The following is a 72,089-nucleotide window of genomic DNA, read 5'->3' on the forward strand; positions in this document are numbered from 1 at the left end:
TCCGCAAAATCCGCGAATTCTCGCGAATTTGCGGATTTTTTTTTTGTGTTTGCGCGGGTTTCTGCGAGTTCGCGAGGGTTTTGTACAATGTCGCAAATTGCGAACTTACCTGTCGGGTCGCAAGTTTCGCGAACTTGTTGTTTCTACGTGTCCAGCCTGTTTGGGACACTCTTCTTCATCACTGCCACTCTCTGTCACCACTGCCACTCTCTGACTACTCATGCCACCCTCTGGCCCACCCATGCCACCCTCTGTTTCATCACAGCACCCTCTGGTTGTGCAGTCAGTGTACATTATTGTGGCAACGCAAGCACACCTTCCCTGCCTCAAATGACCTGAATTAATTTGGGGCTGATTAATGTGTCACAGAATATTTTTTTAGTTGGCACCTGCTTCCTTAGTGCTTCCTGATTAGTGATCTTTTGAACTTGCTAAGTGCTTTCATTGTTGCAAAATTAGTTACAACACCTGCCCTGCCCCAACTGACAATAATGAATTAGGGGCTGATTAATGGATTTGAACCTCCAGCCTGGCTCCTGCTTGTCTCCCTTAGCTGTAATTCAGGACCTTTGTGGCATATGTGTAACTATTCTGAGGTTCAGAGCAGGGTCACATAATAGTTGCAACTGGCAACTGAACTCTGGAGGGGCCCCTCAGGAAGCACTACAGGAAATGGCTACTAATGATGAGCCTGAACATTTGAACCTGGTAAGTAGTTTCAGTTTTGCTAAAATCGTATTTCTGCAATTTTGCACTTATTCGCGGGGCGCGAAGTTGTACTGGGAAGCCGCAAACTCACGCGAACAGTGCGAGCAGTGCGAGCAAAATCCGCTGCTCGCGGATTTGCGGATTTTGCGGGAGATTCGCGAATCTCGCGGATTGCGAATTTACCGAAAATCCGCAAAATCCGCGAGCGAAACGGATTTTCCGCCCATGCCTAATCCACCGTATGAATATGTGTACTATTTCTACTGGCCGGTTGTTAGGCCAGCCAGTCCTTGTAAGTTATGGCGATATTAATGAGCACTTCTAAACATTTGACTGTAACCCTAATACCATAATATTCAGTTTGTAATGCTAGAATCAGTCACTTTTGTAACGTAAAAATAATGTAATGCGTAACACAATATTCAGGCAATTTGCAATGTAAAAATAATGCAATGAGTAACGCAACAATCAGGCACTTTGCAATGTAAGAATAATGCAATGCATAATACAACCACCAGGTATGTTGTTATACAGAAATAAGGCAATGCGTAATACACTAATCAGGTAGTTTGTTATGCAGGAATAATGCAATGCATATTACACTAATCAGGTACTCCATTATACAGAAATGATGCAAAGTGTAATACGACAATCAGATACTCCGTTATGCAGAAATAAGATAATGTGTAGTACACTCCAGCACCGATCACAGTGCCTTAGGTGGTCTCTCCGCCCCTTCTTCTGACTCGCAGTCAGCCTCTGTCAACAGTAGCCACCAACACGGGTATGATGTAACAAAAACTGCAGCTCCAGACTCAGGCCCCGGTAATACCATTCCCTTGGCAATATGGGCCGTGATGCAAGCCGAAGCAGAGGCTCTCACTGCCGGAATTAGAGCAAGGACAAGAGCGTCTCCCTCCGAACCCGCACCCGCCCCAGGAGTCAACATACGTTATCAGGGGGGAGTGAACTCACTCTCCTCTCCTCGTCCAGCAGCTTTGGCATCCGATGCAATCTTTGTGAATTGGCAACAGCTGGCTCTGGCCGGCGGCTCATCTTCTCTAGGGCTGCCGGTCTGGGCAGCTCTTGCTACCAAAATCTCAGGCTGCCGCAGTACACACTCACACAGTGTTGCTGAGACTCCCTTGAGCTTCAGGTGCATGATCACAACGCAATCCACACAAAGGTCTCAGGCTGCACAAAGAACACGCGCACAGCGTCGCTGAGACTCACTTTGACTCCTGACGCACAATATTAAGGCAATTCTCACGAAGGTCTCCCGCTGCACAAAGCACACGCACACAGCGTCAATAATACTCACTTTGACTCCGGGTGCATGATAACAAGGCAATCCTCATGTAGGTCTTACGCTACACAAAGTACATGCACACAGCAACGATGAGACTCACTTCGACTCTGGTGCACACGATAACTGGACAATACTCACAAAGGGATCAGGCTGCAAAAAGCACACACACAAAGCGTCACTGATTCTTTCTTGGGCTTCAGGTGCCCAAAATCACAGGGCACACCTTAAATGGGTCTCAGGCTGCAACAAGCACATGCACACAGCTTCGCTGTGAATCTCCTAGAAACCTTTGTGTTCCTGTGTAGCTCTTGAGGATAAGGACACAGCACAGCAAAGTCCCTTTAGCCTTTCCTTGGTTAAAACAACAAATTGTTGGCCAGCACAAAACACACAGCAAGGGTCAGACCTTTCCTTCAGTCTCTTCAGTTGTTTCTACCTTGGCAATGGTTCCTCTTGACCACAAAGTAGATCCAGTCTTGTTCAATCTTCATCAAGCCATTCTCCAAAGTTCAGGGCTTCAGCTCTCATAGTTAAACCCCTCTATGGCTTTGAAGTCTTTATGTTCAGGGGCCACTGACCCCTTTTGAAACAAGTTCTTGGTGCCTCCCTGCCAGTGAAACCTTCTTCCTTTGATTAGTGGGGATCTGGATTCTCAATCACTCAGAAAGAGATGAGACAATAGTTTTATAGCAGAAACCCAGGCCTCTTCCACTCAAGGGGCTTCTCCCCCCCTACACTCCGGATGAAGGTCAGCCTGTTGCTGTCTCACCTCCTCCCCTGGGTCAAGACATTCCCCAGATCATATTGCTTTCAAATTCAGACAGTCAATCCACAACCAGGCAGAGACACACAGAAATGTTAGAGCACAAAAACCCACCACCTTCTAAAAGAGTGGCTTCTAAACACACACTGCTAAAACTACCATCATAACACAAATGTGTTGTTACATGGTGAGTTTAGGCATACTAAACTTCATCTCTCCACCTTATGCCTTTGGGAAGATAGGCTGGAAAACATATTACACAGCCCTCCCATTCTATCCAATGGGCAAGATGGCCTTTCAACAGTGAAAAAACTAAATGGAGATTATTTCACCGTCAGGACATGGTATACACCTAGGTACATGTAATACCTTTCACATGCACTGCACCCTACCCAGGGGGGACCCTGGACCTACCATAGGGGTGTCTGATGTGCAAAGAAAGGGAAGGGTAAGGTCTGGCAAGTTGGTGCACTTGTCAGAACAACATGGCACTTTAACAAATTGCGTGCAGGCCCTACAGTGGCAGACCTGTGTTTCCTTTGTGATGCTACTTGTGTGGGTGGCAGAATAAGTGCTGCATGCCCACTAGTAGCATGTGCATTACTAGCCCTGACACACATAGTGCCCTTTACTAGGGACTCTACGAGTAAGGCAAGCATACCAATCATGGACAACCAATTATCCTTACACTTTATATAAGTAGCTCTTGCACTTTGACACTGTTTAGCAGTGACAAAGTGTCCAAAGCATTTAAGTTGGCAACACTATGTCAGAAAAAGGGTCGAGGGGAAAGCAACAAGTTTACGGAACTTTAACAAAAAGGGCCAAATACTACAGTCTGCCTGTCTCCACCTCCTGCCCGGAAGCTGCCCCAGAGAGGACAGAACTGGTTCTGGCTAGGCAAAAAACACTCTCTGCCTCCATAGAAACACATGATTTTGTGGAATAAATATTGGGGCCAAGACCTTGAACTTTAGAACTCTTTTTGACCAAGAAGAAGAGCTGGTGAAGCTGTGAGGTGGAACTACCACTTTGCTGAGTGCTTTGCTGTGTTGGCCTGCAGTTGCTGATTCTGTCTTCGGCAGTCAAAGGACTGGACTGAACATTCTGCAACTTTTATTGAGTATCTCCAAGGGCCTAAAATAGAGCTTGCCCCTTGTTCTGAATTCTCAGGGACTACAAAGACTTCACCAACCTCTGGGTACCACTTCGAGAACCTCTGTTTCAGCTGCCACAGAGAAGGGAAATGCAACCAACTCCGTCACATGGCTCTGCGTCCTGACCGCACCGCAGGCTGCACTGCCGCATCTCACACTGCATCCCTTATCTCAAAGACAATGATGACCGACTACGCCGACACTGAGCCGCTGCTTGGACCATGATCATTGGGCACCACACTGCACCGCCTTGCTTCACTTCGCCATCCTGGTCTCGCCAACACTGTCGCTACTGCTGACTTCGACACGCGTGACTGCATCGTGGCTGGGGGCACTGCTCGTAAGTTTCACAAACACCACCTCATCCCACACTGCCATCTGGGCCGAGAAAAATGGCAGCTCCTGCTAACCAGCTCTGTCGCCTGCACCACAACCTGCCAGCACCTCATCGGGCACCGTCACACCCTGCACCATAAGCCTTGGTATCACCAATGCCGTCTGGATGATCGTCACTGAGCCACTGCCTCAACAGCATTGATATGACACCGCACCTGTAGCGCTTCTATTTTGCAACTCAACCAGAACGATTGCCATGACTGGCTCACCCCACCATGTCAGCGGCGATGAGAAAGGTACTGTTACCAAGTCTGTTCATGCTTTCACTGTCCCATACTGAAACTATCAGCTGGAACTGATAGACTTTTGTTTTCAGCATTGCTGTAGCCCCAAGCGGAGCTAGAGACTCGTACGAACGGTGTTCCTTACAAAGTATACCTTTTTAAGTACTGTATTGTGCATTTTTATAATTTTGGTCTTGTTTTATGTATATAAAATACTGAATATTTCTATAAACTGGTGTGGTGTCCTTTTGCAGTGTTTTTTTACTGTATTACTGTTGGTAATGTGCAAATGCTTTACACACTGCCTCTAAGATAAGCTTGAGTGCTCGTGCCAAGCTACCAAGGGTTGAGCAGGGGTTATTTTAGGAGTGTAACTACCTTATCCTGCCTAGGAAGAAGGATCCCTACTTGGACAAATGTGCACGCCCTTGACAACTAGAGACCCCTATATCTAACAAGAGGACACAAATGGGACCTTACAGGGCCCTCCATTGTCTCTGGCCTATGGGGTGCATGCAGGGGGGGCACATGTTGTGCCTCACTGAGTGCATGCACCCCAGTACCAGCATGGCCTGGACTTCACCAGTCCATGCTGTGCAAGTACTGCCTTTGAGGTTCCTATTTTGGTGCCGATTTCATAGGCACCATTGTGGGAACACCAAAGTACTGCCTGCCAGTGACAAAAAATTTGGCGGGAAGTGTGCATACACGTATGGCATGCGGGAGAAGGGTGGCGACATGGTGGTCTCACTCCCACACTGCCAAACCCATAATCAGGTCTTTATTGTCTCTTTGCTCTTTTTCACCTGGGACCCTCCTAACCATATGCAAAGTCTCTGACATATTTTGGGTATGTTTTCACACCCTAGAATGCTGCCGCAGGTGAGAGTCGTGTGGTTTTCTGAGAATACAGGAGACAAGAGCATGCTGCTACCGGCACACCTTCTCAGTCTTCCATTCACAGTATGCAGTCAGGCTAGAGCCGAAAAGAGACTCCTGGATGGTGTCTAAGCATGGGCGGAAAATGCGTTCCGCTCGCGGATTTTGCAGATTTTCAGTTAATTCGCGATCTGCGAGATTCGCGAATTTCCCGCAAAATCCGCAAATTCGCACGCAGCGGATTTTTTTTTCTTGGTGATACAATTTTGCGGCGTGCGGCGTTCACTTACCGTCATTCAGCGTTTGCCGAGTTGTTTTTCTCAATATTTTTGCGAGTGCTGCGCCATTTTGGATCTTGCTGCGGGATCCCGCGGGAGTTTGGCGACGCATCCCGAGAGTTCGCAATTGCGAACATGTAAGTGCGGCGGGCAACAACAATCTCGCGCTCGCGAAATTACAACATTTGCAATTCTGCACAAGAAATCCACTAGCAAGCAGCATAGACCTTCTGAAAATGATGATTTTTATCAGAATAACTCCTCAGGTTGACATTTGCCTGCACTTTTTTGGATTTGAGGCCTTTTGACTCTCTTTGGATCACTTTTGGATTAAAAATCAACTTTCATAAGTAAGTTTGTTTGGGGCATTACAGTTGTTGTTCTGCAGAAAGCACTCAGCAGGTGCAAAAGTTCACTCATCATTAGTAACCATTCCCTGTAGTACTTCCTGAGGGCCCCCTCCAGAGTTCAGTTGCCTATGTTTGTTTGGGGCATTACAGTTGCTGTTCTGCAGAAAAACGAATTTTCAAAAATGAAAGCACTCAGCAGCTGCAAAAGTTCAAACTCATCATTAGTAATAGTAACCATTCCCTTTAGTGCTTCCTGACTGGGGCCCCTCCAGAGTTCAGTTGCTAGTTGCAACAATTGTATGACCCTGCTCTGACCCTCACAGCAGGCTCATAGAATAGCTACAAGTAGGCCACAAAGGTCCTGGAAAAAAAAGTTGCACTGAAACAGAAAGCAAATTACAGATAAGGAAGCAGGTGCCAGACTGGAAATTTAAAACAGTGACACATTAATAAACCAACCCCAAATTATTTCATGTCAGTTGAAGCAGGGCAGGTGTGCTTGCTTTTCCCCCCATAATCTACAGTGATGATGAACCAGAGGGTGGAATTGATGTACCAGAGGGTGGCATGGGTGAAACTGAGGGTGGCAGTGGTTAAACAGAGGGTGCTGGGAACCTGTGATGATGAACCAGACGTAGAAACAACATAGTCGCGACCGTTGCAAGCCGACAAGTAAGTTCGCAATTGCGAACTGGTACCAAACCCTGGCGAACTGGCAGAAACCCTTGCGAACACACAAAAAAAAATCCCCAAATTCGCGAGAATTTGCACATTTTGCGGATTGCGAGTTCGCAAATACGCAAATTCGCGAATGCCAGATTCGCAAAATTCACCCATGCTTAATGGTGTCAGGGTCATATTCTAAGTTGATTATTACTCCAGGTAAATGATAGATATAATGCTCACATAGCGCTCGTTTGTCCCCTCACAGAATCCCTTGTGTATGGAAGTGGCAACAAGAGAGGTGCACTTGGGATCAATTTGACTGAATTGTGGTGACCGCAGGTTTTTATACAATACATTATTGCCATTGATATTGTGGTCAGTGACAACATGATCCCTTAGTCTAGTATACTGGTTCGGTATTATCATACGCCCATACAGTAAATTGAGTTAATACACATATGATGTCCCTCACTGTATTAGAAAGCACTACATGGCTTGGATGATTATTGGCACAAGGTTTAAGTCATGCATAGCACAACAGTACTTGTTCCATTGTTCAGGACTCGTTTTCTGGTATTTCAAGTATTAGTGTGTACACTTCATAGACATTAATATTTCTCTGCCTCGACCTCTCAGCAGCCATCAACACTGTACCCCACCACATGTTGATCAACAGACTCCACCAGGCAGAATCCAAGAAACAGCCCTCAAGTGGTTCACAAACTAACTCACATGAAGAAAGCAGAAGCTCAACATCCCTCCCTTCTTCTCCCTCCCTACATTGTGACGTACCTCATGACTCATGGCTCATCCCTCACCCCTACCCTCTACAAAGTAAACATGACAACCCTGGTCAACATCAACAGGAGTCATAAACTTGACATCATCTTCTGCATGGACAACACCCAACTGCTCCTCTCCCTGACCAACAACCAAACAACCATCAAAGACAAGTTCCAAATATGGATGAAAAACATCGCCATCTGGATGAAAAACAGCTGTATCAAAATTCGCGCAGAGAAGACAGAAGTACTCATTTTCAATAAAGGCAAGGACACCCTCTGAAACAACGAATGGCAGCCACCTAAGCAGGGCCCAACCCCCAAACCCACTGAACATGCCTGCAACCTTGGTATAATACTCAACAGCCATCAACCAATGAGAAGCAGGTCAGTGATGTCTTCTACATTTGCTTCCTCACCCACTAAATACTCAGGAAGGTCTTCAGGTGGCTTCCATCCAGCATCAGGCAACCATCAATCAAATTTCATAAACAGCTGTCTCAACTGCGGCTATCCCCTCTACTTAGGAATCACCGGCCAACTCCTTTTTTTTTTAATCCTGGGACCAACCATCATATTGAAATATCTCCCTGTGCAATGAATGAAATGCTACGTGCATATAAATCACTGCTTAACTCCTGTATAAATCACTGCTAAACTCCTGAGGAAGCTCAAGACCATCCAGGGTTCAGCAGGCAGACTCATTCTCAACCTCCCCAGACATATGCATATCACCCCTCACTTCAGGAATCTCCATAGGCTACCAGTCGCGAAGAAATGCCAGTTCAAGCTGCCCACACACGCTTACAATTATATCATTTAACCCAAGGTTCAGGTGAAAAAGTCAAAGTGAACAATCAAACTTTAAACATAGAAAAAAATAAAAGAAAAAGGAAGAATGAAGAAGCCTATATGTACACATGGGCAAATTTTCCCAAAACAATTATTATTACAGTGCATCCCGAGACTTGATTTCCCCAATTAATTGGGCATATTGGTGGGTGCAACTTATAGGCCACCCACCATATTAATTTGTATTGGAGATATCAGTGGACAGTAATTGCACTCCTGTAATTAAAGAATAAGACTGCTTCTATCACTGACCTTATTGAAGCTGGAAGTTCTACCTACATGCCACTCCATTTATGAATGGCTTTTTATATCCAGAAATGTAACGCTCAAACCATCTCCTGTCCTGATGATGACCGCATAGTAACCTAGTGGTTGAAACGCTGTTGAAGCATTTTGTGGCCATAATTTGTAAAGGACACATCATTTTGTCTTTGTTGTTCCTTTTTGTTTATATAATTTCTGTCTGTGAGCCACTTGTTTGGCTTGTGAATTGTTTGTATTTGTTATGCCAACATTCTTTATGAGCGTTTTTGTTCTTTCCTGGAACCTTTTAAAAAAGTACATGTTTAATAAATTATAATTGTTTTTGCAAAATGTGCCCATGTGTACATATAGGCTTCTTCATTCTTCCTTTTCCTTTTATTTTTTCTATGTTTAAAGTTTGATTGTTCACTTCGACTTTTTCACCTGAACCTTTGTTAGGTGTTATAATCTAGTGTCCCTGGATCAGGGTTGTAGGACAGCCCCTGTAGTCTGTCAATCACACACGCTTACAAGGCACTACACAATGAAGGACCACAATACCTTAACGAATTTGTGAATTACCACCAACCAACCTGGGAACTTCATTCTGGATTCCTCTACCTAGCAGCCACCCAACACATCTGGTGGGCAAACATCTCCTTCTCCCACCTGGCGGCTAAGACCTTGTACTCCCTCCCCCTGCACCTAGAGCCTAACCATCAGTCCAGCAGTTCAGGAAGAACCTCCAGACCTAGATATTTAACGAATAGGAACAAGGCAGTGTGATTCCGCAGCGCCTCAAGACACTCACGGGTCAACCAGTCATGCATTACAAAGTCCTGATTAATTGATTGATTGAATATTCTTTTTGCTTGATTTGGGATTGAGGGACAAAAAACAGATTACCCCAGAATAGGAATGATGTACACTGCTTGGAGGTAGGTTCTTACACATTAAGGAATGGTTTATCATGGCACATGTGCCTGATGCATAAAGTAAATAAACCTCTCTGCATTCTCCCCTAATAGATGTTGTGACAGATTATATTTTTATATTCTGAAGAGAGAAGCATAGTCTTTGTTTTTGCTAGAAACATCAACACTGTTAATAGGGATTGTCTGATATTAAATTGTTTTAAGAAATCAGAATACACATCAATTTGTGCATTAGCACTATATTTGCAGACATCCTGATTGTATTTATGGATTATGGTCAATGTTGCATATCACTGCACCTATGAGCACTGCACCATCTGCACATCATGAAACTGTAAATGTTACACTAAACCTGTTTGGAGAATACAGAATATTTATCATAATGTTGAGAGAGAGTTTCATATTGAACAACTTCTTGACTGCATAAGAATTTGTCCCTTGAATCCTTTAAATTGTACTCAGAGAAGTAATAAGGCATGAGCAAAATCGACGATCCCCCAAGGCCTTCACTTTCGAAGAGGCATCCTGACTAAAGGATCAAAAAAGTGAGAATTGGAGGAGTCTCGTAAACCACGATGACTTCCTCTACTAGCTCCCTTCAATGCCTGATTTCTTGACTAGATTTTAAGCTATATTAGGCTAGTATAGTCTCATTCTTTTACCTATCTGAAGTTCCTCTAACCAGCTCTTCACCTGGATACCCTTGCTGGTAGTTTTTTATTATCTTTTCACATTTTGAGTGCTTGCTATGTTGCCCACTGGTGTGTCCTTTATTGTGCAGCTGCAGTTCCAGTCAGAAGGGTTGAGCTGTTTCTAGGAAAGTTCACAGCTGATGGTGATTTTCATTGTAATACTTTATTTATGTCATTTTATATTAACTTTGTAGCAGTTTTCTAACATGGAGGGGAAAAATGTACATTATTTTCAATAAGCTCAAGCAAACAACTTCTCCTCCTCCTCCAGTCAAGTTTAAATTGTGGTTACTAATGAACCTTCTTTATCCATATTATTGGAAGAATTACAAGCAGTATGAGCTAATACAGACAACATTGCCTCTGAAATTAAAAACATTCATAAGGATATGGCAAGTTATATATAAACGTTTCATACAATGCAACTAAAATTCATGATAATAAATGAAACATTGACAGCCTTATTACCATTACAGCCAAGGTTCTTCAGATAAGCACTATTTTACTCAGCTTAGAAAATAGTAACAGACAATATCATTTGTGCATTTTCAATCTACCAGACGATGTGGAAGGCAATGACAATAGACACTATCTGGAGAACTTACTACCAGGCTTTCTGCAGTTGGTATCTTCAGAAAAATTTTAAATTGATAAAGAACATGAGGCCTGATTCATGAAAACCGGATTCTGCGATTCTCAATTAGCGATTAACTGCGAATCGCAATTGAGAAATCGCAGAACGGTATTCATGATGTTTTGCGATAAAAAAAAGTGATTCGCACGCGGCCGCAAAAGCCGTTTCGATTATAGATAATCGCAGAAAAATCGCTATTTCCGGCTACATCCGTGTCGGATTTGCGATATCGCAAATAGCGATATCGCTATTTGCGATATCGCAAAAAGCGAGATCGCAAAATCGCGAGATCGGGAAAACGGGAAGTCGCATTTCGAGCACAGTGATGACATCACAACCAGGAAGCAGCCAGTTCCCACCCCCATTCACCACTGTGAGGCAGACCTCGAGTCAGCAACTTGGAGAGCTCCTGCAATTCACCTTGGATTACTACTTCCAAACTACACTGCAGCTATGTCTGAGGAGGCAGTACCTGGGCCCAGCAACACCACAGAGCGCAAGAGAAAGCTAAAGTTCTCCAAGCAGGAGTTGGAGCACTTAATTGAAGGGGTGGTGGAGAACCACTCCAAACTGTTCGGGAAGGACTCAAGGAGGGTGCCCGAGCAGGAGAAACGCAGGATCTGGGTGGGCATAGCGTCCGCGGTGAACTCTGTGGGTGTGGGCGACAGGTCACTGGATGAACTTAAGAAACGTTGTTACGACCTCCGAGGTCGTGCCAAAGAGAAGGTAGCTGAGAGGCTTGGAGAGTCCCTGGGCACTTGAGGGGGAGGACCTACAGTCCCTCCAAACACCCCCTTGAAGGATCGAGTAGAAGACACACTGGAGGCTGAGGCGTGCATCGGAGTGACCCGTCTGGACTCATCCCGCCCACCCAAGACCTCCAAGGTAAGTGGCATGCGACTGCGACCCTGTCCCCTATGATTGGCCATGACCATATAGCCTCCCATAATGTTCCATAGTCATGCCATTGGTGCACATCAGGTAATGCCCTAAAGCATTGTGGGACATGTAGTGTGGCCACAATGTAGAAGTATCCCATTGCAGCCAGACAGGTTCAAAAGTACGCAAAGCCATAGGCAATCAGGGAATGTCACCCAGCATGCATGTAGCAACTGCACGTGTGACAGATACATGCAACTAATGAACGTCCACTTCCCCTCACAGGTGGCGCAGACAGCAGCGACAGCGAGAGGCTGCAAATAGATGAGGAAGCACAGGATGAGGAGGAGGTGCCGTTACATACACAGCCTCCTGCGTCTGGTGCAGCAACAACTCCTGCAGGCAGGTCCACCACCAGTGTGCCTCCAGCCCCTGCCGCAGCAACAACCCCTGCAGCCAGGTCCACCACCAGTGTGCCTCCTGCGTCTGGCGCAGCAACAACTCCTGCAGCCAGGTCCACCACCAGTGTGCCTCCAGCCCCTGCCACAGCAACAACCCCTGCAGCCAGGTCCACCACCAGTGTGCCTCCAGCCCCTGCCGCACCAGCAATGCCTAGCTTGACCCCATCATCAGCTGGAGCATCAACATCAGGTCCCGCAACAGCGGCAACACAGCGGCCACCCACTGTGTCAGGCCTGCAGAGCAGGCGTGGCAGGTCTCGCCGGCAGACCAATGCTCCCAGCACCAGGAGGGGGAATGGACAGCGGCTGCCGAGCATGAGGGTGGAACGTCGCATGCTCAGGATACACCAGCTGCAGGCACGCCGGCAAGGGGCCATACAGCTTCAGCTGTACAACATTGGCCGCAATGTGGCAGGTGTGGGGGACCGGATGGACCGCATGACGGCAGCCATGGCAGGTGTGGGTGAGGGGATGGCCCGCATGACTGCAGCCATGGAGGCCAACACAGCTGCAATGATTGCGCAGTGCAGCACAGCCCGCCGCCGCCACCGTCAGCAACTGGCCCGGCTGACGGCTTACACATGGTCAAATTATGTTGTGGGCAATGCCACCTCCCAGCTGTCGCGCCGGTCCCTTGCGCAGCAGCAGCAGCTCTTACAGTGCTGCGAGGATGTGGCCAGGGTACTTGAGCACCTGACCACTGCAGTGACCGCACTTCACCCTGCTCTACCTGCCACTGTCGGGGGTGATGATGCCAGTGAAGGGACATCAAGTGTGAGCAGCCACTCTGCCTCACACATAGGGGCGCTGAGGCACAGCGCCAGGCCCACTGCAGGGACACGTGCGGAGCCTGAGGTGGAGCCAGAAAGGCACGCGGGTGCTTCGTGACGGAGGCGCACCTGACTGATTGGTACTTGGACAGGCACAGGCTGAACATAAGCCTGCCCTGTGTATTGGACGCAGCAGTATGCTGAAATACTGTTAGCATTTGAAGGATGGCAACAGGAACCTTTTTTGTGAATCAAACAATTATATTTTATTTAACATCCCACATTGGCGTTGTGTTATTTTTTAATTTTGCATGCAATTGTGATTTGTTGGGTGAGGGGAGAGGTTGCACTAGAAACTGTTCATTGTGATGTGGTTGCGTCGTCTGTGGCGCGAATGTGCAGGTGGCCGGTCGTCCCCTTCCGATTCACTGCCAGAGATGTCGACAGGTATCCGGCGCTTGGTAGCAATGTTGTGTAGTATAGCACACACAGCCACAATGCGGCAGCAAACTTCAGGACTGTAGTACATGGCCCCACCCGTCTTGTGAAGTATGCAAAATCTGCTCTTCAGTAGCCCAAATGTTCTCTCAATGCAATTCCTTGTGCGTATGTGTGCTACGTTGTAACGCCGTTGCTGTGGTGTAGCAGGGTTGAGGTATGGGGTGAGGAGGTATTCACGCAGGGCGTAGCCACAGTCACCTGAATGAGAGGAGCAGAGGGTGAGTGCCTGTGCAGCGCAGCTACTTCATCACAGTGTGACTTTGTGGGCAAAGTGTACTTACCAAGTAGGTGTCCTTCCCCAAAGTCTCCCCTGGCCAGTCGTGTGTGGAGGCCACTGTGCCGGAATATGAATGAGTCATGTGTACTCCCCGGGTACTGTGCCACTATGTCCGTGATGTATGTCTTTGCATTGCAGACCATCTGGATGTTGAGGGAGTGGTAGGACTTGCGATTGCGGTACATGTACTCTGTTGCAGCTGGTGGGCAGATGTGGATGTGGGTACAGTCAATGCATCCTATCACGTGTGGGAAATGCACTGGCTTGTTGGAAATTTGATGTGGTGGTATAGCTGGGTCAGCATTGCGTCAAGGAAACTCCCTAGGCAGCGGGACATGGTGGGCTGGGATATCCCCCCAGCAGCCGCAACTATCCCCTGGAAGCTCCAGGAGGCCAGGAGGTGCAGGCTACACAATACCTGGACATGTGTTGGCACGGCAATGGTCCGCCTTGTTGGGTGCTGCATCAGGGGGTCAAGGTCCTGAATTAGCTTGATGATCATTGCCCCATTCAGGCGGTGCTTTGCGTAAATTTGCTCTCTGGTTTGACCCAGCAGGGTGACCCGCTGGCGGAAGATCCTGGCCTGGATTCTGCGTCTCCTCTGTGCTGCTCGCTGTAGCCTTCGCCGCCTGACCGCCATGCACATTCCAGGCATTGCGACGCTCCTTATGCTGCTCTGCTTCTCCTTAAGTGTGTTTGGTCAGGCCTGCACCAGTTGCTGATAGGCCAACGGTTTTTCAAAAAAATTTTTACTATGGGTTTGATGGTTACCACCTGCTTTGAGTTGTCCTTAATTTGCGCCTCGCAAAATGCGATTTTGGGGTTTTTCGCTAATTGCGATTTTTCATGAATCCCGATTGCGAGGAATTTGCGAATTCGCTATTATTTTCGCGGAATCCGTGATTTCTCACGATTTCCGAATCGCAAATGGTCTACTGCTGGGATTCTGTGTTTGCGAATTCGCTTTTTTCATGGTGAATTCCGATTATGGGAATTGCGCCCGCAATAGCATTTTCGCAGCTATTGCGACCTCATTTTAGCTTCATGAATCAGGCTGATAGAATTCTTTCACACTGCAATGCAAGTAAATAAGTAAGTAAATTCTTTTATTGCTTGATTAATAAAAATCTTCGCAATTGATATAAAAGGTGCTTGTCTTGAGCACTTTTGCAAAGCACATAAAATAGCAAAGGATAAAAAGAATACGTTTCATTACAGTCATATTCGTATAAAAGCGTTTCAAGATTTGGCAATGTTAATAAATTTGTAAATAAATAAGTGCAAAAAGAATCTTGTGAAAATAAATTTGTAAATAAATATGTGCAAAAATGATCTTGTGCTGTCTTTAAATAGAGAGGAATTAGAAGCCCAAGAGTTCCTGTGAGGCACTGTCGGTGTCTTATGTCTTTGCTTGCAATAGCAGGAAAGAAAAGGACACTGTCAAACATTCGCAAATGAAAGTTTTTTTTTTTCAAGTAAGGGTTTTTTGCAGGTCATATTTATTCCGGATCATAGACTAACGGTTGGGTTTAATGCGGTATTTGCTAGTTTCATGAAGTGGACCAGTCTGCAGGCTAATTGAATGTCCTCCCCGTTAAAATATGCCAACAGTGCCTGTTGACGGGTTCGCAGACCTCTTTGGTTCCACAGCTGAGTTAGTTGTCTCCTTCATTCACTGTCTAGGGCTTTGCAGCTGCATAACAAGTGCAAGACGTCCTCTTTTGGATCTTCACAGAGTCTGCACTTAGGGCTCCATTAGGATATCGGGCGGATTGCCTCCGCTGGGGTGGCGGTGGCCACCGCCACCCAGGCGGAGGCAATCCGCCGACAACCACTCTCGTTTTCCCTTCCACATGATGAGGATGGCGGAGGGAACAATGGCGGATGGAAAGACCGTCCGCCGCTTTACCGCCACGGTCGCCTTGCGACCGCGGCAGTAATAGATTAATATGGTGGCGGTGTCCAATGGACACCGCCAGCCATATTATGATGGCTTAATTTAGGGGCCTTTCCGCGGGGGGCTTTCCGCTGCGGCAATGCCGCCATGGAAAGGCAGGCGGTGATTGCTGCGGGGGCCCCCTGTGGGCCCCCAGAGTGATGGCCATAGGGGGTGGCACACGGGGGAGTACCTGTGGTACCCCCCTGCATTTGCATAATTGCAGCGGCAGGCACCGCGCGGTGCCTGCCGCTTCGAATATGCAAATGCGTGCATTTGTATTTCACATTGTGGCGGGCGGTGCAGTGAGCACCGCCCACCACAATGTAAACTTGAGGAATGCGCCTGCCACTGTAGCGGGCGCATCCTAATGCCAATGTCTGGACCCCCGCCCTTACGGCGGGCGGTCCCGATCTCCGTTAGGGTGGCAGGCGGACTGAGTCCACACGCCATCCTAATGGGGCCCTTAGTGTTCGATTCCGAGCATTTCCACGGGGGAAGATGTTCTTTTGATGGTATTACCCCCATTCTCAGCTGCAAGAAGGATTCCTTCACTGCCCTTGAGAATCCAGTGCCTAGATAGGTCTGTGGATGGGGCCTGGTGTAGCTCTGAATCACAAACCACCCATGAGTCCTATTGGTTAGTGCTGCTTTGACTTCTTCCATAGAGTGATACTTCACAGTTTTGTTAACGAGCCGTTTGAAGCATTTGTGTGTGCAGCTTGTGTCCCAAAGATCTTTTAGCGCGAGGGTGCTTATTGCTGCCTGAATATAGACCGTTGCGGGGCTGTTCATGTTTCTTTCCATCTCTCTCCATAGGTTAGTGTTCAGGGTGCCTGTCTCGGAGCTCATTTTGCTTAAGCACCCTTATGGGCTATTTGTTGCCATGCAAATCACACAATATCTCGCCAAATGATCTTTACGGTACAACGCCATTATCATTTGGTTATGATAAGGAAAGATGCAAGAGATATTGCGTCTCTCCTGGTCAATTGTAACAACAAATTCTTTCATCAGAACTTTGTCAACAACACAGTTTATATCAGCAAACAATTTACAGTTCTACGTCCAAGACTCAGAGCTATGGCTTTAAATATGGCATGCTTGACCTTTTCACTATTAGCATTTGGAAAGGCAGCTTCCTCAAATAATTTCAGCATTCAGAAGACCTATGTGCCTTGGGGGGGGGGGTTTTCGCACTCCGACTCACCCAACAGCAGGTGTGCCCCAGGAGCATCATGGTAGATGCAGTCTCTTAATAGCGTGTGCGCTATTGCGTTGAAAGTGTGTCGTAGCAAGGTTGCAGCACCAACTCTGGACACCGGTGTTTCGGAATTCTTGTTCCTCGTCAGCAGAGTGTAGGTTTTTCGGGGTTAGCTGTGCAGGCTGCCAAGTGTTCTCAGGTATGTACCTCTCTGGCGCGGGTGCGATCTTCGAGCTCGTCAGCTCTAGCTCGAGGGAGCCAATCAACTTTGAGGGGGGGGTTTTCGCACTCCGACTCACCCAACAGCAGGTGTGCCCCAGGAGCATCATGGTAGATGCAGTCTCTTAATAGCGTGTGCGCTATTGCGTTGAAAGTGTGTCGTAGCAAGGTTGCAGCACCAACTCTGGACCCCGGTGTTTCGGAATTCTTGTTCCTCGTCAGCAGAGTGTAGGTTTTTCGGGGTTAGCTGTGCAGGCTGCCAAGTGTTCTCAGGTATGTACCTCTCTGGCGCGGGTGCGATCTCCGAGCTCGTCAGCTCTAGCTCGAGGGAGCCAATCAACTTTGAGGGGGGGGGGTTTCGCACTCCGACTCACCCAACAGCAGGTGTGCCCCAGGAGCATCATGGTAGATGCAGTCTCTTAATAGCGTGTGCGCTATTGCGTTGAAAGTGTGTCGTAGCAAGGTTGCAGCACCAACTCTGGACACCGGTGTTTCAAAATTCTTGTTCCTCGTCAGCAGAGTGTAGGTTTTTCGGGGTTAGCTGTGCAGGCTGCCAAGTGTTCTCAGGTATGTACCTCTCTGGCGCGGGTGCGATCTCCGAGCTCGTCAGCTCTAGCTCGAGGGAGCCAATCAACTTTGAGGGGGGGGGTTTCGCACTCCGACTCACCCAACAGCAGGTGTGCCCCAGGAGCATCATGGTAGATGCAGTCTCTTAATAGCGTGTGCGCTATTGCGTTGAAAGTGTGTCGTAGCAAGGTTGCAGCACCAACTCTGGACACCGGTGTTTCGGAATTCTTGTTCCTCGTCAGCAGAGTGTAGGTTTTTCGGGGTTAGCTGTGCAGGCTGCCAAGTGTTCTCAGGTATGTACCTCTCTGGCGCGGGTGCGATCTCCGAGCTCGTCAGCTCTAGCTCGAGGGAGCCAATCAACTTTGAGGGGGGGGGGTTTCGCACTCCGACTCACCCAACAGCAGGTGTGCCCCAGGAGCATCATGGTAGATGCAGTCTCTTAATAGCGTGTGCGCTATTGCGTTGAAAGTGTGTCGTAGCAAGGTTGCAGCACCAACTCTGGACACCGGTGTTTCAAAATTCTTGTTCCTCGTCAGCAGAGTGTAGGTTTTTCGGGGTTAGCTGTGCAGGCTGCCAAGTGTTCTCAGGTATGTACCTCTCTGGCGCGGGTGCGATCTCCGAGCTCGTCAGCTCTAGCTCGAGGGAGCCAATCAACTTTGAGAGGGGGGTTTTCGCACTCCGACTCACCCAACAGCAGGTGTGACCCAGGAGCATCATGGTAGATGCAGTCTCTTAATAGCGTGTGCGCTATTGCGTTGAAAGTGTGTCGTAGCAAGGTTGCAGCACCAACTCTGGACACCGGTGTTTCGGAATTCTTGTTCCTCGTCAGCAGAGTGTAGGTTTTTCGGGGTTAGCTGTGCAGGCTGCCAAGTGTTCTCAGGTATGTACCTCTCTGGCGCGGGTGCGATCTCCGAGCTCGTCAGCTCTAGCTCGAGGGAGCCAATCAACTTTGAGGGGGGGGTTTCGCACTCCGACTCACCCAACAGCAGGTGTGCCCCAGGAGCATCATGGTAGATGCAGTCTCTTAATAGCGTGTGCGCTATTGCGTTGAAAGTGTGTCGTAGCAAGGTTGCAGCACCAACTCTGGACACCGGTGTTTCGGAATTCTTGTTCCTCGTCAGCAGAGTGTAGGTTTTTCGGGGTTAGCTGTGCAGGCTGCCAAGTGTTCTCAGGTATGTACCTCTCTGGCGCGGGTGCGATCTCCGAGCTCGTCAGCTCTAGCTCGAGGGAGCCAATCAGAAGACCTATGTGCCTTTTGGGATAGCCATTCTCTGCTCTATATGGATACTAATGAAACTGCTACTTGAATCTCTTGAATCTATTGTTATTGCTACTTCTTTTCATCTCTTGGCTAGCATGTTCTCCAATTTATTCATCAGTGAATAGTTTCCTCTGGCTATTCTTGTGCATGTGTTTGTGTGATTCTAAAGCTCTATTCATGTTTTTTTATGTTTGCCTGTGTCTTTTTTCCTCTTTTCATTTCTTCCCAGAGCTACTTTTTCTCTCTGGTGATTATTTATATTCTTTTCTCATACTGTACTCTGTCTTTTATGAAGATAGATACCTTTAACAGAATTAAAATAGTTTATTTTAATGTTAAAGGTTTAAGACACCCTGTTAAGCATATAAACATTTTTGATTATTTAACATGTCACAAAGCTGATATTTGTTTACTTCAAGAAACTCATGTCGATGATACAATTTTATCATATATGAAAAATAAATGGATAGATGATATTCTTTTTTCCCCTGCTAGCCACAAAAAATAGAGTTTCTTTTCTGTTCTCTCAAAACTTTCAACTTTAAATTTTACATACGTGTTATATACTGAGGGTTTTATATCTTAGAAAGAAAGCAGTACAAAGAAATCTAAATATCAGTGGAAGATATCTTGCTTGTCAGACCGTACATAAAGGTACTGTGCTACTATGCAATATACAGTCACATGTAAAATGGAGTGATAATGCTAAAGGTGGATGCAACCAGGGCTTGAAAGTGCAGCAAGTAATGACAGCAAATTGCAAGATAACCAGGTCTCAGGCAGCACAAAGAGATGCCTAAAAAAAAATCACACCAAATGCAAATAATGGTCATCTGCTTACCAGAAATTAAAAGCGCCGGGGTTCTGCTTACAGAGCTGTTCATAACTGAAGTGGCACGCTATCAAAGCTGCTGGGTGGTGGCTCAAAACAACTCAAGAAGTTTCGAGAAAAGTGAAGGACTTCCATGGAGGTCCAAGAAGGTCACAGTTCCATTGAATGGCAAAGTTGACTCAGACGACAGAGCAGCAAGTTGGAGTAAGACCAAAAAGCTGAATATTGATGATAGATGGACTGTTTGGATAGAGACATTTGATGATTTTGTCGATTCACTTGAAGAAACTGAAAACAAAATTAGTATCAAGTATCTCAAAAATCTTTCTGGTGATCATAAAGAAAAGGCTGTGAACCAATGAAAAAGTCACAACTCGTCAGATTAAACAAGTGTTGAATCTCAAGTTTAGTCCAATGACCAATGTTGATTATGAATCAACCAAGAACATCAGAAAGTTGGTAAAACCATTGATAAATCTTAGAGAGAGTCAGCAAACTCATCCGACATTGTTAGTTCAAAGAATGTAATGATGAAAGCTACGCATCTAAGAGTTATTGATGAATGTTTGTTAGCTTCATTCAGAAGATGAATGCTGCGAGAAAGTCTCAGTCTTGAGCAAGTGGAAATGCTGCCAGAGCTGAAGAGCATGCTGATAGACTAGCTGCTGACAAGAAGGCAACAGGCTCCCAAAATGAATCCATCATGAGTGTGAAAAGTAAGCCAAAATTAAAGACTGATGGCCTCATTTATGAGGTTTTATCATAGGACAGTGCTGCAGGATTTCCTGCTAGCCTGCTCCGTGTTAAAAGAAAAGGGCAGGAATGCAATGTATCTATCAGAGATGGCGCATTTCTGTCCTTTTCTCCTGCGCCGGCGCACAATGGGCTGCCGTGCACCAACGCAGGAAACTTTGCATCATGTTGCAAGGATGCCTGCTTTGCAGGATTATTATTTAGGTGCAGGAAGGGAAACCTTCCTGCACAGAAACAATCAGAAGAGGATTTTTCTTCTTTTGCTGTGCTGTAGCACACATGGAAAAAGTTAAAACAAGGAGAAATAAAGATATTTATCCTCGTTGTGTCTTGCCAATATATCCGATTTCTCGTAAATCTGGGGCAGTCTCCAAAAGCCATGGATGTTGCAGGGAACACCCTAGAAACACCCATTGTATGCCTGTTTAACGCAGAAAACTGTGTTTAAGGAAGCTATATGTATGAGGCAGCATTAAGCAAACAAAGTAGCTTAGTGCTGCCACGTAAATATGGAGCAGGCTCCTGTACCACGGAAAGTCACAAAAAGTGACATTCAGGCTGCACAAGGGGAGTCATAAATGAGGCCCAGAAGGACACAAAGAAATGTCTACATGTAAAAAAACATTGGACACTATTCCCATAAATGTAAAGTAAGACGTAAGTCTAACTTTACGAATTTTGGTATTGACAAAAGGCATTTACACCTCATAAATTCCCTTTGTGAATACCAAAAGTTGAACTTTATGACTTTCACTAGTAGTAAATGCTCTTTGCGAGTACTGAAAGTCGTAAAGTTAGACTTTTGTCTCACTTTACCGTTGTGATGCCGGCCCGTTGTGTTTTGAATGTGATTTTTAATTTCCACACAAAGGTAAATGTCCCACTCTTGGACAGATATGTATAGGCTGTAGGAAGGGAAAACCATTTTGTGATGGTTTGAAAAGTGAACAAAAGAATTTGTGCATCACAGCGCAAATACAAAATGGCTGCCAGAATGTTCCAGAAGTTGTATTCGAATAACACCCTCAAGGGCAATTGGTGACATCAGTACAGACAAATCAACACTAAACAAAGTCGATTGTCATCTAAATTATCATCAAACAATTTTTCTCTATCAGTATTAAGTGAAAGTGAAGAAAATGATTGTTCCAAGTTGAGGGAAACCAAAAGGTGCAAAGAAGTGTGCACCTTTTGGTTTAGCAGCTTGTGAAGAAATGTGTTCAGAGGAGTGCGAATAACCACAGCTTCAAACTCGATATCTTGTTCCTATTTCCGAAATACCTATGTTTCCTTGATTCCTATTTTTCACTCTTCATATTTTACCAAATGAATTGCTGTGTACCAGGTACACGATTAAAAACAATTACAAAGTGCAGCTCAGTTATTGGCTCTAGGTACCTCTGGTTCCTGGTGAACCTACAAGCCCAATATATCCCTTCAACCAGAAGGGTCCCACATATGTAACGGTATATTGCTTTAAAAATTCTGCCATAGTTAGAATAAGTTACAGGGGAAAGTGTAGACACAAATGACTGTTTTTTCAATTCGATTTAAATATTTTATCGTTTAACTGTTATTTTCTATAGGAAAACCTTGAAGGATCTGCAAAATGTACCCCTTGCTAAATTCTAAATTGTGTCCACTTTTCAGACATGTAGAGCGTTCCAGAATCCATTGTTGGTTTTATACCCATTTTGACCACTAACTGGAAGGAGGCTAACACACAAAAAAATAGGAAAAATAGACTAAAAAGTATCAGTAAAATTTCAAAACTGTGTGGAAAATGTTGAATTTATGAGAAAAGTCTGCTGTTCCTGAAAGCTTTAAAAATTCTGATTTTAGCACTGCAAACCCTTTGTTGATATAGATGCTTTCTACTGCAGCACTTTATTCCTATTTTGCCCCCAAAACACAAAATGTAGCTGTGTTTTGGCTAATTTTTCTGGCACCTTTAGAATCCTCAGGATGTTGAAAGATAAGGACGTGATTTTGGAGTGGATACCTTATGTGAGCAAAATATTATGGGGGCCCTAAGCGAGAACCACTGCAAATAGCCAAAAAAGGGTGTGGCATGGTGAGGGGGGAGGCATGGCAGTGAAAGGGTTGATTTTTTTGAAGCATTTGAATATAAAGCATCATAAAATGCCACCTTTGTGGCCACAGGGCAGTGGACTTGTTGAATGTTTTATGAGTACTTTAAAGAAAGCATTGCACCATGCTATTCACCACAAATGAAAGTCCAGAAAAAGCGCTGAAAATAAGAGCTCAGATTTGTGAAAACCTGCGAGGCACACTCGAGGTACACTCGGGGGTCCGCATAATTGACAATTGGAACCGCTGACATTGTGAGGCGAGGGACTCTGTAATAGAGAACGTGCCCTCAGATGGGAGCTCCAGCAATTGAGACCTCTGGAGGAACTGTGATTGGCGGATCCGGCTGAGGGAGCTGGGGGCCCTGGCGAGAATCAGTGGAGGCAGCACTGTGGCAACGCTGTGGGAAAAGCGATTCACTGTTGGGGAAAGGCACGTTCTAAGGGGACCAGTGAGGTCTGAACAGATAAGACTTTAGCTAGTATATAGAAACAATTATACTGTGGTAAGACAAGTGTAAGAAGACCCGCAGTCAGCCAGTCAGCACACAGGTGAGGTAAGTGCTTTTAATATTTTTTTTAATTTACCAAAAGTATTAAAATCATTTTTTTAAACTCGAGACCTGGTTTGAGTATAGAAATCACAGGAAGAGCAGGAGGAAGCGTGTACTAAGGGGCTTATTGATTTTTGGGACTCATGATCTGACGAACTGTATGGGGTAAGGAGGTAGAGCCCCCTGTTTGAGAGTTTACTCTATTCTGGCAGGCAAAAACTACAAATAGACGACAGAGTATATATAGAGGCGCCAATTGGAATGGCGCCAAGGAAGATAAAGCCAAGAAAAATATGTAAAGACTCAACAAATCGAAGTGGGGAGCTGGAGGTGACGCTAGTTGATGAAGGGCTGGAAGAGGTGCCCGCAAATAATCCAGTGGGAAATGAGAAAAGGGAGGTGAGGAAAATCACAAAGAAACCCATCATAGTTGATAAAACAAAAGGAGGTGGGAAAGAAGGTGGCCTAGTGTCCAAATCTATAAAGGACTTTGTGGGCAAGCACTTTAAGAGGACACTTACTCCGGGAAAAGGACACAATCAAGAAAGTAACAAGGAACAACCAAGTGTAGAGGAGGTCATGGAGATTGTTGATTCCTCCCTCACACAGAGTGACATAAGCCAAATTGACATTCCCTTGGAGCCAAGACTTTCATCTATGCCTCAGATATTTTCCTTGTTGGGGATTGAGAATGAGATATCGGTAGAGAATGGGACTAAAGATGAAGGGGCCCGTATTGATATATCAAACTCTGCTTCACGAACTGCTTTTGAAAGAAGTGAAGTCCATGAAGAAAACCAAAGATCTAAGATCATATACTCCATAAACGAAATATTACGAAATGGCATGCTGGGCTTAGATATTATGACATCCTCTTCTGCCTCCATGTTGGGCATTATGCTAATGCTGCAAAAAATGTTGCAAGGACTGCTAGAAGTTTTATTACTAAATAATTCCCTGTTAAATGGCCATGATATACAGTTTAAAAAAATGGTAGAAAAACTACAGGGGATAAGGGATGCCACCAGTGGTTAGACCAGTAATAGATCCCTTAATAGATGGTAGCACTGAAGGGCACTCAGAGGCCACTGCAGAGGGTAGGGCTCAGTCTGATGGGTACATTTCCAGATGGACAATGCTGGTAAGGAGGCAGGGAAATTTTCCCTGGACAAAACGCCTGTCCCACAGATATTCTCGTAAAAGACCTACTCATGCATATGGAAGAAAGAAGGCACCACCAATAAAAGAGAAGGGTAAGGAATTTCAGACTAGGGAACAATCTTCTAGAAATGGAATGCGGCGAAATAACAAAATGGAAAGAAGCTATATAGAGAGTCAACTTGAGTCTGTAGGAGTAGTCGCAGAAGTGGAAAGGAAAATGGTACCACGGAAATGTACCCACAAATCCTGTAGGGAAGATCAGAGTTTGAAAAGTAAAGGAGATAAGCTAGGAGGGAAGGAATCCCCTAGAAACTCAGCAATAGAAGAAGGAAGAACGAACACTTTACTTAAAAAGAATGAATGGCAGGGAAGGGGAGATATGGACGCAAAAATCCCCTCAGATAAGATCAATAAGAATAAAATGTGGATTTACTTTAAACCCGCCGATCAAGTGAAGGGGAGAAAAAAACAAAGGAAGATTGTCCCCCTAAATCGCTCATAGCTCTTATTTTCCTTTGCAAAATGCCCACGTTTAAAAGAAATTGGTACAAAGGATCTGAGACAGGTAGAGTTTAGTATTAATAATAAAGGCTTTGAATACACAAAAGTTCAAGTCTATTCAGGTCTGGTTAAGGCAGCCATTCAGAAAGCTGAGAAGGAGATCTTAAAAGAGGGTATAAAAAAAATCCCTGAAGTAGAAGTTGAAAAGGGGAAACAGCGAGAGGGATACTTCCTGAGATTCCATGCAGGTTTGGGGCTAAGGCAGGTGAAGTTTGTAGCAGGAGGTTGTGGTGAGAAGGCAAATATTACCATAGCAGTAGAGAATCTGGACCCTAATAAGAACTGGGGCAATTCGGACTTGGATAATAGTATCCTTAGTACATCCTCATGAGGTTGAATGAATCAGGGCACCTTAGTGAAATCGATTAGGACACTGAGTTATCGCATAGTGTAGGAAGGTGGATATCTGACTATGGTTACCCCCAAACTTTTTGCCTGGTGTTTAGCTGGTTTTTGACTTAGTTGGCCTGGGATCCTGCTATTCAGGGCCCCAGGCCGATTGCTCTCTCCTTAAAATGGACTCCATGTACCTTAGGTGCATAAAACAATTGGAATTGGTTCACCTTATAGGCCCCTGTAACAGTGTACCATAGGTACCCAGGGCATAGGTGTAGCCAAGGCCTACCAGGGGCTGCAGCATGTATTGTGCCACCCCTGGCCTGCCTCCATATTTGACACAACTGGCTGATCACTCAGCTGGGGTAAGTTGGTGTAATCACCTCTTGCTTAGATATAGTATCCCTATATCTAACCCTAAACTGGACACATATGTTCCTATCAGCCACTCCTATGGAAGGCCTCATCAATCCTGGAGGCAGAGTGCTTGGAAATATGTGAGAGGGTGCTCTAGCGTGAGCTGAGCCTGTCTGCAGCTGTCGGGAACCACTCCCTAAGCTGTTCCGGGATATTGCCATACCATATACTCTTAAGTGCATTATAATCCTCGCGGTTATATGCTATCTTTGGTTTGGCTTTATCAAAACATGTCGAGTAAGGTGTCATACGAATTGGAATACTATCCCCTCGCCAGTTCTGGCGACGGGGATAGCATTCCACCCTTCTAGAGGGACACGACATGTGTGTAGCCTTAACCCTGGTTAAAGTTAAACAGAGCCTCAGCATCACAAAATGGATGCTGCCACCACAGACACATGTCTGACCTCCTGCTGCTGGGAGTCCTTCCAGCGAGGAGGGCCTGGACAAAGTGTTTCCTGCCTGGGGAGGTGCGAGCACCACCCCAGACAGGGTTTTGTGTATTGGGTAGGACAGGGCTGAATAGAATCAGACATGCCCAGGGCACACAAGGTGTCCCCGTGCATAAGCCAGTCCAAACCGGTTCTGGGGCCTTCCAGCCCCAGTCCTGGCGCGGAGCTGGACAAAGGAAAGGGGGTGTAACCGCCCCCCTTCCTGGTTCCTCCCAGAGGAGGGACCTAGTAGGTGATCCACCCCCAGTTTGGGAATAAGAGGGGGAGCAGTGCCATTGCACAGCAGATCATCCCGAAATCAACTTTAAACAAGAAGAAGACTGGACTTCGACATTCTGCTGCACAGAAGACTGAAGAGAATCTCCCTTGTGGCCTAGGAGTGGCCACCCTGTGAACACAGGTACCAACCAGCAACTCGACGTCTGCTTTGCCGCCGCCTCCCGCCGGAGACCGAGCCCAGAGCCCGACAAGAACCAGACTCCCAGACCTCTCAAAGCCCGATCCACAGTCCCTGCAAAGAAGGGACCCGTGGAGGCACCGAGTGACGTGGGACCGGACCTCTTGAAAGACACTCGAAAAGCTGACTGCGCAGCTTCTGAGGCATCCTCGACGTTGTGCTTTGGGGATTGAGAACCCCCACCACCGAGCATCCCTTGCACCAAAGATCAGCCCTCCAGCATCTCCACGATCTGCGTGGGGCCCTTTTGCATTGTGCCACTTGATGCGCCATCCCGGCCACTAGCCACGCGGCCAGCGGCCATCTTGGCGACGAACCCGAAGATTTACACAGCAGGTCTGGTTGCTCCAGACCTACCCAAGCTCCTGTGAAAAGGAGCACCCACTCTGACCTTGCTGGTCCGAGTGAACAGCATCTTTCAACTTCTGCGTGGCTTGCATTTGCCAAGGCCTGTTTGCTCCGATCAGGTCGCTGACACCGCCAACAGGGAGAAGCCTACGTGGGACAGCTCGTGACCGACTCCTGGACGTCTTCGACCCCGGGTATCCACGTGGCTGCAGAAAGAAGCTACCCAACAACGCCTGTTTGCACCCGACATCGCCTGGTTCCACTCTGGTTCCACGGTAGTCACTGGCTAGTGACTTTGAACACTGTCCCCTCTGCTTTCAGGTCTTCACATCTTCAGATCCACCCTTGGATCCACCGGAACTCTTCTCATCGAGCCGCCTGCAGCATCTTCAGCTCCAAGCACCATCGACCAGCGTGACGAAACCCGACACAACTTCGACCCTGTGCACCCGCTTCCTGTGGGTGAGGTAACTCAGCTCCGCCGGTGCTCCTGCACTGGTACACATCCCAAGGGCCCGTGTTTTAAGTTTCAGCTCCGTAGGTCACTCGGAAGGTTCCTAACTTTCTAACTTTGTGCTTTTTACGCACCATAGACTTTGTATTGAGAAGTGCGTGCACTTTGAACACTGCACCCGAGTCCCGTGGGCCTTTCCCGACTTAGTCATTGCCAGTCTCGAATAGCTCCAGCGATTCCCAAGGCCCTAGGCCTCTTCACTTTCCTCCTGGTATCTCTTATACCACTTTCTTAGTATATGGTTTAGGTGGCCCCTAGGGCTCATCCATATTGTGCAACTTTTGTGTATTTTAAACTGTCTTGTGATTTAACGCTTGTGCTTCTGTGCTCATAAAGAGTCCAGGGGATTTTAATAGTTAATAAATCAATATATATTTTCAATATATATCTGTGTGGTGTCCCTTTCATTTGGTATTCAAGGGGGTTGTGTATGGTATAACAGCTGGCTTCACATGCCTTTCAGAGTTTAGCCTAAGACTGCTTTGTCCACGTTACCACTAGGATAACTGGTCTACAAGGTTGAATTACAACCATCATCATAAGGGTTGCTTGGCATGGTACAAAGTGATCACTAGAATTAGTGAGCATTATATACCAGGCCAACTTCTCACATTGGTGAGCAGCGGATTGGGATCTGAGCTTGCTGTTGTTTTACCATTACAATCTTTGAGATTATCATTTGAAAGATCATACAGGTACCTGCTAGGTACATATAAAACAAGACTAGTATACTTAAGTTCTACTGAACTTAGTTGTTGTAGAGCAAAGGGAGTAGCACACCCTAGCTACAACTACTAGATAGGTTTAGTAGGTAAACACCAGTGTAGGTAGATTGCAACACATCCACCCACACTAGAGCAATGTCTGGAACAGAGGGGTCCAGTGGACTTACTCCTGTTGAGAGTGACCCTCCAAGGGCACCATCCCAGTTTGCTATTTTTCCCTTTAAGGAATTAAGACAGCTTTGTGTCTTAAGGGGTCTGAAGACAGGGCCTTCCCCTACTACAGACCACCTAAGAGAGCTCTTGGATCAGTCTGAGGCTCTAAAGACCTCTAAAGCAAACCCCACAGGGAATGCTGAAGGAGGCCATCCTTCAGAGGATGACACTGTAGACCCCCCTGCCCCTATCATCCTGGTAGATGAGGAAGCCTCCACCACTGGAGCTCCTCAGGTAGATGCAGAGGAAGAAGAAGAGGAGGAGGAGGTGGAAAGCAGTGAGTCAGATGATGACAGAGATAGTCAGGTGCTGGTCAGTAGACTGGACCAGGCTAACTTAAGTCAACTTGGGAATGAATCAGGTAACAACCCATTCAGACCCCCAGGTGGACTTAACCAGGAGCCTAGGAGGAGAAGGATTCACTCAGGTGACTCTGACAACTCCTATGCTTCTAGAGGTTCTCATGGTCACTCCAGAAGGAGGATGACTAGCCCTCAGAGAAGGGAACATGAGACCAAATTGAGAGAATCTCAAATTAGAGAGGCTGAATTGAGAGTCCAGAGACAAGAGTTAGAGATTGCCCTGGCCCAAGAGAAACTTGCTAGAGCAAGACAGCCTAGAGAGAGTGGGGTAATAGAACCCACTGGTGGCAGCAATATCCAGAAGGATAAAGACAGGTCCTTTGATACAAGAAACCTGAGTAAGATTGTGCCCCCCTACAAAGCTGGGGATGATATCCACAAATGGATGACTGCACTTGAGAGAGCCTGCATGGTACAGCAGATCCCTCAGGAGCAGTGGGCAGCAATCTTGTGGCTCTCCTTTGAAGGTAGAGGCAGAGACAGACTCCTCACAGTTAGTGATGAGGATTCTAGAAACTACATGGTCCTGAAGAGTGCTCTGATTGATGGGTTAGGCTTAACCACTGAACAGTACAGGTTAATGTTCAGAGATACCCAGAAGACACAGACTCAGGACTGGTCTGAATTTGTTGAGTGTGCCACTAAGGCTCTGGAGGGCTGGTTGCTGGGAAGTAAGGTTACTGACTATACAGGATTGTATAATTTAATTATGAGAGAGCAAATCTTAAGTAATTGTCAAAATCAGCTTCTACATCAGCACCTGGTTGACTCTGATCTGACCTCCCCACAAGAATTGGGTAGGAGGGCAGACAAATGGGTCAGAACCAGGATCAGGCCTAAGAACCAGGGTGGTGACCAAAAGAAAGAGACTACCAAGCCTCAAGAGAAGGGTGGGGATAAAAGTAAGGAAAAGACTTCCCCAGGGCCCCAAAACTCCAAGAATGGGGGTGGGTCCCAAGACACTTCTACATCCCAGAAAAAGCCTTATTGTCATACCTGTAAACAGGTGGGGCATTACAAAACAGATAGCTGTTGTCCCAAGAATGGCAATAAGGAGAATATACCTCCAGGTAAGGCTCCAACACCTCCTGTCACTGTTAGCAGTGGTCCCCCAGGTGGTGGGAGCACCCCCAAGAATTTGGGTGGGTTTACTTTTGGAGGACAGGTGGACTCTGGCCTACCCAGGTCCCCTAACTCAGATACTCTTGTCTATGAGACTGGCATGGGGTTTGCCAATTTCACAGCTTGCCCAAACACTTTGAGCAAGTATAGACAGGAGCCCCTCATCAATGGCTTGAAAGTTGAGGCCTTCAGAGACACAGGGGCTAGCATCACCATGGTGGCTGAATGTCTAGTCCCCTCAAGGCAACTTTTACCTGATGCCAAATATCAGGTGACAAACATTGATGGCATAGAATCCAATCTTCCCATGGCAGTAGTCAATCTTAGCTGGGGAGGTGTCACTGGCCCAAAGAGAGTGGCAGTGTCAGCAAACTTGCCTGTAGATTGCCTACTGGGTAATGATTTGGAAATCTCAGCCTGGGCTGAGGTTGAACAGCAAACCCATTCTAGAATGGTAAATCTCCATGGAAAGGTTAGTGGGGCTGTAATGGCTACAGCCCCAATTCAAGATGTCCTTCCTGAAAAGGTTGGGAGGGCTGAGCAAACCTCAGCCCCATCTTTAGATAACTTCCCTCCTGGAAAGAGTAGCAGGGCTGTACTAGTAACAGCCCATACCCAAACTGAGTCTCCTCCTGAAAAGGTTGGTGGGGCTGTGATGGCCACAGCCCAAACTCAAACTGATACATGGGTAGTGAAGCCTGAAATGATGGATCACTCCACCCAAACAGAGAGCATTGAGTAGGAAGAGAAATCTCCCTCCCACCAGACTTTAGGAAAGGATCAGCCTCCTCAGGGAACTGATCTTACCCCTGATGAAGGAACTGTCCCAGAGGTTGTTAGGCCTGGCCTAACAGAGCCTCTGATGGCAGTGGACCCTTCTCAGGTGGGACCCAGTCTGGAGCAGGTAACCTGCCCCTCTCTACCTTGCCTTACTCAGCCCAGGGCTGCAGAGGACAAGAAGGACAGTGGGACCCAAAGGGCCCCCTGTCAAATAAAGCACCCCCATCAACAGATTAGGGGCACCGAAACTAGTAGCCCTAGTGAGGTGAAAACTTTAAAAACTCCTGAGGGATCCCCCTTAAAAGTAGTTAGGGACCTCCCCCAGATGGATATTGTTGGGCACAGCCAAACCTGGGACCCTAAGGGCCCAAACCTGACCTGTCCCTCCAGTAAGCCAAACAGAGGGACCCAGCCTCCAGCTTTAGGTAGCCAGAGGTTGACCCTGAAAGCACAGTGCGACTCAGTCATAGACAGAAAGGCATACATGGTGAGGAGTGATTGGAGGAAGCTGAGCCCTACAGAGGAAACTCACTTCAGTACTCCATCTCAACACCAGCCTTTGACTTTGCAAAGACACACCACAGGTAGAGATTCCCTATGGTGGAGACCCTTAGATACCCTTAGGGTGAGGGATTGCTTAGTGGACCATGAGACAGGGGGTTACCAAGCCAGAGCTGGTACTTCCTTATATGGCCACTTAGGCAATATAGGCTTACCTGGTCAAGGATAGCCTTATCTCCTTTCGTTTGGGGGGGGGGTTATGTAGGAAGGTGGATATCTGACTATGGTTACCCCCAAACTTTTTGCCTGGTGTTTAGCTGGTTTTTGACTTAGTTGGCCTGGGATCCTGCTATTCAGGGCCCCAGGCCGATTGCTCTCTCCTTAAAATGGACTCCATGTACCTTAGGTGCATAAAACAATTGGAATTGGTTCACCTTATAGGCCCCTGTAACAGTGTACCATAGGTACCCAGGGCATAGGTGTAGCCAAGGCCTACCAGGGGCTGCAGCATGTATTGTGCCACCCCTGGCCTGGCCTCCATATTTGACACAACTGGCTGATCACTCAGCTGGGGTAAGTTGGTGTAATCACCTCTTGCTTAGATATAGTATCCCTATATCTAACCCTAAACTGGACACATATGTTCATATCAGCCACTCCTATGGAAGGCCTCATCAATCCTGGAGGCAGAGTGCTTGGAAATATGTGAGAGGGTGCTCTAGCGTGAGCTGAGCCTGTCTGCAGCTGTCGGGAACCACTCCCTAAGCTGTTCCGGGATATTGCCATACCATATACTCTTAAGTGCATTATAATCCTCGCGGTTATATGCTATCTTTGGTTTGGCTTTATCAAAACATGTCGAGTAAGGTGTCATACGAATTGGAATACTATCCCCTCGCCAGTTCTGGCGACGGGGATAGCATTCCACCCTTCTAGAGGGACACGACATGTGTGTAGCCTTAACCCTGGTTAAAGTTAAACAGAGCCTCAGCATCACAAAATGGATGCTGCCACCACAGACACATGTCTGACCTCCTGCTGCTGGGAGTCCTTCCAGCGAGGAGGGCCTGGACAAAGTGTTTCCTGCCTGGGGAGGTGAGAGCACCACCCCAGACAGGGTTTTGTGTATTGGGTAGGACAGGGCTGAATAGAATCAGACATGCCCGGGGCACACAAGGTGTCCCCGTGCATAGGCCAGTCCAAACCGGTTCTGGGGCCTTCCAGCCCCAGTCCTGGCGCGGAGCTGGACAAAGGAAAGGGGGTGTAACCGCCCCCCTTCCTGGTTCCTCCCAGAGGAGGGACCTAGTAGGTGATCCACCCCAAGTTTGGGAATAAGAGGAGGAGCAGTGCCATTGCACAGCAGATCATCCCGAAATCAACTTTAAACAAGAAGAAGACTGGACTTCGACATTCTGCTGCACAGAAGACTGAAGAGAATCTCCCTTGTGGCCTAGGAGTGGCCACCCTGTGAACACAGGTACCAACCAGCAACTCGACGTCTGCTTTGCCGCCGCCTCCCGCCAGAGACCGAGCCCAGAGCCCAACAAGAACCAGACTCCCAGACCTCTCAAAGCCCGATCCACAGTCCCTGCAAAGAAGGGACCCGTGGAGGCACCGAGTGACGTGGGACCGGACCTCTTGAAAGACACTCGAAAAGCTGACTGCGCAGCTTCTGAGGCATCCTCGACGTTGTGCTTTCGGGATTGAGAACCCCCACCACCGAGCAGCCCTTGCACCGAAGATCAGCCCTCCAGCATCTCCACGATCTGCGTGGGGCCCTTTTGCATTGTGCCACTCGACGCGCCATCCCGGCCACTAGCCACGCGGCCAGCGGCCATCTTGGCGACGAACCCGAAGATTTACACAGCAGGTCTGGTTGCTCCAGACCTACCCAAGCTCCTGTGAAAAGGAGCACCCACTCTGACCTTGCTGGTCCGAGTGAACAGCATCTTTCAACTTCTGCGTGGCTTGCATTTGACAAGGCCTGTTTGCTCCGATCAGGTCGCCGACACCGCCAACAGCGAGAAGCCTACGTGGGACAGCTCGTGACCGACTTCTGGACGTCTTCGACCCCGGGTATCCACGTGGCTGCAGAAAGAAGCTACCCGACAACGCCTGTTTGCACCCGACATCGCCTGGTTCCACTCTGGTTCCACGGTAGTCACTGGCTAGTGACTTTGAACACTGTCCCCTCTGCTTTCAGGTCTTCACATCTTCAGATCCACCCTTGGATCCACCGGAACTCTTCTCATCGAGCCGCCTGCAGCATCTTCAGCTCCAAGCACCATCGACCAGCGTGACGAAACCCGACACAACTTCGACCCTGTGCACCCGCTTCCTGTGGGTGAGGTAACTCAGCTCCGCCGGTGCTCCTGCACTGGTACACATCCCAAGGGCCCGTGTTTTAAGTTTCAGCTCCGTAGGTCACTCGGAAGGTTCCTAACTTTCTAACTTTGTGCTTTTTACGCACCATAGACTTTGTATTGAGAAGTGCGTGCACTTTGAACACTGCACCCGAGTCCCGTGGGCCTTTCCCGACTTAGTCATTGCCAGTCTCGAATAGCTCCAGCGATTCCCAAGGCCCTAGGCCTCTTCACTTTCCTCCTGGTATCTCTTATACCACTTTCTTAGTATATGGTTTAGGTGGCCCCTAGGGCTCATCCATATTGTGCAACTTTTGTGTATTTTAAACTGTCTTGTGATTTAACGCTTGTGCTTCTGTGCTCATAAAGAGTCCAGGGGATTTTAATAGTTAATAAATCAATATATATTTTCAATATATATCTGTGTGGTGTCCCTTTCATTTGGTATTCAAGGGGGTTGTGTATGGTATAACAGCTGGCTTCACATGCCTTTCAGAGTTTAGCCTAAGACTGCTTTGTCCACGTTACCACTAGGATAACTGGTCTACAAGGTTGAATTACAACCATCATCATAAGGGTTGCTTGGCATGGTACAAAGTGATCACTAGAATTAGTGAGCATTATATACCAGGCCAACTTCTCACACATAGCCTGAGAATAATATCATGGAAAATCAATGGATTGGGAGGGCAAACAAAGGTGGATAGTTTAAACCACGTTGCAAGGTATGTTGATATTATTTGTTTGCAGGAAGCAGGGCTATGCGGAAACACCCCAGTGGTTGTAGGGTTTGTTCAAATTCATAAGCCAGACAGTAAAATAAAAAAATGTGGTTGCCCGTCCGGTGGGACTATAACCCTCACTGCAACCAGGCTAGCAAAAAAGGTTAAGGTAATCAGCACAACATGCAAATGGCTGTTGGTTTGTAAGGTATACCATTCGAGCAGCGAAGGGAAAGAGGAGAGTCTGATCAATATAAATGTATATATGCAATGGAACTCTCAAAAAGAATATGATACAGAAATGGGGCTTTTAAAAAAGGATATAATCAATGTAAATGAAATGTATGGAATAGAGGTAATGGTGATTATGGGCGATTTTAATCACAAACTAAATTATGAAAAGATAGATCATTGGTTCGAGGAAATTTTGAGTTCTAATAACATAAGTTCAGCAAAATTTCCTAGGTGTGTAACTACCAATCAGGGTGAAGCATTAGGGAAGTTTCTGCGTTCTACAGGATTAATATGCCTAAATTGCAGGTTGGACCCAGACCGCCCAGCAACACGGACTTTTAGAGTAGGTAATCAACATTGTCCCTATAGATATATTTTTGTTCAGACTTGTAACTATGTCATGGTAAAAAAGTTCTGGATAATCAAGCGCACGGATAGTGACCATAATGCTTTGTTTTTCGAATGTTTAAGGGGGCCTTCAAGCCCATGTGAGAGAGTGATCCCCAAAATGTGGAATACCCTAAGCACCTGACTACAAAACTGACAGAAGAATATGTTGAGAAATTAGTAAGCTTTCAACAACCCTAATGAAGGATAGCGTTGAAGGACAGCAGGTAATATGGTACGTGGACAAAATAGTACAGGCGGTCCAATGCTTCAGACTGCATTTAAACGATAAGAAACAGGCTAAGGTAAAAGAACAACCTAACCAAGGAAGGCAACCCAGGTGGTTTAATCTTGCCTGCAGGAATAAAAAAAAACGCCTATTCGTAAAATAAAGCGGAGGCAGAGGAGGGTGGGGAGGGCTGGGGAAGGTGCAGATGCTGCTCATGTTTCAGCTCCTACACCGCGCTGCGGCCGCCGGCACTCCCACACTAAGACTCCATGTCTGGGGTTGCGGACGGTGTCTGCGGGGAGGGGACAGCAGCAGCCCCACCTTCTTGGATGGATTTGACTATCCATTTACCCTCCGACTCTAACATCCTGCACACCATCCTGGCAACGGAGCCCACCACCGGAAGGGGGAAGTGCAGCAGAACTCCCGACGCCAACTCTGGCCCCGCTACGACATCGGGGTCCAGAGAAACATCGATTTGGATTTGCGGCCTGGAGGACGGCTAAGTCCAGGGGATCACCCGGGAGTGGTCTGATGACCGCGCTGCAGTGGAACAACAACGGGGCCGGAAACCGGAATTTGCCGGTCTGGCCCGCTGGACACGAACGAAGGTGCCGGAGTCTAACTTCGGGGGCGTGGAGGCGCGAAGGACCTGCGGGGGTGCCTGCTATGTGGCCCCTGCTCTCTCTTGTTAAGCCCCCGGACCTGCACTGAGTATACTGTGCTGTGGAGACCCGAGCTTTGGCGGTGAGGTGGTGGCTTGGTCGGGTAGGGGTGTTTGGGCGGTCAATAGTTATTTGGTTTCCCCCCCGCTCACAGGCCCTGGATTTGGCACTCAGTGGGGCTGCAGTAGATTGCCTGATGCATGGATTCCGTGTGGGGCTGAGACTTACCCCAGGAAGTGTGATGCTGTGGGTGATCCTGCCCGTGTTGGAATCCTGCTTCTGGACTGCAGTGGACAAATTGCCTCCTCTGTAGAATGGGGGCTCCATGAGGTTCCATCTGCTGAGTGACAATGCATGGGGGCCTTTCACCTGGACTATATATCTATCTGGCACACCCCATATGGAACAGGGTCCAAGAATACCTGACCCCACCATGGCCGAAAATGATGACTACTCCCCCCGCTGAACTTTGACTTACTCTTCCCGTCCAGGACTGCGCCTACCCTTTTGCGAACATCTGCAATTCTTTCTTTCCTCCCCGCTCTCCTCCTCTCCACTTACCTGCTACTGAACTCTGCCTCACCTTGTCCTTGCCCTAGTCCCCACCTTGCTTACCCGTGAATTTTCCCTTGGCATGTGAGATCTAGCTATTTTGCCTGTTGCCCGATGGAGCTACCTGGTTTAGCTATAGGGGAGAAAGGTTGGGGATTCCATCTTTGGAGGTCACCTACCCAGGCGGTCTTCAGCCAGACTTCCTTTCATCTCTCCTGTCATCTCTTCCTGCACCCTCCCTCTATCTATGTCTCTCCTTCTCTCCACATTTTGAGACTGAACTATTTTGTCTGATGCCTGATGGAGCTACCTGGTTTAGCTATAGGGGAGATGGGCCGTGAACTCCCTCCTTGGTCGTCACCTACCCAGTCGGCCTTTAGACTGACTTCTTTTCGTCTCTCCATGTTGTATATCCCCTATTCTCCCTTTTTTCACCCTCCCCTCTACGCTCCATTATTTTGCCCTCCATGCTTGTTTTATGTTTCCCTTGAGACCTAGCTATTTGGCCAAAGCCCAGTGGAGCTACCTGATAGCTATAGAGGAGATGGGTTTTGGGACTTCCCCTCGACTTCCACCTACCCAGCTGGACTTTGGGCAGACCTTCCTCCATCTTTCTGTTGTATTTCCCCTTTACCCTTACCCCCTTACCCCCTTCCCCTCTATACTCCACTTATCTCCTTCTGTATGCTCCTGTAATTGTTTTTCTAGCAACTGTTGTATATTGAAACTGATGTAATCTTGAAATTTTGTTGAACCTCATGTAAAGCGCTCTGATACCTCCGGGTCTAGCCAGCGCTATATAAAACTCTTTAAATAAAAAAATTTAAAAAAATAAAATAAATACGCTATGAAGTTGGAAACTTGGAGATCCTGCTCAACTTGAAGAAAGAATATAAAACCTTAGTAAGAACACAGAAAAGGATTTTTAAAGAAAAATGTTGGGGAAACTTTCTAGAAACAATAGAAACTAAAAACATAAAAGAGTTCTGGAGGTTGATACAGGAGGCTGCAGGAAGGACACCGGGAAATATGAGCTGTGTCGTGGAAGAGGCGGCTTGGGTAAATTACTTGGGTAATTTATACAAAGGAAATAGGAACCTGGAAACAAATAAGGAAAAATCGATCATGACAGTCTCCCTAGAAGAGTTAAAAGCAGCTTTTGATATAGAGAAAGTAAAAGAAACAATTAAGAAGCTGAATTTATATCGTGCAGCAGGACCCAATAATCTTCCAGCCTTTCTAATTAAAACTCAAATAGATTGGTGGGCTGGTTTCCTATCGCACATGTTCATGGCCATTTTAGACTTCGATTGTATTCCTAAATCCTGGAGAGGGTCAATAATTAGACCATTGCTTTAAAAGGGAGATAGGAAGGATCCAATGAACTACAGGTTAATTAACCTGCTGGACATTGGAGAAAAGGTATTTTCAAAAATAATCCTTGGTAGGTTAAAGGAGTGGATGAAGCGGCGGTCGATAGTCCCAATAGAACAGGAAGGCTTCAAGGAAGGTCACTCTACTACTGACCACTGCTTTGTCTTTTGGGCTGTGGCGCGGAAGTCCATGGAGCTGCAGGGCAAGTTGTATTGCTGCTTCGTGGACTTTCGCTCTGCATTTGACTTGGTGGATAGGGAGTGTTTGTGGGAGACCATGAGAAACTATGAGGTTCCAGCTGACCATCTGGTGGTAATTCAGGAGCTACATAGTCATAATTGGGCACAAGTAATCAAGATACATCTGGTGGCCTAACACCTGAGATAGCGATAAATAATCGGCTTAGGCAAGGTTGTGTCTTGTCTCCGCTCCTTTTCGCCATATTCCTAGCAGATCTGCCCCATACTTTGGGGTCTGCTAGAGGCGCAAGCCCAAAACTAAATGTTAGGCATTTGTCCTGTTTGCTGTATGCCTACGATATAGTAATATTGGACCAAACCGCATTCTGTCTACAAAGAAAGCTGAATATTTTCAGCGAATACTGTATGGCAAAACATTTAACAGTCAACATGGACAAAACAAAAATTCTGTGCTTCGGGAAAAGGAATACGAAGTGCAGTTGGTATCTGGGCCAAACCAAACTAGAAATTGTAAATGAATATAAATATCTAGGAATATGGTTTACAAATGTGTTGAAGTGGGGTAGGCACCTTGAGGCACAGAAAATAAACGCTCAACTTCGGTATTTGGGCTGCAAAGATGTAACCGCAGTTATGGAGATATGTCCCATAAACCCCTAGTGATGGCCTTTAAAGCAATGATTCCCCTGCAAATCCAATACGGTTCAGAAATTCTTTGTGTGGATGGTAAAAGCTCCTGGGGTAAAGAGGAAGGGAAATGTTTAAAATCTTTATTGTCCCTCCTGAACTCGGCAATGATTGATTGATTGATTGATTTTAAAACTTATACAGCGCTTACTGTCACCCCACGGGTATCCTGGCGCTTCAGACTAAAAACTGAACCACAATTGAATAGGTCACACCTGCCCGAGCCTAAATAGGGGACTCAAGCTAGGCTTTGGGAAAAAAGCCAGGGGGCATAATACCAAGGGCCATTATCTCCGCATTAACGGGACTTTTTCCCGCTAAAGTAGCGATAATTTTATCGCCCTATTACCTAGCTATCGTTAACACCAGTTAGCGACAGCTAGTAGGAGATAGCGATCATCTTGGGGCCCACTTTGCATGTCAGCGATATTTATCGCTAATGACATGCAAAGTGGGCATGCCAAGATGTTAGCGACTGGAAACCGTCGCTAATATCGCTATCTCCAATTATCAACAAAGACTTACTTTTGGAAATATTCGCGCTAATCCTGCCCAGAGCAGTTCTTAGCCATGTTATCCAATGGAAGGTGGATAACATGGCTTAGAGCATTGTCACGATAATGCATGAATATCGCTGATTTTTCAGAGATATTCATGCATTTCTCAGGATTTTTACCGCTTTTGAGATAAACCTTGATAATATCAAGGTATCTCAGCGGTAAAAATCGTCGGAGCGCGGCGATAAAATTTTAGTCGCTAACCATGCATAGCGATAATTATCGCTATTGCTTGGTAATATGCCCCCAGGTTTTCAGGTTCCTGCGAAACTCTAGCAGGGCGCTGGTCTGTCTAAGGCTCTGGGGAAGTCCATTCCACAACCAAGCGCCGGCCACATTGAATGCTCTACCTCCTAGCCTTGCCCGTTTGAACCTAGGCACCGTGAGTAGTGCGGCATTGGACGATCGGAGCTGCCTAGTGGGTTTATACCAGGAGAACCTTTCCTGCATAGGAACTGGTCCTAGCTCATGTACCGCTTTAAAAACCAAGCACAGGGATTTGAAGCGAATACGTTCAATCACAGGTAGCCAATGCAGCTCTCTCAAGGCCAATGTTGTCGAGGAGCAGCGTTGCCAGCCGAGGGCAAGTTTAGCTGCTGCAGACTGGATTCTTTGGAGCCCCTGCAGAATGTATAATGGTGCCCCCAGATACAGTGAATTGCAATAATCCAGCCTGCTACCCACTATACTACTTACTATCACTGGGCGCGCCTCTTTAGGTAGCAAGGGAAGTATTTTACGCAACATACGTATTAAAGCAAAGCAGACATTGGCGGTCTTATTAGCCTGTGATTCCATCTGGAGATCCTTGTCAATCAGCACATCCAGGTTACGTACTCTGCTTGCCAGGGTCAATGGTTCCTCCTCTAGGGTAAACCTAAATTCAGAGGGAAATTGTCTAGGTGGCCTACTGAGGAACAATAGACCACCTCGGTCTTTCCTACGTTAAACTGTAGGGAATTCCTACTAAGCCAGTTGGCTGACTTCCGCATGCATTCCTGAAACAGGTCAAGGGATTCTGCATTGTCACCTTCCAGAGAGAATGCCAGTTGTGTATCGTCCGCGTAAATTGACTGTGCAGACTCCGGCAGACTTTATAATGGGGAGCAGGGGCTGTAGATAAATATTAAATAGGATGGGGCTGATCGCAGAGCCCTGTGGCACCCCATGGATGACTGATGATTTACTGGCAGTGAAAGGAGCTAGTGTTACCACCTGCTGACGTCCTGCAGGTAGGATTGTAGCCATTCCAGTGCCCGCCCCCTCACTTCCAGATTCTGTAGTCTTTCCAGTAGGATGAGGTGGTACACCGTGTCGAATGCTGCCGACATTGAGAAGCACTAGCACAGTCGCATTCCGGTTGTCGGCACGTATCCGCAGGTTATCCAGCATTGTGACCAAGGCCGTCTCCGTCCCGTGACCAGGACGGAAGCCAAACTGATCTTTGTCAAGTAAGGAGTTCTCCTCCAGAAAAGGCGACAGTTCCCTACTAACTGTTTTCACTAGGATCTTCACTGGGTAGGAGAGAAATAGGCCTGAAATTTGCCAATACTGATAGATCTAGGGAAGGCTTTTTAATCAGTGGAGTCACCGCTGCCAGTTTCCATTCCTCTGGGACCTCTCCTTTCTTCAGGGAATGACTACAAATCTGCCTCAACCAAGGAAGAGTGTCTCGGCCAGATGACTTCCATATTCTGGAGGGGAAGGGATCATTCGGTGAGCCTGAGGAGACACTCCCTAACAGACTATCAAATGCAGCTTTTGGGAGGGTTTGAAAATTATTCAGAGAAACCGGTTGTAATTGATCTTCAGCTCCCCTCTGTACAGGATTAAGTTGTACAGCCTTGTTGGTAGCAGGAAGACTATCCACAATCTTAGCGATTTTGTCTTGGAAATGTGTGGCAATTTCATCGCAAAGTTTTTGTGATGCTGCCACTTTATTGTCCATACATTTAGGGGCAGACAAAGCCTTAGTGATTTCAATGAGGGCTTTTGTCCCATTAGATGCGTGGGCAATTAATCTGGCATAGAAGTCGGCCTTGGCCTTAAGGATGCCAGGCAAATAGACTGGAAGTGGGTCTGACTGCGCAGAATGTTCAGGTGCAACAAAGTCTTCTCCGATTTTGGAATCGCTTGGGTCTTGGGGAGGTCTCTAAGGTATCTCAATGGTGTACAAAAGAAATTCAAGTGAGTAAGCTAAAATGGTCCAAAACCACAAGAAGTAAACTTAAGTCCATTTGTGACCACCTGAAGGTGAAAATAGACCCGAAGACATTACAAATTGATGTAATAAAGAGCAAACTTAAAATGCAGGGAAAATAATTTTCTAGAGTAATAGACCGGGAGTATTTGATTACGAAAGACTTGGTAAAATTTATGAGCAATAGCTGGGAAAAAGACATAAGCTATCCGTACCTAAACATATTACCCAATCGAGGGTTAAGAATGGAAGTCCTTAGGCTAAGAATTGGTATTACCCAGCTGTAACAAATAGTGCAATAAAATTCGGCCTAACGCAACCTGATGGTATATGCATGTGTGGGTTGGGGATGAAATGTAACTTTCTACACATTTTACTGGATTGTCGAAAATTCTTAAATTTACGTAAATTATTTCTTCGCCCAATTCTTTTAAAGTATGATGTAAAGGCGCGCTTGCAAACATCGGAGCTTCTTGCTGATATGGAAAATCTTGATACCGCAATAGCCATTGGGAAATATATGCAGGGTGTATATAAGTTCCCTACTTCATTAGAGGCTTAAGTGTAGAAAAGCATATCGCAATTTAAAATGAAATATTACTGTTTTTAAAATTGTTATGAATTAAGTTTTTAGGATAATATGATTTTAACGTTAGGAATAAGATTTTATAATGTGTAAATCTTTTTAAATGATAATGTATGAGATGTGGTTTAAGGACCAAATGGTCTAAATAAACTTATGTTTTGAACTGAAAATAAAAGTGAAAACGCCAAAAAGATTAATTAACGAGATTTAATTCTACATGCTTATATATGTCTATTTTGTAAAATAAATTGTAATTTTTTATTTAACAGAGGAGGAGATGTAGTGTCTTGCAAATTGGAAACGATGGAACCCTTTCGGCTCCGGAGAACTGTGACATAAGTGTTACAGTGTAATGAAGACTGGTTTAGAATGTTGAGTTTGAAGGTACATGCAGACGAATAAAGATGTGTAATACTAATATCCGTGTGTAATGTAGTAATGGGGAGGATGCTACAATATGTGATCACTTGTTAAACAGAACATTCTCATCTACATATGGTCCTCCCAAAGCGTTTGGCACACTCAAACCTTTTTTCAAGACTATCAATCTTGTAGATATTTGGAGCTGACATCACCAAACAGATAACATGTCACTTTGTTTTCTAATGTGCATAATTGTATTCCTAAACTGTGTATTTATTGACCTCTCATTAATTAATCAATTAAAAGTCAGACCCTAATACTACTGATATTGATGTTTCTGACCATGCACTCATTTCTTTAATATTACAACTTAGAGTCATTCCAAATTCTCAACATAGATGGCATATAAATGTTAACGTTGTTCTTGACGACAATATTAAGCCATTTTATCTGACATTAATGATTATTTTTAATTTAATCCAGATGGCTCAACTTTATACGTCAGTCTTTGAGATGCTTTTAAAGCAGAAGTGTAAGTATACCTATAATGGTTCATGACAATAAGTTATTTAATTCTAAACTAAAAGATTTAGATAAACAAATAACCAAATATGAGCACCTATCTTTTATTTCTTATAGCTTGTCTACAAAGTTCACCTACAAAAACATTTCTATGAATTGAATGCTTTGTTAAGCAAGTGGGGTGGCTTCCAAGTTTCCAATAATAGGGCTAAATTTAGTTTTAGTGATAACAGATCTGGGAGGCTCCTGGCAAAATACCTTCAACTTAAAGAAACAAAACTCAAATCAATGCTATTCATGGTACCAATTGTAAAACTGCTCTCTCCTTGCTGACATTATTAGTGAATTTCTAGAATATTAATATAACTATACAATTAACCTTCCTTTACAAATACACACACATATAGTATTGATACATTTTTAGAGTCTTGAGTTCTATCTAAAATGTCACAATCAGTTAAATCTAAATTGGACATGTCAATCTTCAAAGAAGAGATTGCATCAGACATTAAATCTCTCAAATCACATAAAAGTCCTGGTCTGTATGGTATTCCAGCAGAAGCTTATAAAGAGTTTGCTCCTCACCTTTAAACTCATTTACTACAAATATTTACATATTTTAGCATTTCAGGGATGACTACTGGCTCCTTTAATGAGGCCTTCATCAATTTTCTCCTAAAACCCAACAAAGATCTTACCAACGTTCCAAACTTTAGTCCAAAATCAATAATTAATCAACACTGTAAGTTGTATGCAAAAATCCAAGCTACCAGATTATCTTGTATGCTTGCTAATGTTATTCATGTAGACCAAACCACTTTCCTGAAAAACAGACACTCTGTTGATATCAGTAGACAGTCATTCAAAGCTATTGAAGCTAGACCATCTATTTCACACCACTCTAGGCTCCTGGAGCTCGATGTTGAAAAAGCTTTACATAAAGTCCAGTGGTATTAATTATTTTGTACTCTGAATGCATTCAACTTTGTTAGTTACTTTATTGATATGATTTCAAAACTTTATTCAGGTCCTTCTGCCAGACTATACATTAACTGTCAATTTTCCAACACTTTTAAAACTTTTTTGAGGTGCTAGACAAGGATGTGGCTTATCATCATTGTTTTTCTTACTTGCTATTGAACCGCTACTTTCAGCCATCAGGAATTCTTCTGAAAATCAAGGTTATTAACAACATCACTATTAAAACTTCAGCTTATGCAGATTATGTTCTGTTGTATATTGGTAATCATGATTCCTCCATTCCTTCTCTACTCAATATAATACAAACATGCTCCCAGGTTTCAGGAAACACACTCAACAATAATAGAACCGATTTTTTTTCTTTGAATGTTGACTCTTTCCCAAACATCCTTACCAACAAGAATGTAATATGGAAAAAAGACGCAAATATTTAGGTGTTTTATTCTCTTACACTATTAAACCACCACTTAATTTGTAACCACAGTCTCACTGACATGAAAGATACGTTTCACATTTGGCCTTCTTTACATTTATCGTAGTGGGGGAAATCTAATATATCAAAATTTGTATTGTGCTACATATGTTTTTCCATTTTTATCTATACTACCAACTGAATTACTTCTTCAATTTTATAAAAAAAAAGTGGTAAAAATATCTAAATTGATTTGGATAAACAAAGCACACCGTTTAAGTTACAACAAATTAAAACTTGCAAAGATTATAGTGGTTCTGGCTTACTTGACTTTCCTAAATATCATAATGCTTTAATTGTAAAACAAGGTTATTTTTGATGTAGCAATATGGACTTATCTAAGTTACTTATATGGCTTCTTATTGAAATATTATCAGTCTCACCATTTACTTTTTCTGCATTATTATCTATGTCTTTTTTGCTAACACCTTACTAAAATCCTTTGCTATTCTTACATCCCAAAAGGTAATTTTACAAGATTTAGATTCTTTTTTCAATCTCCAATTTCAAATGAATGAATGAATACTTTCTTATAGAGCGCATGGCTACCCTCGAGCATCCCAGTGCTGTAAGACCGGACGACGTGAGGTAGACACTATTAGCTTCCTAAAAGCTAGATGGTTAGAATCATGCCTGATGTTGTCTGGGAGTTTGTTCCATCATTTGGCTGCTTGGAAAGTAAGCTGGCGGCCGCCCAACCAATCCAGCTTCACCCTGGGTACTACCAGCAGATTTTGCTGGTTAGATCTAAGAGATATCACTGATTGATGGCGGCGAAACAGGGGATCAAGAATGGAAGGGCCAGCATTATGGGTGGACTTATGCGCCAAACACAAGGTTTTAAACATAATCCTTTCCTGAATTGGTAGCCAATGAAGCGACCGAAGTGAGGCCTTAGCTGATCATCGTTTAGGGACTTTCATGAGCAGACTAGCTGCACAGTTCTGCACAGATTGCAGAGTTTTTATGGTACCTGCTGGGGCCCCCATATAGACAGCATTTGCATAGTCCAGCCGCGAAAGAATCAACAACTGGACCAGCACGCATCTGGCTTCGAATGGAAGAAGGTCTAGGACTTTCTTAAGGACTCTCAGCAATCTGTAACAAGTCGCGGCCACCTTCTTGGCCTGGTATTGGAATCCTAAAGAGGAGTCCAGCCAGACCCCCAAGCTTTTTATTTGGGTCTTAGGCACTGGAGGAGGTCCCAGACAATGCGGCCACCAGGGGTCCAAGTTGATTGGGGCTTTGTAGCCCAAAAGCAAAATGTCCGTTTTGGCCCCATTTAACTTTAAAAAAGAAGAGGTCATCCATTCTAAAACTTTGGTGAGACACGGGGTCAAATTATTGATCCCCTGATCTAAAGCATCGTCCCTCACTAAAGAAACAACCAGCTGCGTGTCATCGGTGTAGGTGACAAGTTGGATTCCCCAGGGTAGCACCACCTCAGCCAAAGGTCTCATGTAAATGTTAAACAAGGTAGGGCTGAGTGATGATCTCTGGGGGACGCCGTGATTCAATTGCAGCTGGCTCGATGATACCTCTTCCTCAAAAATGGAGAAGCATCTATCCGATAAAAAGGAATGGAGCCATTTAAGGGCCAATCCGGAAACCCCTGCAAGACGTAGCCGATGCAGCAGTAGAGAGTGATTCACAGTATCGAAGGCTGCGCTCAGGTCCAACAGGACCACGGCAGCGCAGCCTCCCGCATCCACAATGCCCCTGGCTGCCTTCACCACCGCCACCAAGGCTGTTTCTGTTCCTTGCTTGACTCTAAACCCTGTCTGGGTAGAATGTAAGGAACCGGTGGTCTCAACAAAAGAAGAGAGGGTCTGATTCACGTGTTTTTCAGCTATTTTGCTGAGACCCGGTAGCAACGAAATAGGCCTATAGTTAGCCAGGTCTTCAGGGTCCGAACTAGATTTTTTCAGCAGGGCCCTGACCTTTGCCCTCTTCCAGTTGGGGGGTACTACTCCTGAGGCCAGAGATGCGTTAATGACCTGCATTATCACTGGGCAGACTGTCCGCCACACTAGTTTAAGAACCGCCGGAGGTGCAGCATCCAGAGGGGAGCCCGACTTCAGGTTGCTAAGGAGACTTTCCACGATAGCCAGATCGAATAGCGGGAAGGCTTTAAGACCTCCAGATAAGTTTGGGGCTACATACTCAGACCCCTCATTTTCACTCTCCATCTTGTCTGGAATATATGCAGTTGGTGCAAAGCTAGAGTAGATGTTAGACACTCTGGACGCAAAAAAAGCGGCTAGGTCCTCACAGCGTTTCTGTGGGTTCGGAGCAGGGCTAGTGGCTCTAGGGGTAGCGACCAGAGATTGAAAAATTTTTAAAAATTATCTGGGAGTATTAACTGCTTCCGAGATTTTACCCTGATAATATGCCACTTGTGTAGATTTTAATAGTTTTTTGTACGATCTCAGAGATGATTTATATTCACTTTTCGCCTCAGGGGCAAAGTCCTTTCTCCACTTCCTTTCTGCTCGTTTGCATAGTTATTTATGCTCCTTAATTTCCCCAGAGTACCACAGTTGTTTATAAGGGCCCTCTCGATGCCGCACCTCTTTTTTTGGGAGAGTGGCATCTAAAGTGGAATTAAGCCACTTGTCAAAGGCTTTGTTAGCTATCACTGGGTCCTAATGGGGAACAGGCGGGCACCTCTTCAGGGCTGCCTCCCAGTCCTCGACTGGTAATCTAGACCATACTCGACTAACTTTCTTTGAAAGGGTGACCCTGTGATTCTGTATTACTGGGGACCACACAAAAGAAAGTAGGGCGTGGTCTGACCAAGGAACAAAGCTAGGCTGACCGCAAACGATGTTTTCAAGATTGGTAAAATAGTGATCTAGTAGGTGCCCAGCTACATGAGTGGAGCTAGCCACAATTTGTTCCAAATGTACTACTCCCAGGGTAACCAACAGACACTGCGATGAGGCAGCATCGACTTCATCAAGGTGAATATTAAAATCGCCCAAGATAGAAAAATTGGAGGCACTACTGATGGAAAGAGAGATCTTATCTAGAAGGTTGTTACAGAAGTCGTGGTAATCACCCGGAGGTCTATACACCAGGATCCTTGATAAAGTACAAGTGGGCGAGAAATATATAGAGAAGCCAAGACTCTCGTACTCTGTAAGTGGACTCTCAGAGGTTCTACACCTAAAGATGTTCTTATGGATAATCGCCACACCTCCTCCTCGCCCCGTCTGACGATCCCGCCTGATAATAGAGTCGTTGGGCGGGAGCGCCTGGACTATGTCTGGGTCAGATACATTGGTCAGCCAAGTCTCAGTTAAAAAAAGTACGTCTAGATCTCGTTCCTCTAAGAGCAGATGCATTTCCACCGCGTGCCTAGGGAGAGATCGGCAATTTAGCAGGGCTAATGTAAAGAGGTTATTATTGCCCCTCACTATCTTTAAAGGCTTGCAATGTGGACAGAAGGACATTACCTCCTCTGGTAGTGTCTCCTTAGGACAACTGGCCTTAACACCTCCTCTGAGTGCCCTAAGCAGTTCCCCGCTATAACAGAGGTCATTAGAAGATAAGGGTTCCATAGTTCTAGCCCCCGAGCCACGTCCTAGCCACGTCCTAGCCCGACCTGGCACGGACGGGCACAGACGGGCTTTCCTTAGGCACTCCATTGGCGCGATAAGGCGCGTCCGCAACCGCGTACTGCAGCGCGTAGAAGGACCATATGAATATATGCGCTTTAGTGTCCGGTGCAAAATAAGCAAATTAGAATTTTTATAAAAAATGCAGGCAGAAACAATTTAAAATGTAATAAAACAGCAAACTAGCTCCCGGCTTCCGCCTCAGGAGCAAAGAACGTCCCTAGGTCTTACCCGGCTGCTCTCTCCTGCTCAATATATGCGCTTTAGCGTGGCGTGTCCAGCCCTACCTCCCAACAACTAGCGCGGCAACCTCGTCCTCCCCCAAGATGGCCGCTGTGGTGATTCGGCCACTCTAGGTCCCGGTGAACAGAATGCCCAACTCGGCTAAAGAAAGACTATGAGGTCCCTGAAACGGCGCAGCAAGAGGTGGGTCTATTCTTTCACTCGTGAAGGTGTCTGGTGCAAAATAAGCAAATTAGAATTTTTATTAAAAATGCAGGCAGTAACAATTTAAAATGCAATAAAACAGCAAACTAGCTCCCGGCTTCCGCCTCAGGAGCAAAGTTCGTCCCTAGGTGAAATATATTCAAACTGTTGTTGTGTTATAACCATTAATTAGACTAAATACATTTTTGACTCTCTTGGATTAAAGCAGGTATGTTTTACTTAAAAGATGTCTATCATATTATCTCATTTTTAAATTTCACTGAATTACATCAACAATATGTTTACCTTCCTCTGAAATACCTGATAGCTTTTATTTTCCCCAAATTGATGGCATTGTAATTTCAACCTCAACTCTTTAAGAAAACGTTTGTATGGTTGCCCTTTTGTTTCACATTTTTGAAAAGAGGTCTGGGATATTATTAAGAAAATATTCAAAATGTTTGATAATCTTTATTATGACCTGCTGATTTGTAAATCTATTTGATTATTTACTAATATGACAATTTGCATAACAAATTATTGGATTTTCTCCTATATGATGGTTTTTACATTTTTTTACTCCTAATTGGAAAAATGTTTCTTTATATTCAGTCCATACTTGGTGGTCCTGGATAATTTTTCCTAGACGGGGGCTAATTTAACTCTTATGAATTCTTCAAGTTATCAACAATTATTATTATTATTATTATTATTATTATTTATTTTTGTAGAGCGCATAGTCACCCTGAGGTATCCCAGCGCTAGGAACCCTAACTCTACAGTACAGCGGGCCAGGGGCATAAAAGGGGGGGGGTGGGGGCGGGGACAAAGACTCAGGATAAGGGGAAGGCAGAAAACATTAGGGAAAAAGATGAGTCTTTAGCTGCTTCCTGAAGCGCAGGTATTGTGATTCGAGTCGCAAGTCGCGGGGGAGCGAGTTCCAGAGGCGAGCAGCTTGGACCGAGAAACGTCTTCCTCCTGATCGGGCTTTCCTGAATCTGGGGGTGGTAATGAGGTTTTCTGTGTCTGAACGGAGGGATCTTGTAGCTTTATAGGGAGTGATGAGTTTACTGAGGACTGGGGGACCTTGATTTTGCAGTGATTTGTGGACTAGGCATAAGGCCTTGAATTTGACTCGCTCCCTTATGGGGAGCCAATGGAGGAGTTTGAGAGCAGGTTTAGCGGAGGTTCTGGCAGGGGTATTTGTGATGATCCGGGCAGCGGTATTCTGGATTCTCTGAAGCTTGTTGAGGGTTGCTTCAGGAGCCCCTAGATAGATTACATTACTGTAATCAAGCCTTGATATTATTAGGCCTTGTATTAACAATTTTTGGGAATTGAAGGGTAAGAGGGGCAGGACTTTCCTTAGAGATTTCAGGAGCCCAAAGCAGGTCCCGGCTACCTTTTTTGCCTGTACAGTGAATGAGAGGTCGGTGTCGATCCACACACCCAGACTTTTTACCTCTGTTTTTGGGTCGGGGGGGGACCCAGACAGGCTGGCCAGATGTTCGGGGAGAGTGAGATTCCTTTCGGGCCAAGAAGAAGGACTTCCGTTTTCATCCCATTAAGTTTTAGAGCTGACCTATTCATCCAACAGTGGACCTGCGTAAGGCAGTTGAATAGGTCAGCTGTTTGTTGTCTGGGGTGGGACAGAGACACCACTAGTTGTGTGTCGTCAGCATAGCTGACGACGCTCACTCTGAATGGGGTGATGACCTCCTCCAATGTGGACATATAGATGTTGAATAATGTGGGGCTCAGGGAGGAGCCCTGAGGCACACCACATTGGAGGGGCATTTCGGAGGAGCGGGCGTTCTTCTCCCAGATCTGGTAGGTCCGTTGGGCTAAAAAGGATGAAAGCCAGGATAGGGCTGAGCCTTTCACACCAACTCTTTTGAGTCTTTTGATGAGGAGTTGGTGGTTCACGGTGTCAAACGCCGCACTTAGGTCGAGGAGGATCACTGCCACTGATCCTCCCCATCCAATAGCGCTCTGGCCTCCTCTACCGCTGCCAGGAGGGCGATGTCAGTGCCCTGTCCTGGGCGAAAGCCCGCCTGGGAACTTTTTTTTGATGATTATATTTATTATATTTATTAGATGATGATGATATTAGATTATATTAATTGATGATTATATTGCATTATATTTATAAGATATGCTATATATAATCCATAGGTTAATGTTTTGTTGTGCAAGCAGAGTACCACCTCAGGGCAAAAAGAGTCAGTCCTGTTCCTCCACCACAGACAGCAGGAGCAACTACAGGCCAACCCACCCCTCACTCAGAAAAGGAAGTGCTCTTCACACAGTCCTTCCTCTTTTCTTCTTGGCACAGTTCTCTTGTTTCTTGAAAGAATTCAAACTCCTAGGGTTTTAGGTCCAATACTTATAGCCCAAATTGTCATTGTCCACTTTGTGGCAAGGGTCTCTGAGCACAGATCAAACCAGTCCCGTCCTTCCTGGTGCAGCATGACCAGAAGGGGCAAAGACAGCATTATGGATAAGGTACCCCTAGGTACATTAAGCGCACCAGGCTACTCGCGTGCTCTGCTTTAATATAGCGTGATATTTGGTGATTTTAAAAACCATATCCCCTATTTTAGTATTTGTGTTTCAACTTGATTTGACCCCTGCTTTTACTACTCACATAGCGCGCATACTTGCACTATAATCGTGGAGCTCACTGCTACTTGAGCGGGTCCTTTGCCGGTTCAGTTCTTGTTTAGCCGCCATCTTGGGGAGAGAGCGACGTTTTGCGGGCGCCAACTTAAGGAGTGCTCTAGTGCTCCGGCGGCCACACCTGAAGCCTACTCAAACCTGGCATGGAAACGCGCAGCAGTTGCGCGCAGCGGGCGCACCATAATTGCGCCGGAGGTGCACCAGAGGTAAGCCCGTTTGCGCCGTTCGCGCACGGTCGGGCCCAGCGACCAGGACCCCTGCTTCACCAACTAACATCCCACTCACCTATTTTCGCTCGGCACTCCTGTTCTTAAAAGCCGATTTATGTCTCTCATGCCGTCACTCTTTAGATCTGGTGCATGGCTGTTTCTCATGCCGGTATTGCGCCTTCAAAGTAACAGAGCCAGTTGAAATTAGAGGGAAGAAGGAGGTCGAATTGAAAATGGCATTAGTAAATTGTCGCTCACTGCCGAAGCATGCCACTGAAATCTCCCTTTTACTTCACCGTATGGCTCTCGACATACTTTTCATCATGGAAATGTGGTTAGGACAAAATTCTGGTCCTGTTATTGTCCAGGCCCTACCGCCTGGATACCTGATCCAACATAAGGACAGAGTGTCCAAAGTTGGAGGACGAGTTGCCATTCTTTACAAGGATTACATAGCCTGGCGTTTGTTAGATAGTTCTATCTCAGACTGTGAAAGTTTACATTTTTCCATCTCGCTATCCCCAGAAACCTCATTTTCAGGGTTCTTGATATATCGTCCTCCTGGCCCCCATGGGAATTTCCATGATGGACTGGTTAAAATAGTAATGGACCTGGCTAGTACAGTCTCCAATTTTATGGTGATGGGGAACTTGAACCTTCACTTTAATAGCCCACTAGATTCCACTGCTACAGACCTGACTAAAGATTTGGGGACCTACGATTTGAGTCAAAAAGTCCAACATGCTACCCACTCTAGAGGGGATCTTTTTGACCCTATTTTTTCGAACATCTCAGGTTTAATTACGGATGACCCTTATCCGATCCCATGGTCGGACCACATGGTAATCCCTTTTACCTGGAAGGTGCCTTGTCCCAGTCCAAACACATCCTCCCACAGAGCATTAGCCAGATATTGGCCCAAACTTGAGCTCCATGAATGGTCAGAAATCTTGAAGAAGACTGAACCTTCTGCTAATCTGGACATAGATAGAGCAAATAGGGATTTTAACTAGTGGATAGAACAGTCTTTAGACAGCGTGCTCCCAAAAAAAACAATTATTAAAAAGAAAGGCTCCATTAACCAACCTTGGTTTAATTCGGAGCTTAGGACTCTTAAACAAGCGTGTAAACGGGAGGAGAGTCAATGGCGGAAAGATTTCAATCCTGTGAAGAAAAGTAAATATAGAGCCGTGATAAAGAACTATAAGTTCGCTCTAACCACCGCTAAATCTACTTTTTACGCAGACAAAATTGAGACCTCCGCTAACGCCCCTAGAGAGGGGTTTAGAATTGTAAAGTCCCTGCTAAAAGCCCCTGATCCGCTGCCCACCTCAGATGAAACAGGTGCCCGCTGTGAAGAACTGGCAAACTTTTTCGCCACTAAAATTCAAAAGATCCTCATCACGCTTCCTCCCACATCCTCTGTTGAACCCCGCTCCTTGTCTTCTACCCCGGTCAAATCAACTTCTCCTCAGCTTTCTTCATTTTCTCTGCTCAAGGAAGATCTTCTACCCACTCTTCTGAATGCCATAAAGAGTGGCTTGCCGCTTGACCCCGCCCCAATGAACATCCTAAACTCAGTCCTGCCTGTCATCGGCAAACCTATTGTCAACTTGGTTAATTCTTCTATAGAGGTATGGTCCTTAGAGAGTGGAAAATGGCTATGTTCAAGGCCTTGATAAAGAAACCTAACCTTGACCCAGGTGATTTTTCTACTTATCGCCCCATTTCCCTGCTCCAGGATATCAGTAAGTTGACTGAAAAGTTTATCAACAACCAACTGGCTTCTTTCTTAGAATTACACAATCTGCTTCATCCATCCCAAACAAGGTATCGAAGAGGTCAGGGAACAGAAACAGCTCTGTTGAAGGTGGTTGCGGAGTCCAGGAGGATTTTAGACGCAGGTGGCAGCGCGGCCATCATCCTCCTGGACCTTTGATACGGTTAATCACTGTATCCTCCTATCTCGCCTTAACAACATCGGAGTCACAGGCAAGGTCCTTAGGTGGCTTTTATCTTTCCTTAGGGATAGGTGTTTCAAGGTGTTTGCGGACAACAGATGCTCCCACCCGGTTCTGTTGCAGTGTGGGGTGCCGCAGGGCTCCTCCCTCAGCCCCACACTGTTTAACATGTACATGGCTTCCCTGGCGGAGATAGTGGCCCCTTTCGGGATTCAACTGGTAAGTTATGCAGATGACACCCAGCTGGTGGTCTCCTTGAACCAGGACGAACATCCTTCTTTGAACCTGTGCAACTGTCTGGAAGCGGTTGCAAGATGGATGGACCAGTCCCATCTCAAGCTGAATGGCGGAAAGACTGAGCTGATGTTATTCGGAGGGCGGGCCACATTTGACAACTCTATATCCTGGCCCCTCTGTATGGGTCCTGGCCCCACTCCTAAAACTGCGATTAAGAGCCGTGGCTTTTGGCTTGATGTGGAACTGTCATTCAGGCCCCAGGCAAGAAAAACAGCTGCCACTTGCTTCGGGCTATTAAAGACAATCTGCAAAATTCTCCCTCAATTGCCAGAAAAAGTAAAATAAATTCTAATCCAGTCATTAATTCTTTCTAGGATAGATTATGGCAACGCAATCTACTTTGGAGCTCCAGCATCGGTGACCCAGCAACTTCAGATCGTACAGAATTCGGCGGCAAGATTGCTAACGGGCACCAGTCATCGCTCCTCAGCTAGACCCGCGCTGAACGCCCTTCACTGGCTTCCGGTGAAGGAGCGGATCCATTTTAAGACACCCTGCATGGCACATAAAACTTTCTATGGGAAATGCCCTCCTATTTAAGAAAGGATGGTCAGACCATACAAAGCTCTCAGAAACCTTTGTTCCAATGATCTGAATCTTGAAGTGATCCCTAGAATTAACAGGTCCCGCTCGGGTGGCCGTCTTTTCTCATATAATGCAGCAAAATTGTGGAACTCCCTTCCTCCATCTCTTCGCCCGGAGCCCAATTTGCTTGCATTTCAGAAAAAGTTAAAAACCGGGCTCATTCCTAGGACTTAGAGCCTCTGGCCCTTCCCTCTGCACTTCAATTCCCCTTTGGGCCTTTCCTAAGAGCTGGGATGCTCGCGAGTAGCCATGCGCTATAGAAGAGTCTTTTTCATTTCATTTCATTTAATTTATGAAAAAGGAAACACAGCCTGTCCAAGTGCAAGCAAAACTCCTTCCACCACACTAAATGCAGATCACATCTCTCAGCCAAGTAATGAGTCACCAAGGCAAGGCAGGCACTCTTTGACCCTCCTAGTGACTGCCTAGAGTGAATGCACACCCCACCTACTGTCACTCAAACACCAGATGCTGAATACACAAACAGCCAGAGGCATGCAGAAGGGTGAAGTAAGAAAATGCCCACTTTCTAAAAGTGGCATTTTCAAACACAGAATTAAAAAAAAACACCTTTATCAAAAGGTGCTTTAATAAATTCTGAGTTCAGATAGCCTAAACTCCCCTTTTCTATTTTGTCCCAATGGAAAGTCGGACATGTAAAATATTACAGAGAAGCCCCAATTATAAGCAATGGGACAGCCAGCCTTTCAATAGTGAAAAACAAATTACACAGTATTTCACTATCCGGACATGTCAAACACACCAGTACATGTCCTATGTTTCCCATACACAGCACTCTACCCATGGGGGTACCTTGGGCCTACCTCAGGGGGGCCTTACATGTAAGAACAGGGGAGGTTGGGCCTGCCATGTGGGTGCACTTACCAGGTCAACTGCAAGCACAAACACTGCAGTAGCAGTTCTGAGTTATGTTTACCGGGCTACTTCTGTGGGTGGCACAACCCGTACTGCAAGCCCACTAGTAGCATTTGATTTGCAATCCCTGGCACACAGTCTGTACTGTACTACGGTCTTACCAATACATCAAATATGCCAATAAAGGATAACCAGGTATATCACAATGTATACAGAAAGCACATGCACTTTAGCACTGATCAGCAGTGGTAAAGTGCCCAGAATCCTATAGTCAGCAAAAACAGGGTCAGAAAAATAGGAGGCAAAACGTTTGGGAATAAACCATCAAAAGGGCCAGGTCTAACATGTGTTAAAATGTTTACTATGTTCGCATTGTAGTTTAGTAGATCTATTTTGTTTCCTTTATATTACGTTTTTCCTTTTTCTTTCATTTAATTATAGTTGCTTAAGTATTACCATTTTACAGGTACATTTCCCATTAAGATTCAGTATTTTAATGGTTTTTTAACACATTCATGTACCTTTTCAGTACTCGATTTTATAAGGTCGTCTCATCTTACCATAAAATTCAATAAACTATATTGAGCAGAAAAAAAATAGTGACAACTCTGCCATACAATTGGTTATTAATTTAACTCCGTTTAATAAGGCTGTTTGTGGGTGTCAGCACCGCTCAGCCACACAAGACGTATTACAGTTTTGGGGTAAAAGCCACATAGATGACAGCGAGTCAAGTCAATTAAGCATGACAAATAAGTGTCTGGAAAGTGCATGTGTACACCTCAACTACAAGTGACATTTTCTTCAGTACCTCCAGCATTCAGCATGAGGTAATTGTGGTAAGTGTAGTTACTTGTGTGGTGAAATCAACTGCAGCAAACACAAGCCAGCATCTGCTTCTGCTAAACTGAAAAGTTGAGGTGGCATGGGAGTCAGAATTGAGCTGAACAATATTGTTTTTCTTGCATGACACATATATATATATAAGCCATTAGTGACGCTCTTGCCAGTCATCTGTTTTTTTAAGGAAATACATTGCTAGCCGATCTGCTACTTCTGCTTTGCATGTTATATGTGTGTTAGTAATGCTTTCACAGATTAAAGGTCAACTATATGTAATGTGGGAAATTATCACTAATGAACTTTCACCGTAGTGTATCTCCTTTATCAAAGGGCAGTGTATTCATCATCTAATGGATGTGTTTTTCAATAACAACTGTGCGATCACAGTATATTAAAGACAAAGTGCAAAAGAGCAGTTGCAATGTGGCAATTTGTTTTGCTTGCCAACTAAATTGGTGCTGTGCAAGTCAGTCCTAAAACCGTTACATGGAACGTCTGTTTCCCGTGGGACAAAATGTTTTGCTAGGTAAGAAACCTGAAGGATCTCGCCTTTGCTGTAGCCCTGGGCCTGTAATATCAGTGTAATCTGATGGATAGCTTGGATGTAAGAGGCATTTGCAGGTAAAATCTGTCAACCCTGAGAACAGCTTCACTGCTAAATGCCTGATCCTGTAAGATATGTGTATATTAGTTCTTCTTTCTAAGATCCTATCGCTTAACGTGTCTCTCAATGGGGCTAGGCTTGATGTCCTAAACATTAGTGCCAGAGCATCATGTACCATTCACATCAATCAATTGATAATGTCTGTGTAACGTAGGGGATAACTTTTGGCTCAGGGACCAGAGCCTGCAAGACTTTGGAAAAACATAGCGCATAACTCTGCTCCCTGAAGTCTGAGCGATTATGATTTCTTGACTTTTTTGAGATACCTCTGCTGTGAGAAATATGGGCCTGGGAGAAATATTTCTCTAGAAGGATAGCGTTGTTTCCATAGTAACTCTGTAACCTCAAAGATAGGCCGGTAGTCCTATGCGTCATCCTGTACAAGCCATTGTTCCTGAAGAACACCTTTGCTCTCAGAGCATGTAAGAATTCTATAATCTGAAGTATAGCTCAGCAGTTTAGGCTTCTGTCTGTAGCTCCTGTGTTATATGTGGAACATCCATTCTAACAGATGCATGAGACTTGTAAGAGCTGTATAACTAACCTCAAGGACTGTTCTATTGTGAGAGGTCTGATCTTTTGCTATCAGAATAAAATTAAATGTAGATTTTTGTGAGATCATTGACAGTGTACATTTTCAGGGGTGTAACTCAGGCCCCTGTAGCCCTTGTGGTGTGTGGGTTGAGTCCAAACTTTAATGACTAATGAATACCTGTAAGATGTGGGAGACGGAGGTCCTCCGCCAACACATTCTGCAGGGGCCCTGTCATTTTGTATTACACCACTGCCAGATTTGTCAAAAGCCCGATTATGTACCATTTGGGGTACCTGAAGTGATTAGTGAACAATAGATAGCCTGAGCCTGTGACATCTGTGTAATCCGATGACTAATTCTTATGTGTGAGACCTTATACTGTTACATCTCTGTAACCTGAGAGATAAGGTTGCTGTCCGAAGAGTGACTGCTCGGCCTAACATGTGGAGCAGGTCTGCCATCTGTGGTGTGAATTTTTGCAATTATTGTTACACAAAGGACAGCACTCCACACTACACTTGTCAGATGTCTGTAATATGAGAGATTACTGTCAGGGCCTGTAAAGCATGTAACCAAAGGAATATAATTGATGCCTGAAGCCTGAAACTGTGAGGTCTGTATAACTGAATGGATAGTTTCTTTCTACAAGATCTTTGTAACGTGTAGAAGGTTTGAAGTCGGTGTTCACCCACGTCTCTCAGCCTATTTCTATGCTGTTACCCTACTGGCAGCTACTGAACTGCTGGAAGGCGAGCTATGCTCTCACACTATAACAAAGAAAACAAGCATTGGTACATTTATTAGGTTTTGCCTGTGTGATTAAAATTAAGCCGTTTTTTGTTGTAAGTTGTAGCTTGCTGATTAGTTGTACAATATGCATTACAGTACCAAAAGGCAACATTTTGAGCTGTTACCAGTTGTATATATATTGTGTGTAAGTAATGGCAACATTTTGAAAAACGAAATGAAAGAAGGAAATTAACAACTTTTGGGCCCAGTGCCGCTGCATCTGCTGCACCATTCAAATCATGCCCCTTGTGCTTGCAAGATAACTGCCCTTTTGACTGCCTGCTTAGCAGTAGAATATTGTAAGATTTGGTGCTCAGAGGGGTCCAAGAGCTTTCGTTACTCGGTGCCACTGCACCTGCTGCACCATTAAAATCACATCCTTAGTACCTGTAAGGTAATTGCACTTGTGACTGCTTATTTAGTAGTTAAATATAACAATATTTGGTATTTAATAGGGTCCCTAGAGCTTTCGGCCCTGGTGCCACTGCACCTGCTGCACCATTCAAATCAAGCCCCTTTTAACTGCAAGTTAACTGCACTTGTGTATGCCTATATAGCAAGAAAATATAGCAATATTAGGTGTTCCGCTAACTTTTGAGCCTGGTGCCCATACACCTGCTGCACCATTCAAATCATGACCATGTTGTCTGCAAGGTAACTGCACTTGTGACTGTTTAGTAGGAAAACATATCAATATTAAGTGTATATTTGGATACCTAGAGCTTTTGATGCTGTTGCTACTGCACTTGCTGCACCATTCAAATTATGATCCTATTGCCTGACAGATAAATGGACTAGTGATTGTCTATTTTAGTAGTAACATTTAGCAATAATGTGGGATTAGTGGGTGTTCGACTTGTCATCTTTGGCGTGGTTTCACCTTTTTGATTTTGTGCTGGATTTTGTTTTTGCTGGCTTAGATGCTTTGGGCACTTATCTACTGCTGATCAGTATCAAAGTGCAAGTGCTCCCTGTGTAATTTGTGATTACAAGGGGTTCTTCTTGATTGGCATAATTGATTTACTGGTAAGTTGCTAGTAAAGTGCACTGTGTGTGCCATGAGCCTGCAAATGTCTCAGAACTGCCTCTGAAGTGTCTACGCGCAGTTTTGAAGTGTCATGTCGACCTCACAAGTTCACCCACTTGCCAGGCCTAACCTTTCCTTTTATTACATGTCAGACACACCTATGGGAGGCCCAAGATCCCCCATGGGTAGGGTGCAGTGTATTTGAAAGGTAGAACATGCACTGGTGTGTGTAACATGTCCTGCTAGTGAAATAATGCCATTTCCATTTTTCACTATTGAAAGGCTATCTGTCTCATAGGATATAATAGGAACTACTTTGTACCATCTTACAATTATAACTTTCCATTAGGACAAAATAGAGAAATAAAGTTTAGACTCTCTGAACTCATAATTTAATAAAACATCTTTGGGTAAAGATGGTTTTTAAATTGCGTGTTTGAAAATACCACTTTTACAAAGTAGGCATTTTCTTGTTTACCCATTCTGTGTGCCTCTGCCTTTTTGTGTATTGCCTGTCTGGTTTTGGAGTGACAGGGGCTGGGGATGTGCATTCACTGTAGACAGCCACTGGGGGTTTTTGCAGTGTTCTTGGCCCTTCCTGGATGACTCAGAGCTGAGCTTAATAGACCTTTGCTCAATTTAGAGTAATGGGGGAGTTTTCCTTGCATTTGAATTAAGCATGGGCGGAAAATCCGTTCCGCTCGCGGATTTTGCGGATTTTTGGTAAATTCGCGATCCGCGAACGCTCGCGAATTTACCGAACATCCGGAAATTCGCACGTAGCAGATTTTTTTTTCTTGGTGATACAATTTTGGAGCGTGCGGCGTAAGTTCGCAATTGCGAACATATAGGTGCGGCGGGCAGCAACAATCTCGCACTCGCGAAATTACAAAATTTGCAATTCTGCACAAGAAATCCAATAGCAAGCAGCATATACCTTCTGAAAATGATGATTTTTATCAGAATAACTCCTCAGGTTGACATTTGCCTGCCCTTTTTTGGATTTGAGGCCTTTTGACTTTCTTTGGATCACTTTTGGATTAGAAATCAACTTTCACAAGTAAGATTGTTTGGGGCATTACATTTGCTGTTCTGCAGAAAAGTGAGTTTTGCTAAACTGAAAGCACTCAGCAGGTGCAAAAGTTCAAATTCATCATTAGTAACCATTCCCTGTAGTGCTTCCTGACTGGGGCCCCTCCAGAGTTCAGTTGCTAGTTGCAACAATTGTATGACCCTGCTCTGACCCTCACAGCCGGATCATAGAATAGCTACAAGTAGGCCACAAAGGTCCTGGAAAAAAAAATTGCACTGCAACAGAAAGCAAATTACAGATAAGGAAGCAGGTGCCAGACTGGAATTTTAAAACAGTGACACATTAATAAATCAACCCCAAATTAATTCCTGTCAGTTGAAGCAGGGCAGGTGTGCTTGCTTTTTCCCCCCATAATCTACAGTGATGATGATGAACCAGAGGGTGGCATTGATGTACCAGAGGGTGGCATGGGTGAAACAGAGGGTGGCAGTGTTTAAACAGAGGGTGCTGTGAACCTGTGATGATGAACCAGACGTAGAAACAACATAGTCGCGACCGTTGCGTGCCGACAAGTAAGTTCGCAATTGCGAACTGGTACAAAATCCTCGCGAACTGGCAGAAACCCTTGTGAACACTATAAAAACAAAAAAATCTGCAAATTCGCGAGAATTCGCAGATTTTGCGGATTGCGAGTTCGCAAATACGCAAATTCGCGAACGCCAGATTCGCAAAATTCGCCCATGCTTAATTTGAATATGACCTGTCTACCTTGCACAATGCTGTCTCTACCCCCTGTGATCAAACTGCACCAGTGAGGACAAAACTACGCTGGATTGGACACAGAGACCCTTGCACGAAGAGAACAAAGATATTTTGGTAGTACACCTGAAACAGCAGACTGTTAGACTACTTTTGGAATCAAGAGAATCTTTTGCCAAGGAGAAGAGCTGAAGAGCTGTGAGGAGGAGTACTGCCCATTTGCTGTGTGCTGCGTATGGGTGGCCTGCAGTTTCTGTTTATGCCAAGGAAAGGACAAAGACTGGCACTTTATTTTAAACCTGCTTAGAGAAGATATCTAAGGGCATGTGTGTGCTGGCCTCCTGTTCTGAAGTCTCAGGGACACAAATACTTCACCCCTAGCTCCCTGAACTCTGCTGCTGAGAGTTCTGACCTGCCAGGAGGTGCCTGTTCCAGTTCCTGCTGCTGGGAGCTGGAAGAAAAGGAGAACTTAACAAATTGACGCATCACTCTTCTTGTGGCTGTTTTTTCAGACGCAGAACCTCCGTGAAAGAAGAATCTCCATGCAGCACCATGCCTATGCCACAACAGAGGCAGTAACTGCTGCGGCTACAAGAACCAACGCATCGAGAGATCGCGGATAAAGAAACCATTGCAGCGTTGCTCGGCACCGCCACATCGCTAGCCGAAGCATCCTGGATATCCACACTTCCCACCTGTGCGGCAAGTTTTTCCGACACATCACTCGTGGATCAGAATTGTTTTGGAGTCGAGGCATCACTTCCCCCTACAGACCAGATTCAATGCATCACTTCTCCTGCGTGCAGCAGAACTGTTGCATCGTATCCCTAATGTCTCAGGAGCTGATGCATCTCTTTGTTTTCGATGCTTCCCATCTTTGCAGCTGTTTGGTCTTGTGAATTTTGATGCATCTACCGGTACTTTGTGAGAAATCACGCATATGTAGTTTTCTATGGACCCAGTTGCTTGAATCCTTTTTAAAGAAATGTTCTCATTACATGTTTGTTGTATTTATTTGTTGTTTTGGTGTTGTTGAGTTTAGATAAAGATACTTTATTTTTCTAAACTGGTGTGATGTCCATTTGTAGTGTTACCACTGTATTACTTTGTGTTTTTAGTACAAGTACTTTACACATTGACTTTGACAAGAAGTCGATCTGCTCTTACCAAGCTACCCAGGGGGTGAGCAGAGGTTTTCTAACTTATGTATCGACCTTACCCTGACTAGAGGCAAGGGTCCCTATTTGGACAAAGGTACTTAACTCTGCCCACTAGAGACCCCATTTCTAACAGTGGGGCCCCTAGAGCTTTTGGCCCCAATGCCACTGCGCCTGCTGCACCATTCAAATAAAGCCCCCTTTAACTGCTAGGCAACTGTAATTGTCACTGCCTGCTTAGTAGTCAAATATAGCAATAGAATGTGTTTAGAGGAGTTCTGGCAGACATTTGGCCCAGTGCTACAGCGCCTGCTGCACCAATCAAATCATGACCTTGTAGTTTGCAAGGTAAATCACTCATGGCTTCCTGCTCAAGAATGAAATATAGCAAAATGAGGTGTGTAGTGGGGTGCTTAGAGCCTTTGGTTCGGGTGCCACAGCACCCGCTGCACTATTGAAATCATGAACCTCGTGCTTGCTAGATAACTGCACTTATGACTGTCTTTGAGTTGTAAAATATAGCAATATTAGCTGTTTAAAGGAGATCTGAAAACTTTTGGGCCTGGTGCTATTGCACCTGCAGCTCCATTCTCATAATAAACCTGCAAGATAACCGCACTTATGCCTGCCTGTTTAAAGGTAAAATAAAGCAATAGTTGGTGTTTAGTAGAGTTATGACAACTTTTGGCCACAGTTTCACTGCAACTGCTGCACCACTTAAATCAAGCTTTCAATTGCAAGGTAACTGCAGTTGTGACTGCCTGTTTAATAGTAAAATATGGCAATATTAGGTGTTTAGAGGAGTTGTGACAAATTGGGGCTTGGTGCACAGAACACCTGCTGCACTATTCAAATCATGACCATATTGTCTGCTCAATAACTGCACTTGTTTAGTGGGGTGCCTAGAGTTTTTGGCCCCAGTGTCACGCACATCCTGCACCATTCAAATCAAATTCCTTTTAACTGCAAAGTAACTGCAAGTGTGGCTGCCTGTTTAATAGTAAAATATAGCATTTTTTCTTTTTTTTAGGAGCTCTGACATCTTTTGGACCCAGTGCTACTGCACCTGCTGTGCCATTCAAATAATGACCTTGTTGTCTGCAAGGTAACTGCACTTGTGGTTGCCTGTTTAGGAATAAAATATAGCAATATTCGGTGTGTAGTGGGTTACATGGAGCTCTTGGTCCCAGTGCCACTGCACTTGCTGCACTATTGAAATCAAGACCTTAGTGTGTGCTAGATAACTGCACCTATGACTGCCTGCGTAGTTGTAAAATATAGAAATATTTGATGTTTAGAGGAGTTATGACAACATTAGTTCCTGGTGCCACAACACCTGATGCACTATTGAAATCATCACCATAGCTCTTGCTAGATAACTGCACTTGTGACTGCCTGTTTAACTGTAAAATATAGCAATTTTAGGTGTTTATCGGGGTGCTTAGAGTTTTTGGCCTTGGTGTCACTGCACCTGCTGCACCATTGAAATCATTACCCTGTAAGGTAACTTCACTTTTAACAGGCTGTTTAATTAGTTTTAAATGTGAGCAATAGTCTGGGTTTATAGGGGTCCCTGGAGCTTTTGGCCCCGGTGTCACAGCACCTGCTGCACCTTTACAATCTAGTCCCCTTTAACTGCAAGGTAACTACAGAGGTAACTGCCTGTTTAGTAGTCAAATATAGAAATACTGGCAAGGTATTGCAGTTTTGGCTGCTTGTTTAATAGTAAAATATATCATAGCTCTTGTTTATTAATTCTGTTTTTAAGAGCAATGCTCATTACAACATTTAGAATTTGATCATAATTACCAAATAGATTAAGTTCAAAACATGTAATCCAATAATGCCTACAAAGTGCAAAGAAAAGTACTGAGCCATGCACAGGAAATGCCACAAAGGTTCTAAGGCTAAAACAACTGCTTCACACAACTAAGTATTAAATAGCAAGCATCCTGGCATACTGTTAGAAGTTCTCTGCCTTTTCTGTGGGAAGAGATCTTATATTGACAGTGAATGGGGCTTAAACAGTCTGAACAGCTTTTGTAGAAGTATTAAAAATGTGTGCAGCCAGGGAAAGTTAACAAAAATAATGTTCCACATAAAAGCAAATTAACACAGTAATTCGGGTGAGGGAGCCCTCTTTTAAAATGTATTAAATACAAGAATTTCAGAGGCAAAACCTAAAAAGATTATTACTTCCAACCACTAACTACAGCCAATGAAGCCTGGGTTAGTATATTAGGTATGCCATGTTGGTAATGAAACAGAAATGAACATTTCCGGTCAGCGCTCTGGCACAGTCACCGGACGTGTAAAGAAACAAAGTAAAGTGCTCTTCCTAAGTTATTCATGTGACATGCACAGTGGTTCATTTTGCCATAATAATGTATTCAATAAAATATGTATTCCACTAATTGTTTTTAATGTACCCCATGCCAAAAAGGTCATTTTTTAAACTACTTCCTTAAGTAATCACTAATCATTTGTAGATCTTGTTTAGGGCCAGATGTACCACTATTTTTTGCATTCGCAAATGGGTATTCATCGCTTTTGCGACCACAAAAACGGTGGTAGTATATATCAACGCTATTTTGTGAGTCACAGACTAGCAAAAAAGTGTTTGTGACTCGGTATTACGAAGGGGCATGACAAGGTCGACCTTCCCTAATAGCGAGTCCAAATGGTATGTACCATTGTTTTGCTACCCCTTACCCTTTGTGAATGGATGTGAAAATATTTATGAGAGCATGCAGTTGTCCTAGGGATCACTGCCTGGCCTTAAAAAATGAAATTGAAAAGTTAAATTTGTCTTATTTGAAATGCATCCAGCTTTCCTTTAACCCTTTGCATTCGCCGCAAATTTTTGAGCTGGGCGGGCAATTTACATAGTGGACGGGATTCCGACGACCCCCGGCCGTCGTCAGCACACGCCCACTGTGACGCATGCCGGCTGGGGGCCGTTATGAGCATGCAAAGGATTAAGGAAAACGGGCTGCAGTTTTAAAAAACTGCAAAAATGCGGTCCTAGACACGGTGGCCCGCTGACCCCAGCATGCCACCATCCCTGGAAGTGCTAGTCATTCCCAATGGGGTTTCAAATGCCCTTGCCTCAAGATTATTGATGAGGCATGCAATTTGTGACCCCATTGTAAATTGGTAACAGTGTCTGGGACACTGTTGTACATTGCATTGTGCAACTCGCAAAATGTGCGTCACAAAGTGACGCAATTTGTGAGTCACAAAATTCTGGCGTCGTACATCTGGAACCAAGTCCATTGCGGTACTGATAAAGGATAATGTTTGATGATCAGCAGGTCAGAGATGAGTGCATGAGAGGCAGGGTGAGCCATCAGGATGGAATCTCTCTAGTGGTTCCGCTCTAGGACTGCAGCACGTGGTGTCTTATCAGGTAAAGATACACGTGGACAGAGCTTGAGAAAATTAGATCTGTCCAGTCAGTGGCGTAACCTAAAATTATGGGGGCCAGATGCAGAGAGTGAAGAAGGGCTCCAGAGTTTCCAATATCTCACTTATATCCATTGAAATATGATAAAATATGGCCCTCAAAGGGTTTGGAGGCCCCTGAAAGGTTGGGCTGCCCTGCTCCATAGGGGCTCTAGAGGCCTCTGTTGCGCCCCAGCCCTAAAACTGATATGGTTTAGAATAAAAGCCGGACTCAAACCCCAGATAACACCCAGAAAATAAAAAAGGTGGGTAAGTCTCGTACTATGATTTTACTTAAATTATCTATTGTCTTTCAATGTTCAGACGTGACACATTTACGGCTGCCAGTAACCCAGTCCCCATATTAATTGAAGGGTTACAAAGGCCGTCATTTCCACATTGTTGATTTTTTTTAACTTTCCTTGCACACTGACCATTTCATCCTTGGGCATGTTGTCAATCTTATGTGCCCCTACGGCTCTCACTGTAGGGGTATTTGCAGTTTGAAAGATTCTGGCTTTGCATGTGTTGTCTTTACTCTACCACAATTCACTTCATATCTAAAAGCATTAATTGTCATCCATCAGCATGGTGTAATTTACCAGCATAATGTAATCCAGCAGTATGGTGTCTCTGCCACAACCTGCCTCAGAGGTGTGTATATTCTCTAAAACAGCCTACATTTTGCAGCTGGCTCCATCAAGGCTGGCTGCCCTAAGAGCCTTTTTCCACTTTTCTGCATTGATGCGTCTCCTCCAGATGCCATCTGAGACACCCACGTCTCTGCCACCCTAATTTCTGACAGCAGGCTCTAATTCCTATTCTCCACACACTCCGAACATGAGGATGCCAAGGTTTTCTTGTCAACCTAATCTGATCCCAGTCTGCACTCTCTCCAATGGAACTGGACCATAGCAGCTATTTCCTCACTGTTGTCAATCTTGATATATTCTAAGGACCTATGGTGCAAATTTCAAAATGTATTAATTATTACTCAGTGATGGGGCAAACATGAACACCGACTGGGATTTCTGAGTAATTTGGAGATGGTGAATCTCTGGACTACTGGACCTCAAGAATTCTGTTTTAGAAAAGTGCACCAAGATAAATGAGTACTTGGATTACATATTGAATGGACAATTTGTAGCTTCCACTAAAATTACTAAATGTTTGTAATATATTCTTACCCTAGTTACTGCCCATCTGCCCTTGTTGTCTACTTCTGTGCATTCTATCTTGACTTTGAGCGATTTCTTAAAAATGATCGCTATGCCTTTAATGTTGCAGTCTTGGTTGGTGCATACATAGGCATCAACCCAGCTCAGGTTTTTCATAATTTGGTTCCATTCTGATTTTAAAAGGTGCTTCTCCTGTAGTATAATGACCTCTCTATCTATTGTCTTCAGATATTCGAGGATCCTTCTACTTTTAGTTCTGAGACCATTGACGTTCCAAGAGAGTATACTGAATTCTTTAGAGTTTACCTTCATCTTCCTTTATTTCCTTTGGGGGTCTCCTGTTCATATTTATAGGCCCCATAGACTCCTTCTTTTTTCAACAGTGAGGACATTTGTTTCTGTTTTTTTCCCTAATTTTCTCCCCACCGGTGTTCTCTTTTTGTTTAGTTTTTTTGCTTTTTTGTGCACATTACAAATACCCTCCCTGGAGAAGCCTCCCGTCTTCTTTTTGGGCTGTATTCTTTGCCCACTTTGAGCTCCATACTTCGCCTATTTCAGACGCTTCACCTTTCTTGTTCATATTGTCTATTGATGATTCCCCAATTGATATTTCATTTGCTCCAGGAAGTTTTCAACCTCCTTGGGGTCCCTGATGTTTATTTTTTTTCTCCACATGATCCTGAGGGCTGCGGGTAACTTTATTTGCACTGTAGCTCCGAGAGATCTTAGTTCCTGCATATGCTGTCCCAGCTCCCACTGTCTGTCCTAAGTTGCCTTAGACATATCTGAGCGGATTCTAAACAACCATTCGCCCTTAGTGAAGGTGCCCTTCTTTAGGGCCTCGCTTAGGATTCTTTCTTTCAGGATGTATGTTTTGAAATGTATTAAAATTTTCCTGGGGCTTTTCCTTTCTTTGTTTTTGCCAAATGGATCGCGATGTATGTCAGTATCTCTGTATGTCTTCTTCCAATTCTGCTGCTTTTGCCCAGGGGAAATGTTCTTCAAGGATTGACACAGTGAATTTTTTAATGTCCTTTCCCTCATGATTCTCTGGAACATTTAGGATTCTCAAGTTATTCCTTCTTGCCTGATTTTCTAGAGATTCGAGTTTTTCTTTGATGTTTTTGTCGCTTTCTTTTAGTGCTCTAATCTCCTTTTGGCTGGTCTTTACCTTTTTGCTGAGAGTTCCTACCTCTGCTTCTACTGCAGTCACTCTCTCCCCTAGTGCATTCAGTTTAGTGTCCAACATCTCCCCGACTTCCTGGATCTTATTCTGGTTAGCCTCTGATACTGCGAATTGCTCTCTCATTTCTTCCAGCATTTTTTCTAGGATCTTCTCTGTTTGGTTTAGAGCTGGTGGGACTTGTGGGTCTTTTATAGTGTGTTCCGTGGTATCTTTCACTGTACTGCTTGTTGTTTGTGCTCCTGCAGACTCGGCAGGTCACACTATTGTGGAGCCTCCAGTTAAACCAATCTGTGGCAGTGTAGCCGAATCTGTCTCCCTGTTCATACCTGGTCTGTGCTTTCTTATTTGATCAGTGTTATGATCTGCTTTAGGGCAGGGATTTGGGATAGAGATAGCGTTAACTACTGTAGGGGGTAAAAGTTTGCTGTTTTGTTGTAGTGTAGTATGATTTTTCTGCGTCCCTTGAACCCCCTGAACCTGCAGTAGTACCTTGAAAAAGGACCTTAAAGAGGGTGTCACTCTAATTTTTGTCTCTGTCTGTCCTTTCTCCCCCTCCTTCCGCTTTGCCGATTTACGTTTTATTTTGGGAGATTGGGCCTCTGAATTAGGTTTCCCTATGGGTTTCCTTTTTGTACTGCTAGGGGCCACCCTCTGCTTTAGAGAAGGGAGTTGATTATGCTTAAGGAACTGTCTGTTCCTAAGACAGTAGCTTGATCGTATGATTTTGCTCTGCTCAGCTTCTGCTGCTTTTTTTGTTAGTTCAGGTGAGTTTGAGAAGGTAAGATTTTCCCCTCCCCCGTGACTCCCTAAATGTACATGGAGCTAGGACCTCAATTGTCTTCCCTTCTGCTCTATAATGACAACCTCATTACCCCTCGAGTGGTTCCACCCCCTCTCCTTCCCCCTCTCCAGATACCTTGTACATAGGCGGCTGTGTCGTCTACCAGACCAGCGGTGCTTCAATGTTCCCAAGGGTCTTCAGCGTTGCCATAGACGGTCGGGGGTGGTAGCCTCTGTTACAGCCGTGAGCGCGCTCCCTGTCGCACCGCCTCTAGGTTCGGCAGTTAAAACAGTGCTCGCGCTGGTTGCAGGGGTCTCGCTGCCTCCTATCCCCCGGAACAGGAAAGCGATTCTACCGGCGGCCCTCCTGCAGCCTCTTCGTGCCTCGGAAGCAGCCGCCTACAACACAGAGTACGTTCTCAGGGTGCCTCGCAGAGCGTCTCTCACCTTGGCTCCGCTCGTGCTTTCTCCCACTGGAATCCAAGGTACTGATTTATGCATTCCATCTTTGTTCTAATGTGGCCGTATCAATAATATCTCCTGGTTTCAATTTGAACTCGTTTATAGCTGTTTCGGTAGTGTAGGTGTATATTTTCCGTGATTATTCCGCAGCGAGCATGGAGCTCCCGACCGGACCTCTTAGCCAGCCGCCATCTTCCCCTCTATCTGATCGAGCTGTATACTGTAGCAGGGTATTACGGTCCCAAGACAGATGACCCCGCTCTCCTTCAAAAGCTTTATACGCGACTGCTATCAGCAACCTCCCCAGTAGTAATAGGGGGTGATTATAACATAATCATAGATCCTAAAGTAGATAGACTCCCACCGGGGAGGCAAGCAAACTTACCAAAAATGAGGGAGTGGCTGGGCCACTGCACAAAAGATTTGGGTTTGGTGGATATTTTGAAAGAGAAAGGAGATAAAAGACAGGCCTTTACATTTCGCAACAAAAGATTTGGACACAAATCAAGAATCGATTATTTTTTAACAGATAGAAGTTTACAAGAAAATGTCATGAGAATAGAGCACCTGCCAGCTCACCTGTCCGACCACTCAACAGTCCGGCTCACAATACAAACGACAAAAAACATTTTACAAACTAGATGTACTGTTGATCGCACTATTTTATTAGACCCACAAATAATACAAGAACTTAGAACAGCAACAGATACTTTCTTTGAGAATAATAAATTTGGAACCTCGAAACAAATTACCTGGGATACTTAGAAGGCAGTAATCAGAGGGAAATTGCTAAGCATAGCGGCATACAGATTAAAAACTATAAAGCAGGAGATGAGGGACTTAGAAAATACTATAAAACAACTTGATATACAAATAGCGGCAGAACATATAATAACCGTTAAGGAGAAACTAGAAGGGAAAGGCAAAAACAAAAAGAACTACTCACATATATCTTGGAGAACAAAGTGAGAAAGAAATGGGAAACCAGTAAACTATCTCACCATGAATATGGAGAAGGGTGTGGTAAAATGCTGGCGTGGAAAATAAAAACTGACCAAACCAGAAACAAAGTGTCCAGCATCCAGCAACAGAATCAGACAGAACCAAGCTCAGAAGACACTGTAACAATGCAGGAATTTACGAATTTCTTTTCAAGTCTGTACACTGAGTATACAAACCCAACCGAGGAACAACTGAAAGAATACCTAGACAACCCGTCCCTACCATCATTATCGGAATAAGAAAAAGAGGAATTAAATGCAAAAATTACGAACAAAGAGATAGAAGAAGCGATAAGAGGTCTAAAAAGAGGGAAAGCAGCCGGTCCGGATGCCTTACCGAATGAGTTCTACATCAATTTAAAGGAAAGTTTGGTACCACCAATAACGGATTTATTAAATACAATCTATAGGGGAAACAATAAAGTCCCAGATTCCTTGAATGATGCCACAGTTAGCATCATACTAAAGCCAGGGAAAAACCTGGTGAATTGTGAATCATACCGACCTATCTCCTTACTCAATTGTGATTACAAAATCTTTACACAAATAATGGCAAAAAGGCTAGGAAGAGTAATGGCAAATCTGATTAACACAGACCAGAAGGGCTTTGTGAAAGGCAGACAGCTACAAGAATTAACACACAAACTGTTTGGGGCAATAGATATAGCCATCTGTGAAAAAACACCACTAACCATAATCACTTTTGATGCTGCCAAAGCCTTTGACAGAGTAAACTGGACATTCCTGAGCAGGGTCATTAGCAAATATAATCTGGGGGAGAATTTTCTATGTATGGTGGAGGAACTGTACAAAAAACCGAAAGTTAAGATTTGAATCAATGGGAACCTCAACGAAAATATAGCGATTAAAAGAGGGACAAGACATGGGGTCCCTTATCACCACTACTTTTTAATCTTTACATTAAACCTCTGGCAAATAATCTCAGAAATCATAGGTCAATATCACCCTTCAGACACCTTGGATGGAATAAAAAAGTAGCACTGTATGCGGATGATTTGATGGTGTTTACAGACAATTTTCTAGGGTCTCTTGGATCAATAGAAGAAACCCTAATAAACTTTGGCAAGATGTCAGGGTACCAGACCAACCATGCAAAAACTGAGATTATGAGCTGGAATACACAATTCAACAACCTCTATATCCAAGACAAGATAAAATACCTGGGAAATAACCTGGTTAAGGGTCTAGATAAAGTGACTCAGATAAATCTGAATAGAATCGCCGGCAAAGTTAGAAAAATACTCAAAGTATGGGGAGGACTGCCACTAAACTTCTTGGGAAGATCTAACATAATAAAAAAGTCCATCCTGCCTAAATTCACCTATCTTTTCAGCACTATACCTTTAGAATTCAAGAGAGAATCTTTAAAGAAACTCCAAGGGAAACTAACAAGTTCCATCTGGTCATCCAAAGGAAAAAGAATAGCTTGGAGTAAATTAAGGAGGAAAAAAGAACAAGAAGGGATAGCTGGTCCTGACCTATTCGAGTATTACAGAGCATTCCCATTCAAAAACATGAGACCACTATTGAAAAGATTTGAACAGTATCCTGAATATCTACAAACAATGACAGGAAGAATAGACCACTTCCTATATAAATTCGGCCACCCGAATTTTTTTAAAAAGGTACAACTAAAGACTCTAAACGCTGCAGCAAAACTATGGTATCAAATAAGAACTACACTGAACATACCATACTACAGTACTTTAGCCCCCATATGGGTATCCCCGGGCACTCCAGACTGCCTCAAGGACCGCATGTCCACCCCACTGAAAGTAGCAGGTAATGGGGCCAACTGATGACAGAGAATATCATAAACACATGGGATCAACTGACCACAATCACAAACGCTTCACTATCTAAATTCAAATATTATCAGCTTACTAGCTGAGCAAAATCACTTACAGAAAAGAAAAAGGGACATGAAGAACTAGAGACAGAGATGACAAAGGATTCGCCCATAAACAAAGAGATATCCCGATGGTACTGGGCCCTAATAACAGCGGGGGAAGAAGACTTCCTGATTCCAGGAACGATCTGGGGGAAAGACCTGCAGGCGCTGGATATTCAGAACATATGCCGACTATCTATGGATAAATGCTGGGTCTTTGTAAAACCGGCTGCCTTAAAAAGAAACCACCTATTCACTATCCACAGGGCTTACTGGACTCCAAAAAGGTTATCCAAGTTTAATGGGGCCAGAATAAAGAACTGCCCTAAATGTGGAATGGAAAAGGCATGTTCCGGCAGTGCCCCCATCTCGAAATCTTCTGGCAGGAAGTGGGTAAGACTCTAAGTACGGTATTGAGAAAACAACTGGATGTAAATACAAATCTTGTCAT

Source organism: Lissotriton vulgaris, chromosome 4_1 (assembly GCF_964263255.1).
Source record: "Lissotriton vulgaris chromosome 4_1, aLisVul1.2, whole genome shotgun sequence".
Classification (NCBI taxonomy): domain Eukaryota; kingdom Metazoa; phylum Chordata; class Amphibia; order Caudata; family Salamandridae; genus Lissotriton; species Lissotriton vulgaris.